Raw genomic sequence first — 72,089 nt, forward strand, 5'->3', positions numbered from 1 at the left:
CGTCTGGGTGGTTGGGAAAGGTTCTATGTAAATGTAAGTCTTTCTTTTGCTGTAGGTCTGTGAGCATAGGGGTGCTGGATAAATGGGAATTGCTGTGAGTTTCGGATGAGCTCCAGTTAATGAATGGTGTGAAGTGAATGTCTGGCTGAGCAATGTTGAAATATTTGAGTCTGGAGGTAACTATGACAAGGGCCAGATTTGTACAGCCCCTCGCGCCGATGGGATTTTCTTGACCCGTCAAAGCCAATGGACGTTTGAACAACTTGCCGCATTTTACCCCCCCCCCCCCGCCCCCAATGTGATATAAAGTTCCGCACCAAGGGTAAGAGTTTGAGGCGTGCGGTCTCAGGACATTGCAAATCGACAGCTTTCAATATTCAACTGCCGAATATGAAATTTACACATGCAAATCATTACATGGAAAGTAAATTGAACAAGGGAAGTAAATTCTACGACAGGCAAATGTCATCCTTTTTGAACCTCAAAAGATAGTGGGCGCAATTCTCCCATCGGGAGACTAAGTGCCGACGCCGGAGTGAAAACCGGAGCGTTTCACTGCGGCGTCAGAGGCCATTCCCAGCCCCGTATTCTCCCGTCCCCGGGGGGCTAGGAGCGGTGCCGCGTCATTTATGCGCGCCGGGCCTTGGCGCCGCGTAAAAGCGGCGTCGCGTAAATGACGTCACCCGAGCAAGCGCGGTTGCCGTCCTCCCCGCGGCCGCCCCGCAAGAAGATGTCGGATGTATCTTGCGGGGCGGCGGAGGAAAGGAGGTCCTCCTTCAAAGAGGCCGGCCCACCGATCGGTGGGCAGCGATCGCGGGCCAGACCTGTTTTGAGCCCCCCCCCCCCCCCCCCCCCCCGTGCAGGAACCCCCCTCACCCCCCACAGGCCGCCCCCCCAGTGTTCCCGCGTTGTTCCCGCCGGCAGCAACCAGGTGTGGACGGCGCCGGCGGGAACCTGCCATGTTGGGCAGGCCGCTCGGCCCATCTGGGCTGGAGAATTGCCGCTCGCCCATTACCAATGGCAAGCGGCGATTCTCCCAGCGGCCAGCCGTGATTCGCGCCGCGCCGGGTTGGGGGGGGTCGGAGAATCGCGTGCGGGCGTCAGGGCGGCGTGGCGGGACACACGCGGCGCCCGGGCGATTCTCCCACCCGGGGGGGGGGGGGGCAGAATTCCGCCCAGTGGGTGGGATTCTGTGATCCTGAGGCTAAGTGTTGGCACTGTCGGAAACGCCATCGCGTTTCTCGCCGGCGTCAACATGGCCTCAGAATCAGCAATTCCGGCCCCTACAGGGGGCCAGCACGGCACTGGAGCGACCCACGCTGCTCCAACTGCTGATCCTGGTGTGAACTGGGCGCCGCGGGATCACCGCATGCGTAGTGGCTCCCTTCAATGCACCGGCCCCGACGCAACATGGCGCAGGGCTATCGGGGCCGGCGCGGAAGAAAGGAGGCCCCCAGCCAGAGAGGCTGGCCCGCCGATCGGTGGGCCCCGATCGCTGGCCAGGTCACATCAGATGACCCCCCCCCCCCCACCTCGGATTGGACCCCCCTTCCCCCCCCCCCCCCCCCATAGGCCGCCCCCCGACCCTTCTACGCCGAGTTCCCGCCGGCTGAGAGCAGGTGTGGACAGCGCCGGTGGGACTCGGCTTTTTCACGACGGCCGCTCGGCCCATCCCGGGCCGTGAGTCAGCGGGGGGGGGGCGTAAATCAGCAGGGGGGGGCGTGAATCAGCAGGGGGGGGGCGTGAATCAGCGGGGGGGGGGGGCGTGAATCAGCAGGGGGGGGCGTGAATCAGCAGGGGGGGCGTGAATCAGCAGGGGGGGGGCGTGAATCAGCGGGGGGGGGCGTGAATCAGCAGGGGGGGGGGCCGCGTAGAGCGGCCGCCGACCAGCGCCGGGCCAACTATGCCAGCGTCAATGGCACCAATTCTCCGCTCTGCGGAGAATCGTATGTCGGCGTCAGGGCTGCATGGCGCGATTCGTGCTGGTCGCGGGGATTCTCCAGCCCGGCCCTAGGCTGAGAGAATCCCGTCCAGTGTATTTGCGGAATAAACACAAGACTTTTGTGACATAGATCACAAACCCTGTTGACATCATGGCAAAAATAAATTTCAGTGATACAATCCCCCTGAGATTTCTCGGTTTTCCATCTTAGTAGTCTCACCAGAATCAGACTAAACGATGCCCGACAGAACAGACCTTGCCAGAGTTCACAGCGTCAGAAGGAGGGCACTTCGCAGGTCAGGCAAATGTGGGCGTCACTTGACTCTTGACAAAAGCTCCGAATTCCGGAATAGAATCCCCACAGTGCAGAAGGAGGCTACTTGGCCCATTGCGTTGGCACTGACTCTCTGAAAGAGCAGCTTACCTCGGCCCAATCTCCCTGCCCTATCCCTGTAGCCCCACCCACATAACCTTTGGACACTAAGGGGCAATTTAGCATGGTCAATCCACCTAACCCCCACATCTTTGGTATCCACCCATTCCGGTATCCAAGACCACTTCCATTTTGAGACCTCTTCATGAATGATGCATCATGTAATCCTGAGGAAAACTTCAAATTATTCCTCGTTTAGTTTTTGTCAATTGTTAATAATATTTCGTGTTATACTTGCTGTTGCCCGATTTGGTAAAGCCTCAGCCTCCGTGTCAAAATCACAAGCTTATACTTTAAAAAAGGAATGTACACTTTATGCAGCAATCTCTTTTTTAAAATACCAGAGGCTTGCTTTGATCAGCTTTGGTAATGTTCCTGTAATCTTCACAGGCTGAGCACTGCCAGAGTAATGGAGGAACCTTCAACCTTATGTGAGTTGGCAAGTGCAGGCTGTTTTGCTGGAGCTTGCTTGCACTCCGTTCAAAGGGCCTCCACCCGCCTACGTCAGCAGAACCGCCTAACTTTACGGCCAGTCAGCGGACAGTACAAGTACTGCAAGTTCTGAGAAGTCAATGACATGTTTCCTCCTGACGGAAAGAGCCTGCGGGGGGAGGGGAGGGTCACAGATTAAAGCTAGTCTCATCACGTCCGTTATACGCAAAGCAAACTGGAAACACACTCCTTTTTTAGGTGTGGGGTGAGACACCGGAGCCACTCAAAAGTTTTGAAAACAATAACATAAACATCTGCACTCCATACTTGTATCTGTCTCGGTCAGTGATGCACTATCAATTCCGACGAGACGAGAGTGGACAAGTTAACACTTTAGGTGCCAAGATTGCTGATGTAAAACCTTTAAATGTTTGAAACGAAAGGAGGGGAATTTTGGGCAACACCACAGATTGGATAACTCACTGGGTTCATGGAGTTTCTTGGGAAAGCACCATCCACTAATTTTGCGATTATTTACCTCACTCATTTTCACTTCTCCTTTCCTTCAGCTGTGCTGGTCTCCATGAGGCTAAGTGACTGCAGGAGAGACATTGTGGTGTACGGGGAATTTCTGTTGATCCGCTATCATCTTCGCCCAAACATTCCCAAAGGTGGAAGGGCAATGAACACTGGTGTAGCCAGTCACGGCCGCATCACATGAACAAATTAAAAGGAACCGGGGGAGGGTTGGAGCAGGAAGTCAAACTGATTTTTCTCCTCGTTAATCTTGAGGCCCTGAGGCCATTTCTATCACCCCACTGTTACCCTAAGGGAGAGTAACACAGATCTGCGAATGAATCAACCACCTTCCGAGTCTGGACATATCCAGTTCATCAGGGGATAAACTTTTACAACTGGGATGATTGTCTTCCTGTGTTACTCACTCACAATTACTTATTTAAACAATGAGAAAAGTGGAAAATGCTGGAAATATTCAGCATCAATGATCCCTCTGAATCGCCTCTGTTGTGTGACGCCTGCATATTTGGATGCGTTACCAGTTTATGTTTTTTGCATGGTGTCTGAAAGCGGGCAGCTTTGTGTGCAGCCTGTGCAATACCTTCATGACCGCGGTGCAGACAAGCAACCACGCAGCCTCGGGGAAATATTGTTCAGCAGATAGTGCAGTGACTGTGGAGGGTGGAACGATGGCCGGAATTCTCTGGCCGTCTCGACGACCTTTTCCCGCCGGCAGCGCTCCCTCGCCCGCGCGTTTCCCGTCGGATTGGGTGGCTTCAATGGGGAATCCCACTGACAAGCGGCGGGAAGATAGAATCCCACCGCCAGCGAATGGTGTGCCGCCAGGAAACACACGGATGAGGAACCAGCGAATCCCGCCCTGTTAACGTTCCAATGACTTTTCAATCTGAACTGGAAGAAACTCGAGAGGTCACCAATTTCCAGCAAAATACAGGGACTGGGAAATGAGGCAGGAAAAGACAAAAAGGCCTGGGATAGGCTGGATGGCAGGAGAGATTAAATGACAAAAGGACTGATGGCGCAAGGCAATAAGAGATGATAATTGGGCAAAAATGATGAGTCTGGATGTGGTGGGACAGGTCCAATGAGTTGGAAATTAGAATTACCAATACTTATTGTCTGACAAAATGGGGGCAGAGGTTGTCATCTGAAATTGTTGAACTCAATGTTGGTTCCAGGAAGCTCTGAAGTGCCTAATCGACAGGTGAGGTGGTATTCCCCCCGCTCACGTTGAGCTTACGTCGAAACAGTGTGGAAGACCAGGGACAAAGAGGTCAGGATGGGAGTAGGGACGGGAGAATTAGAATTGACAGGTGACGGAAAGCTCAGGATAGTGGCTGAGGGCTGGATGGAGGTGTCCCCCAGAGTAGTCACTCAATCTGCGTTTGATCACCTCGGTGGGGAAGCTGCACCATGAATAACGGATACAGGAAACTGAAGTGGAGGAAGAACAAGAAAATGACTACTTCACCTGGAAGGTGCATCTGAGGCCTTAGATGTTGGGAAGGGAGGGTGTACATGGAAAGGTTCGATGGAAAAGGGAGTTGGTGGACCAGGGTGTTGGAACGCTAAATGGGGATGGGAGGGAAAGATGCGTTCTTGGCTTCCAATATCTAAAATATAGCACTCAAAATGGGAATATTTTATTCTTGATGAAATTTTTTAAATAATCAATCATATATTTGAAATAAAGAGAAATGTGCAGCTAACATCTGAAACAGGAAATGTGGTGCCACCTGGTAGTGGAGTATGAATTTTCTTGGGAGCGAGGACAGGATGTGCAATCGCTGGGGTGATTAAAAGGTGAGTGGATTTCCTGCGGAGTCAACAATCTATTGCATGGTAACCGTTAATTGATATTGTTTCACAGCGAACTCATCTGTTTTATCAAGGACTGAAATTTAGAGGGAGGTGATAATGACAGGCCTCAAGCTGGCTTGGTAGCCCAGAGATTAGCAAGTCAGCAACTGAGCCATAGGGACGAGGAAGAATCCGTTATCTGTGCCAGCCTCAGCCGTCTGAGTTACACTGCCACCAGGTGTCCCTATCGCACTCCACAGGTTCCCACACCTATTGGCCAAATGACCCTGTGCTGTGGATTTGCAATGAGGGGTGAAACACCTGCTTCTCCTCTCTCCAGCCCTGTCTCACACACTTCCAGGAGCATAATATGTCAAAGGAATTTGTTTTAGTTAAATGGGCCCTGAATACTGTTATTTTTCTTGAATAGAACCTTCAGATTGGAATCCCTGCAACATAAAGGGAATTTGAAGACTCTCCCATCAGTGTATTTGCAGACAGGAGGGGGCGCATAAAATAGATTGGGTGGTTAACCCTCAGTATTCCCGCCCACCCCTGAGCTGTCCCCCATAATATGGTGGGTAGGTAAGGCATCAGCCAGGCCGTCGTTAGGTCTCTAGAAGCCCTTAATTCATGAATTATTGGACAATTAAGGTCTTGTATCCACCTGCCAATACGTGCAGTTGGAAAAGGTACAACCAAGGAGGCTAGCCCCCTTTTTCTTCATTTTCAGCTTGGAGGCAGGAGAGATGGAGCTGCCTCCTTTGGGAGGTGCCTTGTGTCCATCGAGAGCACACTCTGTGCCAGATAGTGCTCCCTCTGTGTTTGCCCCCAGCCTCCAGAGCCCTCCCCCTACATTTCACACCCAAGAAATACATTTAAAAAATATTCGGGGAGCCAAATTGGGCTCAATAACGCCCATGATTTGAATGACACATCGGCCATCCATACTTCCAAACTGGTGTTCATGATGCGTATGTACATGCAGTATTGCTGGGAAGTGCGCGAGATGCTGTATTTGTAATGCAGGTCAGAATGTGCATAGCTAGTGCCTGCAGGCAACTTGGTTATGCTGCATGGTTTTGAGATCAGACCACTTTGCAGCAACTCAGGACGGCAGAATTGCTGCTCTGTTAATGGTTGAAGCAATCCTATTTACACAAAGCACGAACCTCCATCCATTTGATCTGACATATCTCAGACAGAAACAAAGGGGGGAGGGGTTGGGGTGGAGCCTCACTTTGCACTGTGAATGTCACAGGATGCATGATTAATAATTGCCTTGTACACACAAACATCGCCACAACCCACGTACATTGGGTGCAAAGTGATATGCAAAGTGCTATTTACACTTCACAGGAAACTGGCATAATTCCATTCTGGAGCTGCTGTTGCTAAATTGCTGATCCACCAACACCATTTGAGTTCAGACTACAAGGCAACAGCGTTGATGAGCCTAGTGCTTACACCAAAACAAGCTTGCCTTTCCAGGATCAATGAATACATCAATTTATATCATCCCTTGAACAAGGAAAATATCTTGAGGACCATAATCAGTCAAAGGTTGAAGCAGAACAGGAGACATTCAGACAGATTGTCAAAAGTTTGATCAACTAAGTAAATTTTAATGGGGAAAGCCTCCATCAAGACCTTTCAGCCACAGTGCGGAGAGAACTGGAAGCTGAGTAAACCCCCTGGGACTGTATGTTTGACATGGAACAAATCTTGTAAATATTAACAGTCATAGTGAATAACATACAGGGCGGGTATCTCTGCCCTCGCCCGCCCGGCGACCCACAATTCCCACTCGCGGTCAATGGACCTTTACACGGTCCGCGTCCCGCCCGCGGCGATCATGCCGGGGGCAGGGTGGAAGAATCCAGCCCACAGCATTGGAAGAAAAATATTTAGTTTGCACCTTAAGTCGTGTCAAATTTGAATGGTCATGTTGTGCACTGTTATAAATTTTATGGACGAATCACAAAGTGGGCCGAGGCTGCCAATAGTGGGGTGAAGGAAGTGGGTGGCATGCGAAAGGCGAGAATTAGAGGAGCTTTTGTAGGGCTGGAGGGCTGGTGGAGGTTACAGAGCCTCGGGGATGCATGTTAACTGGATCTACAAGTCTGCCGTTGGAAAAAGGATCAAAAAGGATCTGGCTTATGGATGCCCGCCTCTCCAAACCTGAACTAACTCACTGACAGTCCAAAAGTGGGTGAACATTGTTTTTCTCCACTCAAACCATTTGAATGTTGGTATCATGACCGGCACAGGCTTGGAGGGCTGAAGGGCCTGTTCCTGTGCTGTATTGTTCTTTGTTCTTTGAGCCATTTTAGAGTGTGGTTTAATTTAAACACATGTATAATTCAGCTGATCTCAATTACGATTCAAAGAACTATTTTTCTGTAAAATATTACAGAATTTAGCTTTAATGAATAATGAATAAGATATTAAATTTTAACCTAGTCTTCATCTTCAGAATTCATGTTTTTTGATACGAAATATGAAAAATAGCACAGCTAGTTTCAACTAATTGAAACACTAATGCGACGTGCAGTATCTGGAGGCTACGTAACAGCATAAACTGAGCCTGAGAATCTTTGGGACAAAACATTTTGAGAGGTTGTAGACATATGAAGAGGTTAAGCAACTTCCAGCTGCCACGTCTGAGCTGCGCTGTCCGACTGCGTTAGCAGCTGAGCAGTGAAAATACACGCTGGAAAAAATATCAGAAATGTCTGCCGACAATCGAGGAGTTTAAAAGTGAACAGAACAGGAATTCAGCACAAGCTAATTGCTAATTAAATCATTTACAGACGACCGAAAGATGCATAGTTCGTGCCCAATGTCAGACAGTTGCCCCATTGTCAATGTCTGATTACAGTGGGGGGGGGGGGATACGATAGATATGGTAAACCTTGCGTAAAGGATACGACCTCGGCTGTTTTATTTTAATGTTACAAAGTCCGGTAATTAAAGCAATCAACAACCAGCTTAGAATTCAGAAAAGTATTGGACATTCTATTCTCGGAGTATTTCTGTTTTCATTGAGATACGTTAAAGCCAGAGGTTTTAAATCATAGAATTCCTACAATGCAGAAGGAGGCCATTTGGCCCATCACGTTTGCACCGACCCTCTGAAATAGCATCCCACCTAGCCCACTCCCCTGCCCAACCCTGTAATCCCACCCAACCTACACACCTTCTGACACTAACAGGCAATTTTAGCACGGCAAGGTGGCCAATCCACCTAACCTGCACATCTTTGGACTGTGGGAGGAAACCGGAGAACCCGGAGGAAACCCACGCACACACGGGGAGAAAGTGCGAACTTCGCACAGTCACCCGAGGCCGGGATTGAACCTGGGTCCTCTGCGCCGTGATGCAGCAGTGCTAACCACTGCGCCACTGTCCCGCCCCAAGAATCATTTTATTTAATGTTGAAATATTCCTCTTCCAGGTTGCTTTTTCCTCCTTGATTTTCTACCTTCTGATCTCGTTAACTCTTTTCAAATTATGGTTCGAACTGTGAAACCAGTTCTCCAGTTTTATGTCTGAATGATGATCCTTGACAGTTGAGCATAGGTCACTTGGCTATTCGCCCATGTTAGCAGTTTCACAACCATCGTGCAGTTGCTGGCAGCAATTTCGCTTGATAGTACGGAACACTGACAACCCTCTTCCTGACTCTCAAATGCCCTCCGAAATGGAGGGCAGTTAGGGACGTGCAACAAATGTTGGCCCAGCCTCACGTCCGGTAAAATGAGACTCACGTCCGGTAAAATGAAGATAAAAAAACACTACAATCAACTTCAGCAGATTGTTTGCTCTTTGGCTAATCATTTACACCTCTTACTGACGTGTATTTTGAGGATTGAACATTTCAGTAGGTACAACCATAAAAGCTTTGCTTTTGAAAAGAGGTAGAATTTATTTGCCACTTGTATAATGCTAGTTCACCCTATTTAGAGCACTTCAATTCTGGACATTGCACCTCAGTTCTGTGGTCACAGAGGCGTCAGGTACAAGAGGATAACGAAAACAAACTAAAAAGCAAACTATTTACTGGTCACAATCCAGGTGTGGGGGGGGGGGCTTCTCTCTCCTGGTCCCTTTCTGGGCTGTACTTAATTATGTCCTCAGCGATGGATGGATGGATTTGTTTATTGTCACGTGTACCGAGGTACAGTGTAAAGTATTTTTCTGCCAGGAGCTCAACAGATCATTAAGTACATGAAAAAAGAAGGAAATAAAAGAAAATACATAATAGGGCAACACAAGGTACAACACGAGGGAGTGTGTATTACTCAAGGCTCACAGGGATGCCAATCAGACCCTCCCAGTAGGTTTCCCGAGGGTTATAACATCCACCCCCCCATCCCCCCCAACACACAAACTCCGAAGATCTGTCTGAACAAGGTGCATCAGGAGAGCGCCTGTTCTTCTTCGCCCTTGACTGGCATTTCCAGCGCTTGTGGGGCCGGATCGGGGGCGTGCGCTGTGCCGGAGATCAATGTTTTACTGCCGACCACCTGGGGGTAGAGGGGGGTTACCACCCCCCGGCGGCTGATCCCGCGGCCTGATCAATGTTGGAAACCTCCATTTCCTGAGCCTCCATAGCCGGGTCTGAGTCAATGACTTTGTGCATCTCGGTATCAGGCCCCCCCCCAGGGGGCCACACCCCAAAGCTTGCTTGGGTCGGGGCAATGTGTGTACAAGCTGGCTCCTCCGGAAGGGCATGAAGCAATCTGGTCTCCTGTCCTAAGGTGGTCTGCATACTCCTTCATTGTCCGCTCTCGCGTCTGCTCCTGGTAGGCGACTGGCCCTGTTTGCTGCACCACCGTCCCAGGAACCCACTTGGCAACATCGCCCAAGTTCCGAACGTGAACCGTGTCACCTGGTCTGAATGGGCAGATCCATGCTCGCCGTGCTGGGCTACGCTCCTGCTGCTCCTGAGGCTGCCACCCTTTCCCACCAATAACGGGGAGCTTTGAGGCTGAGGTGGGTTCTGACCCATCGGCCCATTGGATGCCGATCGTGGCATGCGGCATGGTGTGGTAGCAAAATAGAAATCTAGCCAGCCTTGTTTCTGAGGATCCCGAGGTCTGCTTCTGTAAGCCCCTTTTAAAAGTTTGCACTGACCTTCTGGCCAGCCCATTTGAACAGTGCCGTGTGGATATGGTGCCTTCATAAAACTGCCGAATTCCTCGCTGGTAAATGGGATGCCGTTATCTGCAACCAGCACCTCCGGAATGCCAGAGATTCTCGATCGTTGCTCTCTATGTAGTGGAGGACGTCTTATGGACCACCAGCCACTTGGAATGTGCATCAGCTATAAGCAGGAACATGAATCCCTGGAAAGGCCCAGCGAAATCGGCGGGAAGGCGCGCCCAAGGCCGCCCGACCATTCCCAAGGGTGAGGGCTGTGGGGTACATCAGGCATTTTATAATGCTGAAACTGAGGGCCTCACAGGTGGTCACGAGGATCACCGTCTGTCACTCTTCTCCGAATATAGCGTTAGCCTTAATGAAATAGCACATATGCTCTGCATATTGCGACCAGACCTCCATCGAGATGCCCAAAGAGCGGCATATTCAAAATGGTGCAAACCTTATTCCGGTATGAAGAGAGGAGGTGGCCGTGCTTCCAGTGGAGAGCAGCGGCAACTGGAGGCAGAACAGATTCACTGACATTCTACCAGGGCTGAAATGAAATGAAAATGAAAATGAAAATCGCTTATTGTCACAAGTAGGCTTCAAATGAAGTTACTGTGAAAAGCCCCTAGTGGCCACATTCCGGCGCCTGTTCGGGGAGGCTGTTACGGGAATGTTAAATTCCCGTATGTTAAATTCTACGGACAGTTTGCATGGGCCAGGCTTGTGTTCCCATTAGAAGATCAGGCACTGTAATTGAGGGCTGGGATTCCCCGTTGCCAGTCCGCCCGCTACTGCTGCTAGCGAGGACGGAGATCACGGAGCGCAGTTCACTATCGGAGGGTTTCTCGGCTCCCGCCGCTTGTCAATAGGATTTCCCATTGAAGCCACCCCACTCCGTCAGGAATACCCACCAGGGGGCGGGGGCGGGGGGGAACCAGAGAATGCCACCGCCGGCAAACGGCTGGAGAATCCCGCCTGAGGTGTTTCAGATGGGGTAAGGAATTAATAAAGTCGGATAGCGGGAAACTATCTCCTCTGGTGGAGAGTTCAGAACAAAGAGGCTGAACCTTAAAGTTAGAGGCAGGCTTCGGGGGTGATGGCAGAAATCACTTCTGCGCACAAATGCTCATGAACACACGGAATTATCCCCCAATAAGCTGCGAGGGTAGATCAATTAAAAGTTTTACTTTCAACTGAGATGGATAGTGTTTTGTTAGCCAAGGATATTAAGGGTTTCAGAACCAGGGCAGGGAGTTAAATTGCAAATATAGATCAACCATGATGTAACTAAACGGCAGAATAGGTTTGAGGAGTTAAGTGACCTACTCCTGTTTCTATGCTCCTAAACTATTAAGAATTATGGCCGAAATAGCCCGCTTGACAACAGGACACACATACCATTTGCACTATTTTCGCCCATTTGCAAGCTGTGCTCAGAAAGCTCAGCATCTTTAATTAGAAAAAGTAACAAAGTTACTTGTGAGTTATTTCGAAAATATGACATATATCTAGCTTACATTCTGTGATAGAAATGTTTTAAATTGAACACAAATACATTGTATACGTTCAACAGCCTATTGCCATTTTGAACATGCTGAAAAACTGTTGCCACCTCCAAAAATATCTCTGTTATTACATCTGCTAAAAATCAACCATGCTAAAACAGAACTCCTCTGACTGCTTGTTGAGAGTGTACAGTGGTGAGCTGACGTATTCAAGACATGTTTGATCCACTCTCTGGATTGTGCAACAGTGGGGGATGTTAAAATTGGAGAGACGGAATTTTTCCCTGACTTCCCACTTCTCCTTGCTGCCCCCGTGATCCTTCTGGAAATTCACCTTCAGTCCAATAGACCGTGGGCACCGACTGTCACGTGCTATGCATGAATAACAGACACTGATCTAACAATAGAAGGCGATGTTGTTGATGTGATTGTAGATGGGGGGGGGGGGGGGGGAATAGGAGAGAATTCTCTGCATTGTATTCGTAACCATCGCAAAATCTTTCTCATCGCCTTTTAAGGGCTCTGGGGGAAACACGCTATATCTGATGTCACAGGAAATACAAGTGCATACTTTTTTCCCCCAAGCTCTTTCTGCTAACTTGTATCAAACTGCCAAAGACAATTGAAGTTACCGACTAGAGTAAATGGGGTCTTCAAAACATTTTACTTTGCAAGACAAACATTCTTGAAATCGAGCTCTTGGCATTCTGAAGTGCTATAATAATCCGAGGTTACAATGTGTTGTGCAACTCCAGAACCTCTCGTTGTTCAGCTACAGAATGATGCTGACGTTTCTGTTTCCTTTGTTTGAGACTTGCTGTAAGCAGGATATCCGTCAGCCTCACCCAGCTACTTCACCTTACTGTTGTGAGTTCAGATGTGGTTCGAATCTGCACCAGAATCAGAATTCCAGGACCTCACAAATGGATTATCAGAAGAATTTATTAAAATAATGACATTCTGAAGCAAAAGAGAACAGCCCCCCCCAAAAAATCTGTTTACTTTCTCAATTTGTTTAAAAATTTGCTAGTTGGTTTAAAAGTTTCTTCATTCAGTGGCTATCGGTTACACGGGACAACATCAAATTGCTCCTGAGCCTACACAACACATAGTGGGCGGGATTCTGCATTACAAAGTGCTCCCACCAGCAGCGAACCAGGACAGTCTCTGCTGGACTGACGAGACTGTCATCCATGTGCTATTCCCAGAACTCCGCCATGCAGATTTACGCCATTTTGAACGGGCGCCCTGATTCCAGCGTCCAGTGACAGGCCACCCTCCCCCACAATGCAAATGTTGACCCCCCTACCCCCAAGTTGACTAGGGGAGCACCCCTAACCCTTCAGCCAGGAAGGGCACCCACCCCCCATGGAAATAACGTGTCACCACCCCCCACCCACACCACACACGCATGAGGGTGTCCCGACCCCTCCACGCACTCGACCCTCTCAACAGCCCCCTTCAGCCATCCTTCCCAAGCCTCCTCCCCCCCCCCCCCCCCATATACAAACACACACACACACACATATCAGGCCTCCCCTTTCAGTCCCCGCTCTGTGGCACTGCAAACAATGCCCTGCCGCCTGGCACACCCTGGCAGTGACACCCCAGCCGGACCCTGAGCAGCTCGGGTCAAGGAGGCCTCTGAGCCCCTTTGCCCCTGCCAGGCTGCAGCGAGAGGATCCCGCAAGAATAGTGGGTTTGGGTGGGCTCGGATAGTTGGGGCGTGCTGGACCCCTGGATCCTTCAGCAGGATAGGGTCCAGTGTCTGGACTGGCTCTTCCAGCACTGGGCATCCCGAAGTTCACTATTGACTTGGTGATCTCAGCCTGCCCTCTCTTTAAATTCTTCAACCTGGTCTGATGTGTTTAAACACGGAAGTGACCTTCCCACTCTGAACCCCTCTGCCGAACAGTTGCAGAGACAGTTCATTGAATATTCCAGTCAAGAGGACCTTCTCTTTCCTCAGACCTGCTCCCTCAGCTCACTGATTGAACAATTTCTGCCTTTGGAAGTGTCAGGGCCTCCGGGAAAGGTCACGTCACTTCAAAAGCCTGAAATCCCCTGAGGTCCTTTGAAATGTTAAGCAGTCATTCAATTTCACAGTCAGCACCTTTAACCGGTGAGGCCACAACTGGAGTATTGTGCGTAGTTCTGGTCGCCACATCACAGGAAGGACGTTATTGCTCTGGAGAGCGTGCAGAGGAGGTTTACAAGAATGTTGCCAGGGCTGGAAAAGTGAGGCTATGAGGAGAGATTGGATAGGTTGGGGTTATTTTCCTCGGAACAAAGAAGGCTGAGGGCTGACTTGGTTCAGGTATACAAAATTATGGCGGGAAGAGATAGGGTGGACAGGATAAAGTTGTTTCCCTTGGTGGAGAATTCTAGAACCAGGGGATATAGATTCAAGATAAGTGGCAGAAGGTGGAGAGAGGGCATGAGGAAAAACATTTTTACACAGAGGGCAGTGGGATCTGCATCTTAAGTGCTCTAAGCTACAGGGCTATGGACCGGGTGCAGGAAGGTGGGATTAGAAAGGGCACCTGAGTGACCTAGGGCTGGCATGGACAAGATGGGTTGAATGGCCTCCTTCTGTGCTGAAACTTTTCGATGATTCTATGATTCTATAACTAGCCTTTGATTGACAGCTTAATGTTTTAACTCAGTTGCCAGAAAATGTGTTTACTTATCTTTCCCTTCAAGCTTGAATGTATCTCAAGCACCCCCCATTGGTTCTAAGCAGAATGTAAATAAACATTTGTTCTGATTGACAGCTCCTGACCACTTCAACAATGCTAAGTGTTTTCTGCCATTACATACAAGGGATCGAAACAACTTGGATGCTTTGAAGTGGTCAGGAGCTCTCTATCAGAACATGAGTGCTTACAGCTATTGTTGTTAGGATCAGTGGAGGGTACTTGAAAAAAGAGCCAATTTAACCAGACTTTCTTGAGTTAAGATAGAGAAAGTTTATTCACTGCTAAAAAGATAAGGAGAAATGGTAAAACACACAAATCTACTTTAATGCTGATTAGATATAAGAATTGAGTCTATTGGTAGTAAATAAACAAATGGCACAGTGGTTAGCACCGCTGCCTCACAGAGCCAGGGACCCGGGTTCAATTCTGGCCTTGGGTGACTCTGTGGAGTCTGCACTTTCTCCCCGTGTCTGCATGGGTTTCCTCCGGGTCCTCTGGGTTCCTCCCACAGTCCAAAGATGTGCAGGTTAGGTGGATTGGCCATGCTAAATTGCCCTTAATGTCCAAGGGTGCACAGGTTAGGTTCCGGGTATGGGCCAGGGCGGGAGTGGGTCTAGGTGAGGACACTCCTTCGGAGGGTCGGCGCAGACTCAATGAGCCAAATGGCCTTCTGCGCTGAAGGGATTCTAAGAATTTTATGAATTAATCTAAATTATAAGTTATACGGAACAGCCCTTCGCTTGCGAGAAGTGGATGGTGATGCATACGGCTGTTACAGATTGATTCTTGTATATTTGATTTCTGCAAGCAATTAGTCGATTATTTGATTCAGGTGTTCTGTGGTTTGATAGAGAGATTTCAATTCATTTTTCCAACAGCGCTCCTTTTGCTGGCTGGAACACTTCCACAGTCAGAGAGAGTTTTTAGATATTCCTGCAAAATGTGGTCATTTCCACAGGGGCACTGCTTCTGGTGTTGTATCACCCACCTTCAATGTGGAAAACTTCCAGCTACCTTTCCTCACAGCACACACACACACACACACACACACACACAGAGTCGATTTCGGCGGGAGTGGAGCTGGCTGCTTAGTCAATTTCAGCAGGAGCTGAGAATTTTTTTTTTAAATTAGTGTTTTAGGCGGGAACAGGAAGTCGACCCGCGGACGTCTGGGAAGACCCTCGCCAATAAATTCTGGTGGAGAGGAAACCCATTGGTCTGAGGTAAGTACCATATTTTATTATAATATTATTATTTTTTATAAAAAATTTAATTTAGTTGTTAGCCAGATCTTGGTAGAAAGTTAGAGGAATGGCAGGGAAGGGAGTGCAATGTTCCTCCTGCAGGATGTTTGAGGTGAGGGATGCAGTTAGCGTCCCTGCTGATTTTACCTGCAGGAAGTGCTGCCATCTCCAGCTCCTCCAAGACCGAGTTAGGGAACTGGAGCTGGAGTTGGAAGAACTTCGGATCATTCGGGAGGCAGAAGGGGTCATAGATAGCAGCTTCAGGGAATTAGTTACACCAAAGATTGGAGATAGGTGGGTAACTGTAAGAGGGACTGGGAAAAAGCAGTCAGTGCAGGGATCCCCTGCGGTCGTTCTCCTGAGAAACAAGTATACCGCTTTGGATACTTGTGGGGGGGAGGGGGACTTACCAGGGGTAAGCCATGGGGTACGGGCCTCTGGCACGGAGTCTGTCCCTGTTGCTCAGAAGGGAAGGGGGGAGAGGAGCAGAGCATTAGTAATTGGGGACTCTATAGTCAGGGGCACAGATAGGAGATTTTGTGGGAGCGTGAGAGACTCACGTTTGGTATGTTGCCTCCCAGGTGCAAGGGTACGTGATGTCTCGGATCGTGTTTTCCGGGTCCTTAGGGGGGAGGGGGAGCAGCCCCAAGTCGTGGTCCACATTGGCACTAACGACATAGGTAGGAAAGGGGACAAGGATGTCAGGCAGGCTTTCAGGGAGCTAGGATGGAAGCTCAGAACTAGAACAAACAGAGTTGTTATCTCTGGGTTGTTGCCCGTGCCACGTGATAGTGAGATGAGGAATAGGGAGAGAGAGCATTTAAACACGTGGCTACAGGGATGGTGCAGGCGGGAGGGATTCAGATTTCTGGATAACTGGGGCTCTTTCTGGGAAAGGTGGGACCTCTACAGACAGGATGGTCTACATCTGAACCTGAGGGGCACAAATATCCAGGGGGGGAGATTTGTTAGTGCTCTTTGGGGGGGTTTAAACTAATGCAGCAGGGGCATGGGAACCTGGATTGTAGTTTTAGGGTAAGGGAGAATGAGAGTATAGAGGTCAGGAGCACAGATTTGACGTCGCAGGAGGGGGCCAGTGTTCAGGTAGGTGGTTTGAAGTGTGTCTACTTCAATGCCAGGAGTATACGAAACAAGGTAGGGGAACTGGCAGCATGGGTTGGTACCTGGGACTTCGATGTTGTGGCCATTTCGGAGACATGGATAGAGCAGGGACAGGAATGGATGTTGCAGGTTCCGGGGTTTAGGTGTTTTAGTAAGCTCAGAGAAGGAGGCAAAAGAGGGGGAGGTGTGGCGCTGCTAGTCAAGAGCAGTATTACGGTGGCGGAGAGGATGCTAGATGGGGACTCTTCTTCCGAGGTAGTATGGGCTGAAGTTAGAAACAGGAAAGGAGAGGTCACCCTGTTGGGAGTTTTTTATAGGCCTCCTAATAGTTCTAGGGATGTAGAGGAAAGGATGGCGAAGATGATTCTGGATAAGAGCAAAAGTAACAGGGTAGTTATTATGGGAGACTTTAACTTTCCAAATATTGACTGGAAAAGATATAGTTCGAGTACAATAGATGGGTCGTTTTTTGTACAGTGTGTGCAGGAGGGTTTCCTGAAACAATATGTTGACAGGCCAACAAGAGGCGAGGCCACGTTGGATTTGGTTTTGGGTAATGAACCAGGCCAGGTGTTGGATTTGGAGGTAGGAGAGCACTTTGGGGACAGTGACCACAATTCGGTGACGTTTACGTTAATGATGGAAAGGGATAAGTATACACCGCAGGGCAAGAGTTATAGCTGGGGGAAGGGCAATTATGATGCCATTAGACGTGACTTGGGGGGGATAAGGTGGAGAAGTAGGCTGCAAGTGTTGGGCACACTGGATAAGTGGGGCTTGTTCAAGGATCAGCTACTGCGTGTTCTTGATAAGTATGTACCGGTCAGGCAGGGAGGAAGGCGTCGAGAGAGGGAACCGTGGTTTACCAAGGAAGTGGAATCTCTTGTTAAGAGGAAGAAGGAGGCCTATGTGAAGATGAGGTGTGAAGTTTCAGTTGGGGCGATGGATAGTTACAAGGTAGCGAGGAAGGATCTAAAGAGAGAGCTAAGACGAGCAAGGAGGGGACATGAGAAGTATTTGGCAGGAAGGATCAAGGAAAACCCAAAAGCTTTCTATAGGTATGTCAGGAATAAGCGAATGACTAGGGAAAGAGTAGGACCAGTCAAGGACAGGGATGGGAAATTGTGTGTGGAGTCTGAAGAGATAGGCGAGATACTAAATGAATATTTTTCGTCAGTATTCACTCAGGAAAAAGATAATGTTGTGGAGGAGAATGCTGAGCCACAGGCTAATAGAATAGATGGCATTGAGGTACGTAGGGAAGAGGTGTTGGCAATTCTGGACAGGCTGAAAATAGATAAGTCCCCGGGACCTGATGGGATTTATCCTAGGATTCTCTGGGAGGCCAGGGAAGAGATTGCTGGACCTTTGGCTTTGATTTTTATGTCATCATTGGCTACAGGAATAGTGCCAGAGGACTGGAGGATAGCAAATGTGGTCCCTTTGTTCAAAAAGGGGAGCAGAGACAACCCCGGCAACTATAGACCGGTGAGCCTCACGTCTGTAGTGGGTAAAGTCTTGGAGGGGATTATAAGAGACAAGATTTATAATCATCTAGATAGGAATAATATGATCAGGGATAGTCAGCATGGCTTTGTGAAGGGTAGGTCATGCCTCACAAACCTTATTGAGTTCTTTGAGAAGGTGACTGAACAGGTAGATGAGGGTAGAGCAGTTGATGTGGTGTATATGGATTTCAGCAAAGCGTTTGATAAGGTTCCCCACGGTAGGCTATTGCAGAAAATACGGAGGCTGTGGATTGAGGGTGATTTAGAGATGTGGATCAGAAATTGGCTAGCTGAAAGAAGACAGAGGGTGGTGGTTGATGGGAAATGTTCAGAATGGAGTACAGTCACAAGTGGAGTACCACGAGGATCTGTTCTGGGGCTGTTGCTGTTTGTCATTTTTATCAATGACCTAGAGGAAGGCGCAGAAGGGTGGGTGAGTAAATTTGCAGACGATACTAAAGTCGGTGGTGTTGTCGATAGTGTGGAAGGATGTAGCAGGTTACAGAGGGATATAGATAAGCTGCAGAGCTGGGCTGAGAGGTGGCAAATGGAGTTTAATGTAGAGAAGTGTGAGGTGATTCACTTTGGAAGGAATAACAGGAATGCTAATGGTAAAGTTCTTGAAAGTGTGGATGAGCAGAGGGATCTAGGTGTCCATGTACATAGATCCCTGAAAGTTGCCACCCAGGTTGATAGGGTTGTGAAGAAGGCCTATGGAGTGTTGGCCTTTATTGGTAGAGGGATTGAGTTCCGGAGTCAGGAGATCATGTTGCAGCTGTACAGAACTCTGGTTCGGCCGCATTTGGAGTATTGCGTACAGTTCTGGTCACCGCATTATAGGAAGGACGTGGAGGCTTTGGAGCGGGTGCAGAGGAGATTTACCAGGATGTTGCCTGGTATGGAGGGAAAATCTTATGAGGAAAGCTGATGGACTTGAGGTTGTTTTCGTTGGAGAGAAGAAGGTTAAGAGGAGACTTAATAGAGGCATACAAAATGATCAGGGGGTTAGATAGGGTGGACAGTGAGAGCCTTCTCCCGCGGATGGAAATGGCTGGCACGAGGGGACATAACTTTAAACTGAGGGGTAATAGATATAGGACAGAGGTCAGAGGTAGGTTCTTTACGCAAAGAGTAGTGAGTCCGTGGAATGCACTACCTGCTACAGTAGTGAACTCGCCAACATTGAGGGCATTTAAAAGTTTATTGGATAAACATATGGATGATAATGGCATAGTGTAGGTTAGATGGCTTTTGTTTCGGTGCAACATCGTGGGCCGAAGGGCCTGTACTGCGCTGTATTGTTCCATGTTCTATGTACATAGGGCAGCTCTCTCAGCCAGCTTTTAAACCCTCTTCTTTGTGTGTTCCAACTGGAACGATGGAACTAGAATCCACTCATCGGTCCAGGGAGGCAATTACACCCAGGGAACGGGATTCTCCGAAATGGAGGCAGAGTGTTCGCGCCGTCGTGATTGCCGTCGCGTTTCACGACGGGGCGAAACGGGCGCGGGCACTACCAATTCTGGCCCCCACAGGGGGCCAGCATGCGCTGGAGTGGTTCACGCCACTCCAGCCTCCCTTCCCGGCACCAACAGGGTGCCATGCCAACCTGCGCATGCGCAGCTGGGCCGCGCGTTGAGGGGGACTTCCTCAATGCGCCGGCCCTGATGCAACATGGCGTGGGGGTTCAGAGGCCGGCCGCATAATAGGGCCGGGGCAGGAGAGGCCGGCCCGCCGATCGGTGGGCCCTGATCGCGGGCCAGACCACATCGGAGGGCCCCCCCCCTCCCCGGTGAAGGAGCCCTTTTCCCTGCCCCACAGGCCGCCCCCCGACCCTACGCGCAGAGTTCCCGCCGCCTGCGAGCAGGTGTGAACGGCGCCGCCGAGACTCTGCCGTTTCCGCGCGGCCGCTTGGCCCATCAAGGCCGGAGAACCGGCGGCCGTGGACAACGGCCCGTGACCGGCGCCGCGCCTGACACGCCGGTGCAAATGGCACCGATTCTCCGCTGCTCGGAGAATCACCTGCCGGCGTCGGAATGGCGCCGCGGGAAAAAATGGTGCGAACGGTGATTCTCCCATACAGGCGCGGCATGGGAGAATCCCGCCCAGGGTCTTTTAAGCGGGGTGGCCATTTTTCTTTGCCTTTAGCAGAGAAGGCAATCGGTCTTTGGATGCTGTTAGAAATACCTTGTCTGGAAACAGAGGGCACAAACCCACTGTCCTCAGAGAAACACCCTGCAGCCAATCCTGCCAGTGGCTCTCTGTACATTCTCAGCCATCATCGGGGATGCTGCCCCTTTTAAAATATAAAACTCAGGTCTTTTAAAAAGTCTAGTATTTAGTGTATAATTCCCTGGTTTTTCCTCCATCATCGTAACAAAGGGGACTTGGGAACTCATAAGAAACCTGAATCAAAGAAATGCGGATCAGGGGTGAACTGGCAAGGTGGATACAGAACTGGCTAGGCCATAGAAGGCAGAGGGTAGCAATGGAGGGATGCTTTTCTAATTGGAGGGCTGTGACCAATGGTGTTCCACAGGGATCAGTGCTGGGACCTTTGCTCTTTGTAGTATATATAAATGATTTGGAGGAAAATGTAACTGGTCTGATTAGTAAGTTTGCAGACGACACAAAGGTTGGTGGAATTGCGGATAGCAATGAGGACTGTCTGAGGATACAGCAGGATTCAGATTGTCTGGAGACTTGGGCGGAGAGATGGCAGATGGAGTTTAATCCAGACAAATGTGAGGTAATGCATTTTGGAAGGGCTAATGCAGGTAGGAAATATACAGTGAATGGTAGAACCCTCAAGAGTATTGAAAGTCAAAGAGATCTAGGAGTACAGGTCCACAGGTCATTGAAAGGGGCAACACAGGTGGAGAAGGTAGTCAAGAAGGCATACGGCATGCTTGCCTTCATTGGCCGGGGCATTGAGTATAAGAATTGGCAAGTCATGTTGCAGCTGTATAGAACCTTAGTTAGGCCACACTTGGAGTATAGTGTTCAATTCTGGTCGCCACACTACCAGAAGGATGTGGAGGCTTTAGAGAGGGTGCAGAAGAGATTTACCAGAATATTGCCTGGTATGGAGGGCATAAGCTATGAGGAGCGATTGAATAAACTCGGTTTGTTCTCACTGGAACGAAGGAGGTTGAGGGGCGACCTGATAGAGGTATACAAAATTATGAAGGGCATAGACAGAGTGGATAGTCAGAGGCTTTTCCCCAGCGTAGAGGGGTCAATTACTAGGGGGCATAGGTTTAAGGTGAGAGGGGCAAGGTTTAGAGTAGATGTACGAGGCAAGTTTTTTACGCAGAGGGTAGTGGGTGCCTGGAACTCACTACTGGAGGAGGTAGTGGAAGCAGGGACGATAGGGACATTCAAGGGGCATCTTGACAAATATATGAATAGGATGGGAATAGAAGGATACGGACCCAGGAAGTGTAGAAGATTGTAGTTTAGTCGGGCAGTATGGTCGGCACAGGCTTGGAGGGCCGAAGGGCCTGTTCCTGTGCTGTACATTTCTTTGTTCTTTGTTTGAATTCGTAGATAGCTTTGGTGCTGGAGGAGGTTACAGGGATAGGGAGGAGTGAGCCCATGAGGGGATTTAAACATGAGGCAGTGGGGAACTGGCAGTCAGAATAAACTAGCAAGGACAATGATGATATGTGAGCAGGACATGGTGCAGGAAAGGATGCTGTTCAAACCTCGCTCTCTCTGGCAATGCTTCCCTCCCCTCCCTGTCTGAAGCTGAGGGAGGGATGTGGGGGAAGAAAAATCTGGAACCATCAGTAAAAAGGTGAGGCTTGGACGTGCAAAACACACATCTGCTTCGCCTGGGGAAAAAGGCAAAAGTGGAATTTCAGTTGACAGTGTTGAATCGTTGTAATAGGCTGTCAAATAATTGGTTTCCCATGTCCAGCAGTTTGTTTTGGGAGGGAAATGTTAAACAGAAGATTGGATTAGAACAATACTCGATTGAGAGCAGAATACAGTGCAGGGCAATGGTACAAGGTGATGGCCAACAACAGATGGTGTTAGTTGTCACCAGACATTATAATTTATTCTCTTACCATTGTATTGAAACGAGGCATGTCATTGTCTTCAACCCTGGTTGCAAACTTCATTCTCTTCCCACCCACAAGAACCTCTCTATAGCCATTGGCTTCGGCTGAACCAGACTGTTCAAACCTCAGTATCCTGTTCAACTCAAGCTCAGTTTCCAACTCCACATCCTTTACATCGCGAACAATCCATACTTCTACCTGTGCACATTGCCCACTTTTGCCATTAGTCCACTTTCTGCTGAAATCCTCGTAAGTGCCTTTGTCTCTCACAGGCTCAATTAACTCTAATGCTCTCCTTGTAGATCTCCCCCTAAACATCAGCGCATTCAAATCCTGCTGCTCACATTATAGACGGCACTATCATTGTTCCCTCATCATCTTCATCATTGCAGAGCCACATCATCTCTTGGTCCCCCAAAGCAACACTTGTAAAATTGTTGTCCTTGTCTTTAAATATCTCCACGGCTTGACCCCTCCTTACCCTTGTAATCTCTTCAAACCCCAGCAAGGTCCATTACCACCTCTGATATCACGTACACGTTCCCTTTGCCTGACTATTGAAAATGGTGACTCTAAAGATTCGGATTTCTCCTTTGACATTCACTCCACGGACACCTCTACTTTGCCACATCCCTCGCCTCCTTCAAGAACCTTCTTAAAACCCAATTCTCCGAAAAATATTTAACTTCCCCTTTGCTCTGGTATCTGCCTTTTTCCTTATGGCTCTGGGAAGCGCCTGTATGGATGGTCTTCTGTATTAATGCAACTCTACTGATGGAAGTTGTTGTTGTCACTGGTTAGTCTCCCAGCCATTTCTCAGGTGCTACCAGCTAACCTGCTGTACTTTCCCAGTTATTTCACAGTTGCCTTAAATTAATTCTATCGTTAACTGCTGCTCATATCATCTGCCAGCTGCTATAATCTGGCACATTAGTATTTACACTCACTGCTGCAACAATTTGTATTTATAAAGAGGGTTTCAACATAGGAAAACATCAGAAGGTGCCTCACAGAATCAAATTCAGGCAAGGAAGTTGCCACTGAGGCCAGGAAGAGGTGATACGAGGAGCAGTGACTGGAAGTTTGGTCAAAGACATAAATTTTAAAGAAGCATTTAAAGGACAACAAAGTTGTGGAACAGCAGCAGAGTTTAGGAAGGGAATGTCAGAGTTTTGTGTTAGACGTTTAGCTGCTGTTGTATAAAGAGTCAAAGGTTCTGCTCCTTTTACAAACACCTTTATTCCACTTTAACAGACACTGCACAAAACTATATCTTCGCATCACCTGACACAAAGGCCACCTGAAGCCCCTTTACATATCAGTGTCAATTATTGGATACTTAACATAAATGAGACAACTAATTGGAATGTCACTTAACCCATTACTTAACACTTTGTCCTACTAAGCTGAAAGCATGACCACCGATTGTAGGCTTATGGGAATGGTGGTTTTGTAACAGGCCAGAGGTTGAAGAAACACAGCTTATGGAGGGTTGTCGGGCTGGAAGAGAAAATGGAAGAGTGAGGCCATGGAGGAATTTGAACATGAGGATGAGAATTTGAAAGGTGAGGCAAGGGGCAGTGGACAGGGAGAAAGATAGAATCAGTGGTAAGCGAAGAGAGTTTGTTGGGGGCAGTGGTGGAGTAGTTCAAAGTAGTGGCTTCGGGTTTCCAATGTTTAATTGCACAAAATTGGGAGTCATTCTGGGCTGAATGCCTGACAAGAAAACAGATAACACAGGCGGTGGGAACATTTAGAGATGTGATGGAGGGACAGAACTGGGTGTCATATACGTGCATATAGAACCTGACAAATCATCGGAAGAAGTCACCAAAGGGCAGCTGATGAATAGGAGAGGGGGCAAGGATAGATCCTCAGGATTTTCCAGTGCCTTTGGCTATAATTAGATACGTTAAAGGGAACCAAACAAGAGAATTCCCATTTGGGTGGATGAGTGCAAAATCACTCTCCAGTCTGTTATAGATCACCTTCCAGTCTGTTATAGATCACCTTCCAGTCTGTTATAGATCACCTTCCAGTCTGTTATAGATCACCTTCCAGTCTGTTATAGATCAATGTCTAGTCTGTTACAGATCACCTTCCAGTCTGTTACAGATCACCTTCCAGTCTGTTATAGATCACCTTCCATTCTGTTATAGATCACCTTCCAGTCTGTTATATATCACATTCCAGTCTGTTATAGATCACATTCCAGTCTGTTATAGTTCACCTTCCAGTCTGTTATAGTTCACCTTCCAGTCTGTTATAGATCACCTTCCAGTCTGTTATAGATCACCTTCCAGTCTGTTATAGTTCACCTTCCAGTCTGTTATAGATCACCTTCCAGTCTGTTATAGATCACCTTCCAGTCTGTTATAGATCACCTTCCAGTCTGTTATAGATCACCTTCCAGTCTGTTATAGTTCACCTTCCAGTCTGTTATAGATCACCTTCCAGTCTGTTATAGATCACCTTCCAGTCTGTTATAGATCACCTTCCAGACTGTTATAGATCACCTTCCAGTCTGTTATAGATCACCTTCCAGTCTGTTATAGATCACCTTCCAGACTGTTATAGATCACCTTCCAGTCTGTTATAGATCACCTTCCAGTCTGTTATAGATCACCTTCCAGTCTGTTATAGATCACTCTCCAGTCTGTTATAGATCACCTTCCAGACTGTTATAGATCACTCTCCAGTCTGTTATAGATCACCTTCCAGTCTGTTATAGATCACCTTCCAGTCTGTTATAGATCACCTTCCAGACTGTTATAGATCACCTTCCAGTCTGTTATAGATCACCTTCCAGTCTGTTATAGATCACCTTCCAGTCTGTTATAGATCACCTTCCAGACTGTTATAGATCACCTTCCAGACTGTTATAGATCACCTTCCAGTCTGTTATAGATCACCTTCCAGTCTGTTATAGATCACCTTCCAGTCTGTTATAGATCACTCTCCAGTCTGTTATAGATCACCTTCCAGACTGTTATAGATCACTCTCCAGTCTGTTATAGATCACCTTCCAGTCTGTTATAGATCACCTTCCAGTCTGTTGTAGATCACCTTCCAGTCTGTTATAGATCACCTTCCAGTCTGTTATAGATCACCTTCCAGTCTGTTATAGATCACCTTCCAGTCTGTTATAGATCACCTTCCAGTCTGTTATAGATCACCTTCCAGTCTGTTATAGATCACCTTCCAGTCTGTTATAGATCACTCTCCAGTCTGTTATAGATCACCTTCCAGACTGTTATAGATCACTCTCCAGTCTGTTATAGATCACCTTCCAGTCTGTTATAGATCACCTTCCAGTCTGTTATAGATCACCTTCCAGTCTGTTATAGATCACTCTCCAGTCTGTTATAGATCACCTTCCAGACTGTTATAGATCACTCTCCAGTCTGTTATAGATCACCTTCCAGTCTGTTATAGATCACCTTCCAGTCTGTTATAGATCACCTTCCAGTCTGTTATAGGTCACCTTCCAGTCTGTTATAGATCACCTTCCAGTCTGTTATAGATCACCTTCCACACTGTTATAGATCACTCTCCAGTCTGTTATAGATCACTCTCCAGTCTGTTATAGATCACTCTCCAGTCTGTTAAAGATCACTCTCCAGTCTGTTATAGATCACTCTCCAGTCTGTTAAAGATCACCTTCCAGACTGTTATAGATCACCTTCCAGTCTGTTATAGATCACCTTCCAGTCTGTTATAGATCACCTTCCAGACTGTTATAGATCACCTTCCAGACTGTTATAGATCACCTTCCAGTCTGTTATAGATCACTCTCCAGTCTGTTAAAGATCACTCTCCAGTCTGTTATAGATCACTCTCCAGTCTGTTAAAGATCACCTTCCAGACTGTTATAGATCACCTTCCAGTCTGTTATAGATCACTCTCCAGTCTGTTATAGATCACCTTCCAGTCTGTTATAGATCACCTTCCAGTCTGTTATAGATCACCTTCCAGTCTGTTATAGATCACCTTCCAGCCTGTTCTAGATCACTCTCCAGTCTGTTACTGATCTGTCTCACCCTGTTCTAGCTCACTCGGATCTAGATCTCCCCAGCCTGTTCTAGATCACTCACACTCTGTTCCAAGTCACTCTCAGTCTGTTTTAGCTCTCTCCCCAGTCTGTTGTAGATCTCTCCCTCTAGCCTGTTCTAGATCACTCTCGCTCTGTTCTAGATCACTCTCACCTTGCTATTTCCCACTTGCTATAATCAGATTTTTCGCTCTCACGTCACCTGGAACGTCAATTCTTCCATTTTCGCCCATGTGGGCTCCCATTGGTGGAGAAGCTCGGTGTCGTCACAATGCCCGCCGTCCAATGGGAACGCGGATCCCCGCCTGCCCTTCCCCCATTGGGCGGCCGCGCTGTCGGCCCGCCTCCTGGTTGGGCGGCCCGGGATAAAGAGGAGCGGCGGCGGCAGCAGCGGCGTGAGATCGGCAGCGAGAGCCAGCGCGATTATACCAGCTCGGCAGCGCCGTGATCCGCGCCCGCACCGAGAGCCCCGCCGGCCCGCTCCCACCGCACCGAGATCCCCGCCAGCCCGAGCTCCCGCTCCCCACCTTCAGTCAATCCCGCTGTGGGGCCGCAGCACCGCCTGATGGAGATCGCGGCGGCCGTGGGCTTTGTGAGTCGCCTCCTCCGCAACACCGGCTTGGTGAGCCCGGGGCAGCTGCAGGTATTCAGCCACTCGCTGCAGGACGCGCTGGCAGGTGAGTGACTGTCTGTGTCCCGGGGGTTGGGGTGGGGGACTGTCTGTGTCCCAGGGGGTGGGGGGGACTGTCTGTGTCCCGGGGGTTGGGGTGGGGGACTGTCTGTGTCCCAGGGGGTGGGGGACTGTCTGTGTCCCAGGGGGTGGGGGACTGTCTGTGTCCCGGGGGTTGGGGTGGGGGACTGTCTGTGTCCCGGGGGTTGGGGTGGGGGGACTGTCTGTGTCCCGGGGGTTGGGGTGGGGGGACTGTCTGTGTCCCGGGGGTTGGGGTGGGGGGACTGTCTGTGTCCCGGGGGTTGGGGTGGGGGGACTGTCTGTGTCCCGGGGGTTGGGGTGGGGGGACTGTCTGTGTCCCGGGGGTTGGGGTGGGGGGACTGTCTGTGTCCCGGGGGTTGGGGTGGGGGGACTGTCTGTGTCCCGGGGGTTGGGGTGGGGGGGACTGTCTGTGTCCCGGGGGTTGGGGTGGGGGACTGTCTGTGTCCCGGGGGGTGGGGGACTGTCTGTGTCCCGGGGGGTGGGGGACTGTCTGTGTCCTGGGGGGTGGGGGACTGTCTGTGTCCTGGGGGTTGGGGTGGGGGACTGTCTGTGTCCTGGGGGTTGGGGTGGGGGACTGTCTGTGTCCTGGGGGGGTGGGGTGGGGGACTGTCTGTGTCCTGGGGGGGTGGGGTGGGGGACTGTCTGTGTCCTGGGGGGTGGGGTGGGGGGACTGTCTGTGTCCTGGGGGGTGGGGTGGGGGGACTGTCTGTGTCCCGGGGGTTGGGGTGGGGGGACTGTCTGTGTCCCGGGGGTTGGGGTGGGGGGACTGTCTGTGTCCCGGGGGTTGGGGTGGGGGGACTGTCTGTGTCCCGGGGGTTGGGGTGGGGGGACTGTCTGTGTCCCGGGGGTTGGGGTGGGGGGGACTGTCTGTGTCCTGGGGGTTGGGGTGGGGGACTGTCTGTGTCCCGGGGGGTGGGGGACTGTCTGTGTCCCGGGGGGTGGGGGACTGTCTGTGTCCTGGGGGTTGGGGTGGGGGACTGTCTGTGTCCTGGGGGTTGGGGTGGGGGACTGTCTGTGTCCTGGGGGGGTGGGGTGGGGGACTGTCTGTGTCCTGGGGGGGTGGGGTGGGGGACTGTCTGTGTCCTGGGGGGTGGGGTGGGGGGACTGTCTGTGTCCTGGGGGGTGGGGTGGGGGGACTGTCTGTGTCCTGGGGGGTGGGGTGGGGGGACTGTCTGTGTCCTGGGGGGTGGGGTGGGGGGACTGTCTGTGTCCTGGGGGGGTGGGGTGGGGTGGGGGACTGTCTGTGTCCTGGGGGATGGGGGGTTACTGGGTGGGGGGACTGTTGCAGAGTTTATTTGACTAGTTTTGGGGGGTGTAAATCGATGTTGGGGAAGCGGGATGTGGGCGCTCAAACCTTCCCTGAAATGTCAATGATTCTGAAACATTAACAAAGTTGCAGAACTTTGCTTCCTTCTCGGTTCAAATTACTCATCGATTTTCAGTGTTGGCTTTGGGGAGCTTTTCAGAATAAATGTAAACTTTTTCTTCACTTAAAAAAAACTTGTCAAATATAAATTAATTTTTAGCAATGCAAACATTACTACTAAACTTGTGGGTGTAAAGTTTTGTACTGTAGGTTTAAAAAGTGGATTGGTATTGCAGCTTCTATATAAAATTGAACCATTTGGGGGAAAAAATTCCTGCAGATGTATTAATGTTGGGAATCTGTTTTCTTTCCCACCTCTTTCAGAGCACTACAGGCATCATTGGTTTCCAGACAAACCGTGCAAAGGATCAGGTTACCGGTGTATCCGAATAAATCACAAAATGGACCCCTTGATTGGAAAAGCTGCAAACCGAATCGGGCTCAGCAGTCAACAACTGTATAGACTTCTGCCAAGTGAGCTGACTCTGTGGGTTGACCCATATGAGGTCTCTTACCGCATAGGCGAAGATGGTTCCATTTGTGTTCTATATGAGGCACCACCAGTAAAAAACCTGGGAATGTTAACCTGTAAAAATGAGCTCATCAGGGGCCAAAGCAGCCCTTCCAAAAACTACTGGATGGCAGTTTCCAGCTGAGAGGCACTTTTCCTGCAACTAAGCAATATATACCTTAAGTGGAGTTTTCCTTTTTTTAAAAAAAATTGTCGCTTATATATAGAAAAAAAAAATACTTGGCCCTGATAAAATCACTTCTGCTTCTGCAGGTTCTCTTTGTCAGGGGTAATTACACAGTTATCTGGATGGGGTATTTCCAAAGGAGCATGGGGTGGAATTTAATCTCTTGAAACTATTACAAATTGGAACAGTTTCACGAGTGGATTGCTCGGAGAAAGTAGTCAAAACTACTTTGGCTGAGTTCATTTCTATTAACTTTTTTTTTGAGGATGGGATTTTTGACTCGTCACACATGGTTGGCACCTAATTAAACCTTTTCTTATATATTCTGAAAATACAACGTTGAGCGTTGGAAACAAATAATAAAGCACTGAAAATGAAGAACACTTTAAAGATTCCTGACTTAAAAGGATTACAACCATATGATGTATTTTGATCACAAGACAAAAGTAAGCTGTTTTGAACATTTTTTAAAGTTTTTTAAATTATGACATTGCTGTTTATAGGTCTGACCTGACAATTGTCTGCTATTCCCCCCCCCCCACCCCACCCCAAAAAAAAAAAGTGGGACATGTAGTCGGACTTGTAAAGAGATTTGTCCTAGCTTTCTTTCTTTGACTTGCGTAACTCAGTATTTTGACCCAAGAAAGGTGAAATACATTTTTACATGTGTTTAAGGGGGACACTGCCGTTTGGACTGAAACTGTGAATTGATTCCAGTAGCTTACTGTAAAACTGACAATATTTTCTGTAATACTGCAAAGCCTGTTTTCAAATGAAAGCTCGAGGAAAAATCACTTTTGGTAGCATGTTGTGCAGATCTGGTTTTAGTTTGTCTGTACATAGATTTTTGACAGTCTGTAAGCTATGATTGTACATTTTTTCTTGAATATTTGTACAGCTGTATTGAAGAAATTGTACAGTTTTCTAAGTTTTAATTAAAGGCTACTTTTCAATGGAAAGCAAAGCAATCTTGGTTTTATTAAGGGAGGTTAAATCGAGTACACTTGATGAGGAAGTCTTTGAATTATGAAAATGTAGGCGTTTGGGGAAATTCCTGTTTGGGTGTACGTGGCCATGTCACACAAAGAACCGCCTGTTTACCACAACACCAATACTATACAGAAACTTGTGGTATCCCTTTTTTTTGTAATGCTATGAATGATCACTAGTGTGGTGGACCTGAAATTCAGTTTTACTGTTTCTTTCCCACGTTGCAACTTGTTGGCTTCAGGCCTCTACTGACTGGACTATTCCTCCCCCAGCCCCCCCTGCACTTGTCACCATTTGTTGGCTTCAAAATCCACAGTTCTGATCTTGACAATTTTTCTAACCTTATTCTTTCATGTGTCCTTGTTTTTGCATCTGGCTCTGGCCTCATCCCTCATTATCTGTAATCCCCTCTAGCCCACAACCCTTGTTCTCGTTCTGACCACCCTCTACCTCCCCTTGAAGGCATTCTTTTAACTCTGGGTTATCTGACCTAATTATCTCGTGTGGTGTTATATAAATACAAAGTTCATGTTCCCTTTTTTTTTTTTTTTTTTTTTTTTTTTTTTTTTTTTTTTTTTGTACAACCTTCCAAAGCGGCCATTTCTGTTTGATCACTTAATGTTGCAGTCTTCTACTCCAATAACCTCCTTGAAGCTTAGCCCTTTTAATATCATTAGTGGTGGTTAGTCTTCCTACCCTGTGCTGTTCTTTGTTTTGCTTGTGAAGTGTTGTGGAAAGTATTATTGAAGGTTGCATACATGTACAAGATGTTCTGAGCAGTTTCTGTCTGTGCATGATGTGTTGGAAATGAAACCTGGCTGAGACAACTGTTGGTAAACCACATCGTTGATGTGGATTTAAAGCGAGGAAGGAGGGCAATTGCAAATGATGCAAAACAAATTGACCAGTTACAAAATATAACTGGGTTAAACTAAGTCAGTGGACCAGTGATGGATGGAATTCAAGATGGAAGTGTGAAATATGGTACAGTTGAAGGCAAATGTCTTGTACAAAGGAACAACTAAGATTGACATTTACTGCTTTGTTACTTAAGACCACCAATTGTCCCCACCATGGCAACATCAGTGAGAGCAGAGGGGTGCCACACAGTAATCCAGTGCAGGAAGAGATTTGCCATTAGTTCTGACAGTTGGATAAGGTGCAGTTCAGATCCGAAAGAAGTCAATTGATGTTCTTCATGGACCAATGTATCCAAAGTAGAATTGTGGACGCCCAAAAATGCTGTTGCACACTGCAGACTGGATTCTATATCCTGGATGGATAAACTGACCGGCATCTGTATCCACTTTTGATTCTTGTGACCATCCTAAAACTTTCACAAGTTAAGTTCCCCATAGCTCACTAGATAGGTGAACTCTATTGCAGTTGCAAACATGGGTTCACAGCTTGATTTATATGATCTCTGGGGACAAAACCCATAGGTTTTGTTTAATGTTGGACTGGGGGTAAGGGAGGAGGGTGACCAGTTTTTCCATTTCTCTTGGATATCTATTGATGTCTGAATTGTAATCTGGGGACATCCGTTGAAGACCAGATTGGAGGTTCCATGGTAAATTGGTATAATTGGTATTTGCTGCCTCTCCTTAAGTATGTTGTCAATAGAACTGTGGGGTAAGAAAAACCTAACTAATTGAATCTTTACTTTGAATATCAAATATTAAGAAACTTGATGCCAATTTCTACCCAGGCAGGACATTCCTTGTGCTGCTTGACTTTTCTCCTCTTATGAGCCTCTGGGTGCAGTGAGTGTTGGCAGTTTTCAAAAGTAGAAGCAAGGCATTCCCAGCACTGAACCTAAACATGATCCAACACGAGTCACCAGTTAGAAATCCAAAGTTCTTACTTTCAACTTCTTGGCCAAGGTGGCCGAGACCAGTTGTAACACCACAGTGGCAGTCCGGATTGAGGTCTATCCGAGGCCAGGATTATTCCTTGTTATGTGCTTCCTTGTTATGTACACACTTCCTTTACTTACTAACTGACCCATCAAGGGTACGTACCCTTGTAAGAATTGTTCAAAACCCACCAATTGACAAAATATTCTCCTCTGCGTTGTACAAATGACCACCTATAACACTTGATTACATCTGTGTGCAGAACTGGAGCATAAATGTGAATTTCTGTCTGAAGGAAGCAGTAACTTTTACCAAATGTTTCCCCCTTTTAGCCACAATTTGAACATCAAACAATCCAGTATTGGCTCACAGGCATTTGATTCAGAAGGCAGGCATCTTAAAATCAATTGAGTTTTGTATCTGGGGGCAAACAGATTGGCAGATGAGGAAATATGTTTAGATGGTCAGAAAATAGGCTCCATTGTGCCAACAGTAATTGAAACCTCGGGCCATAATAAATGATGAAGGCACTTCTATTGCTGATGTGGAGTGAATGCTTGACTCGTTGAGACTGCGCGTTGTTTACAGATGGTGCAATTTTTAAATAATTTACTGATACCATGGTTGGTGTTTCTGAATGCAAACTATAATGAAGTTTTTGTTTTAAGCTACTTTATCTGCCATTTCGGTACAATCAAACCCATTGTTCTAAAGACCTTCAGTCTTGCAGCTTTTAGTCAAATAATTTGACAGTTTTGCCATTCAAATGTATGGAGAATATATGAAAACACTGCCATTGTGAGGTTTTTGAATTAGATGCACTGTAAATGCAAATTTTTAAATCGATTAATGGACTGACTAAATGTTTTTGAATATTCTATCATTGTGGAATACAATGATTGAGCACCAACTACTGCTGGGAGTTTGATGCAATTAGATTTTCTTTCCTGTCTTTTCCTAACTCCTTGTCTTGTGAATCCCATCGGGAAACATATATTATCGTAACATGATGATTTTCCTGAATCTCACAATAGTTAGTGTAGCAGAAGGCCATTTGGCCCATGTCTGCACCAGCTCTCCAAACAAGCATTATGGCTTAGTGCCTTTTCCCTGTACCCCTGCACATTGTCTCTCCTCCAGTTATCATCCAATGCCCTCCAGTGTCTCAATTGAATCTACCTCCACCCCACTTACAGGAAGTAAAAAAAATTTTTTTTAATGTTTTGACATAAACCATAATGCTCAAAAGGCTTTCCTCATTATTGGAATTCAGTTGGTTTTTCTTTAATGTGGTTTTGAGAACATTCTCTGCATCTGCTGGTTCCTCGAATCACTGGCCACACCAATGGTAAACAAACTAGGATCGAGACACAGTTGGGCATTTGACCCACCAGTAATAAAGCTAGTGAGATCTAAAGAGAATGCATTACCTGTATCGCTGTGTGGAGACTAGTGAATCCACGGAGGAAAGAAACCAGTCATAAATCCTGGCTAGCCGATCAATGTTAGTTTGCATCCTCCATATTCTTTTATAATTTGTTTCCCCTTTTTGGGTGCTTTCATGCCCGCCAGCCTTAAGGACAGTGTTTTTCATTCAGTTCTTTCCCCCTTTTGTTTATGAAGTTGGGTGATGATTTTGCTGGGCTCCTTTTATGGAATGTGGATGTCCTAATTGTGATTATCAGGGAGGTAAGTGATTGGACCGGTGCACTCCGCGCCCCACACACGCGCACACACACACACGATAGCTCCTTAATCTAACACCACCGGTAAAGCTACATTTTTCTTGGATTGACGATGGCTTTGGATTCTTCAATTAGGGTGGCACAGTGGTTAGCACTGCTGCCTCACCACGCCACGGACTTCGGGTCACTGTGGGGATTGTACGTTTCCCCCCCGTGTATGCGTGGGTTTCCTCCCACAGTCTAATGATGGTTAGGTGGATTGGCCATGCTAACTTGCTGCTTGGTGTCCAAAGGTTTGTAGGTTAGGTTAAGGGATTATGGAGTGGGCTTGGGTAAGGGTGCTCTTTCAAAGTGTCAGCACAGACTCAATGGGCCGAATGGCCTCCTTTGGCACTATTGGGATTCTATGACGTACTATAAGCATTTGTTGTAACCATGTGTTCAGTAAGTGTGGGTGCTTAAACAGAACTAATGTGGCAATTTTGATGCAGACATCAAAACTCAATCCTAGACATGTGCATGGAAAACTTTGTTTTGGTTTTTGTAAGCAGATGAACATCTAATAACAATTTTGCATGTCTTTTCAGCATAATAAACATTTTCAATGGTAATGCACCTTTAACAACAGCAAAGTAGTAAATTCTTATTTTCTACGTAAATACAAAGAAATCTTAGCGTGGACAGGCTGTAGAAGTACAATGTTACATTAGCTGGGAGGTTTTGCTTATTTATTCGACAACTTAGACACTGGAGATTCAGCAGCCATTTTATGATGCATTCATGAGGAGAAGCTTGTAACCTATTATCATAATTGACGGTGTGTGAGTGACTTATGCAGGTGCCTTAATGATTCTCTGACTCCATATCAATCGAAGGATGAATTTGCTTCCGCGACAGGACAGCAAACGTTTGCTAGATTAGTCCCTGGGATGTGAGAGGCTGAGTAAATTGGGCCTGAATGAGAGGTGATCCCTTTGAAACATACAGGCTTCCGAGGGGGCTCGACTGAATAAACTGCTGGGAGGGAATCTCAGGATAAGGGTTCAATTAGATAGGATTGAGATGAGAAATTTCTTCAATCGAAAGGACTGTGGATCTGTAGAATTCTCCACAATTAGTGGACACTCCATTGTTGAATATGTTTAAGACCGTAGATGCTCCATCTCTAGGGCCGTAAACAAATATGGGGAAGGGCAGGGAAGTGAATATGAACGATGAGTAGGCTCTACGGCCTCCTCCTGCTTCTATTTCTTAAGTTTTTATTTTATTATACTCTAGCTGTGTCCAGGATTACAGTGGAGAAACTACATAGAGTTCCTTCTCTTGATCGCTATTTAATCACCTTGGTTCAGACTAGGGGGTGAGGACATGATTGTGGTAGGCTGTGATTTCTCCCAAAGTTTACTGATATCGGCTTATCATTCCTGTCAAAATAGCAGCCCAAGAATGGGTCACTGCCGCTGCCCTTTAATCCAGCCCACCGCAGCCCGGAATGGCTTTTATCAGAGTCCGCACTGGGACTGTGACCAAGAACATTTTTTTTTTTTTTCTCTGTTTACTTGTGGGATGTGGGTGTCACTGGCAAGGCCGACATTTACTGTCCGCCTCCAATTGTCCTTGAAAATGAAATGGTGACCCACCTCCTGAAACTTTGCCATCTGTGTCATGTGGGTACACCCACTGATAACGGATGTAGGTCGGGATTGCAACCCAGCGCCAGTGAAGGAACGCTGACAAAGTTCCAAGTCAGGACAGTGTGTGATTTGGAGGGGAACCACGTGTAGGTGGTCGTGTTTCCATGTACCCACTGCCCTTGCCCTTGTAGGTGGTAGAGTTTGTGGGTTTGAAAGGTAGGATTGTTGGCGATGTCGGGAAAGTCGCGGAGCGATTGGGCATGCCCTTCCTGTGGGGCTGTGTGCAGTCGTCTGGCCAGAAGGGGCAGCCGTGAGCAGGTTACGTGCCTTTCACATACACTTGACGTCAAGCGCCTGTGTGTACGTGATTATGGCACCAAATCACGCTGCTGGCGAGCAAAGCAAGTGGTCTCTGCAGATGGATCATTTTCTTACAAGTACGAGACGCCAAGACACACACACAGGCAATGTTTCTATTGGACAGGATTTCAACAGAATCTGCGGGAGAGTCCAGGGCAGGACCGAGCAGCGCTAGTGTTAGCTCTGCACAGAGCTCCAGGACCTCTGGTTAACAGCCTACAAAGAAGAAACTTACGTCAGAACAAAGCAGTATAAAGATGATTTCTTGAGGTATGATTTTGTCAATTGTGCCAATACAAAGAAGAATGGAAAGTCCGTTATATGTAAGGAAGTACTGGCAAATGAGGAGTTTCAGATTTAGAAAGAAGTGGTGGGTGAGAAGTTCCTGTTGAGGTTGAGACCCTAGACTCAGTTGTTAACTTAGAGCTGACTCCACATTAATGATGATGCTGTTGTATCTGACCTTTAGAGCTGCAACCATCAAGGCAAGTTGAGAATATTTCATTGTCCTCCTGCTAATTGTGCCTCATAGATGGTGGACGTTTTTCTGGGAGCCAGGTGAGTTACTTTGCACAATACCCTCTGACCTGCTCTTGTATCCACACTATTGATGTGCCAGGTCCAGTTAAATTTGTGGTCAGTGCTGATCCCTGGATAATTATAGTGGGGGAATTCAATGATGCCAATGCCATTGAATATCAAAGAGAGGTGTTTAGATTATTTTTTGTTGGAGATGGTCAATGCCTGGCACTTGTATCTTAGAATGTTACTTGTCACTTATTACCTCCAGTCTGAAGGACATCCATTACTAGATATACAGGAATGTTAGTGTCAAAGGAGGCTATTCGACCCCTTGTAGCTGCACCAGCTTTCCGTATGATTAACCCACCTCGTGCCATTCTCCCATCTTCCTGTAACATTCTTCCTTTTCAGATAACTCTCATTCCCTTTTCAATTGAACGTGCCTCCAACACGCTCTCCGTCAATACATTGTGGACCATAACTATTCATTATGTGAAAAATATTATCCCTCATATAACTTTTTTGCTTCTTTTACCAATTAATTTAATTCTGTAGTCCTCTCATTCATAGAATCATTACAGCGCGGAAGAAGGCCATTTGGTTGATCACGTCTGCATCAACGCTCTGAAAGAGCACCCCACCTAGGATCGCGCCCCCACCTCATCCCCACAACCCAATATCCCCACCTAACCGTTTGGACACTGAGGGCTAATTCAGCATAGCCAATCCACCTAACCTGCACATCTTTGGACTGTGGGAGGAAACCGGAGCACCCGGAGGAAACCCACGCAGACACAAGGAGAACGTTCAAACTCCACACAGTTCTTCAGACTTGAGGTAATAGATGACAAGTAACATTCTAAGATACAAGTGCCAGGCAATGACCATCTCCAACAAAAAATAACCTAAACACCTTTCTTTGATAACTCCCGTTCAAACTCCCCACAGTCAGTTCCCAAGGTCGGAATTGAACCTGGGCCCCTGGCTCTGTGAGGCAGCAATGCTAACCACTGTGCCATCATTCTGCCCAGAGGTCGTTCTTGAACCTTTTAATAAGTGGGGACAGTTCTCCTTTTCCATTTTCTCTAGATCCCTCAAGATTTTGAATACATCTATCAAATCCATTCTCAACCTTCTTTTCTCCAAGAAAAACAATTCCTAACTTCTCCAATTTGTCCTCTAAACTGAAGTTCCTCATTTCTGGAACCATTCTCATGAAACATTTTGGCTCCAATGCTTCACATCCTCCCTAAAAGATGGTGTCTAGGACAGGAAGCTGTGGCGGCATGGTGGTGCAGTGGTTAGCACTGCTGACTCACAGCGCCGAGAACCCAGGTTCGATCCCAGCCCCGGGTCACTGTCTGTGTGCAGGTTGCACATTCTCCCCGTGTCTGCGTGGATCTCACCTCCACAGCCCACAGATGGGCAGGGTAGGTGGATTGGCTGTGCTAAATTGCCCCGTAATTGGGGGAAAAAAAATAATTGGGTACTCCAAAATTAAAAAAGAAAATAGAACTGGACGCAATACTCTAACTGCGTCTGAATTAGTGTCCTGCCCAAGTTCAACATAACCTTTTGCTCTTGTACTCTTTCCCCATTAATAAAGCCCAATATTTATTAACTGCACTGCCAACTACGATGACTTACACACATATACCATATGTCATGCTGCTTCTGCACCCCATTTAGAATTATACCCTTCATTTTATACTGTCTCATAGAGTCCTGACCATGCAGACCAAGGCCATTTGGCCCATCGAGTTTACACTTGAGTCTCCAGTGATTTTCCTCCCAAAATTAGTCACTTCACGTTTCTCCGCATTGAACTTCAGCTGCCACCTGTCAACCCATTTCACCAAGCTTTGTATGTCCCTTTGAAGTCCTGCACTAACCTCCTCACAGTTCACAGTGCCTCTAAGTTTCATATCATCCACAAACTTGGAAATTGTGCCCGGTATACCCAAGATGAACATGAATATCTTCCAATTAAATATTGGGAAGACCAAAGCAACCACACATTCTGCTCCCTAGCCACTGGTTCCATTCTTCTCCCTTGAAACTGTTTGACACTGAACCAGAGTGTTCTCAATGTTATTGCCGTATTTCACCCTGAGCCATTGGTGGTCATTCCTGGGCTCCAAGCTCTGGAATTCCCTCCCTGAAACTTTTCACCCCTCAACTTTGTCATAGCGATGTGACTTGTGTATGAGTGGTATTAATCTTCAATTTCAGTGGCTCATCAAACCTATATTGCTCTGTTTAAAAAAGACTTTACAAAGGCACTGTCTTAAGAGGGCTTCCACAAGTCACCTGATGCCTGGTACTACCAGTCGATCAGTTTTCTGGAAGATTCTAAGTTGGAATACAATTACGTCATGCCTTGGCACCCTCATTGAATTTCAGCCCTTGCTGATCACAAGATCTACTTCAAACAATTTATTGAAATATATTGGACCTCACATTTTCATTTCTGTTAAGGCTAACTCTGAAGTGGAGGCGGAATGTCTACCAGAACAATAGCCATATGGAAAGGCATTTTTTTCCTGTCTCAGCAAGATGGATAATGAATCATTCAGAAGCTATTGGCTGGGATATTAAAGGCCATGTGGCAATAGCCACAGTTTAGACATCAGCTAGGCAAATACCTTATGAAATCATTATGGGGAGAGAGTCATGTGACTTGCGTAACCATTTTCTAAATGTCTTTCAATACAACACACAAGATGCTGAAACTGGAAGGAACTTGCAAAGGAGGGCAGGATTAGCCACCTTCTCCCTTTCTCACGTTCAAGGCCCTATTACAGTTCAACAATGCAAGGCAGCGGACTTGACTTTCCATCGAAAGATACCTCGGGTGCAAAAATCCTCAACTTCTGGAAAAGACGGATTCCATTTTTAAAATAAATCATCCCCAGCAATTGTGCTTTGCAAGGACATCAACTTCCGGTACATCAAGAGCAGCATGGTGGCGCAGTGGTTGGCACTGGGACTGCGGCGCTGAGGACCCGGGTTCGAGTCCCGGCCCTGGGTCACTGTCCGTGTGGAGTTTGCACATTCTCCCCATGGCTGCGTAGGTTTCGCCCCAAAAACCCAAAGATGTGCAGGTTAGGTGGATTGGTCACGCTAAATTGCCCTTAATTGGGAAAAAAGTTTGTTTAAAAATTTCCAGAACTTGAAGACCATCGTGGAGAAACATCTTCTGTAGCCACAGAATGGGTCAGGAAAGCCAAGCATGCGTTTATCTTTTGTAATTTTATATCTTTACCTGAGTGCACATTTAACGCAATAAAAACTAACCCCTCATAGGGTAGTGGTTAGCACTGTTGCTTCACAGCAGCAGGGACCTGCATTTGATTCCCTGCTTTCGTCACTGTCTGTGCGGAGTCTGCACGTTCTCCCCGTGTCTGCGTGGGTTTCCTCCGGGTGCTCCGGTTTCCTCCCACAATTCCCGATGGATGTGCTTGTTCAGTGGATTGCCGACCATGCTGCCGGTCGAAACTAAAATCTTCTACACTTCCTGGGTCCGTATCCCTCTATTCCCATCCTATTCATGTATTTGTCAAGATGCCCCTTAAATGTCACTATCGTCCCTGCTTCCACCACCGCCTCCGGCAGCGAGTTCCAGGCACCCACTACCCTCTGTGTAAAAAAACTTGCCTCGTGTATCTCCTCTAAATCTTGCTCCTCGCACCTTAAACCTATGCCCCCTAGTAATTGACCCCTCTACCCTGGGAAAAAGCCTCTGACTATCACTCTGTCTATGCCCCTCATAATTTCGTAGACCTCTATCAGGTCGCCTCTCAACCTCCTTCGTTCCTGCCGTGTCTCCTATGCGACAGACTGGTTTGTGTTCCTGTGTGGGCCCTTGGGGTGTTTTATTCTGTTAAAGCTGAAATACAAAGACGAGTTGTTGAGTTAGAATAAAATTATATTTCGAACAAAACAAATGATATGGTCACATATTGCTTTGGCATCAGGAGGGGCAATTTAGGGAAGGGCTTATGTTATTCGACCAGTAATCTAACGGCCTGGATTAGTGATCTGACACAATGAATTCAAATCCCAACAGGTCAGCCTGGGAATTAAAGTTTGTTTAATTGAATAAATCTGGAGTGAAAAATTAGTATCTGTAATGGTGAAACTGCTGGATTGCTGTAAACTGAATCCCCTTTAAGGAAAGAAATGTGCTGTCTGTACGGCCTATTTGTGTCTCTGGACTCCCAGTAAGGTTGTTGACTCTTAACCACCTCATAAAATCGCCTATCAAGCCACTCATTGTGGCTGATTGTGAAACCCTGCATGACACAACAAAAATGTTTTTAGAATTTACTGGCTTGAAAAACTAATTAATTTTTCATTAAAACAAGACTAACCCCAGATTCCACTGATATGGAATCAAAGTCAAAGTTTGGTGTACATTTAGATCACTGTACCCTCTACATTCCAAAAAACAATGTTTTGGAGATAATCTGTCTGAAAAGCCACACCAGGATCAATGACCTTGCAAGAGGATGAATGGGGGCGATCTCCTATTCTATTGGCAAAGTGTCCAGGGCTCCCAATCATTGACTCTGTCTACACCTCCCGCTGCCTGGGGAAAGCGGGCAGCATAATCAATGACCCCTCCCACCCGGCTTACTCACTCTTCCAGCTTCTTCCATCGGCAGGAGATACAGAAGTCTGAGAACACGCACCTGCAGACTCAAAAACAGCTTCTTCCCCACTGTTACCAGACTCCTAAACCTCTTATGGACTGACCTGATTAACACTACACCCTGTATGCTTCACCCGATGTCGGTGTCAATGTATTTACATTGTGGACTTTAGAATTTATAGAATTTACAGTGCAGAAGGAGGCCATTCAGCCCATCAAGTCTGCACCAGCCCTTGGAAAGAGCACCCTACCTAAGCCCATACTTCCACCCTATCCCCAGACCTCTACCCTGTCCCCTAAACCCCACCACCCTTGTGTTGCCCTATTATGTATTTTCTTTTCTTTTCATGTACCAAATGATCTGTTTGAGCTGCACGCAGAAAAATACTTTTCACTGTCCCTCGGTACAGGTGACAATGAACAAATCCAATCACCTGGGTACTCAACTGGGTGAGGGGCAAACCATTAGACATACTCATTTGGGCAATGGAACCTACGATCAGAGAGTGATTCCCAGACATGATTCAAAGATAAAATGACAATTGGAGTACAATAACCATGACCCTATTTGTATGACTGGACAGTTGGAGAGGGAATGCCAGGGGACAAGCCTATCCTTTTTGTGTTCTAAGCACCTGCTTATTTAGCAGAATTCAACAAGCAGTTGGGACAGTGAAGAAACGAAACCCTGAGTGGGTTCCTCTTCTCCCTCCCTATCCAACGCACACATTTTTGAAACAAGACAGAGGGAGAATCATAAAATTCCTACAGTGTAGAAGGAGGCCATTCGGCTGATCGTGTCTGCACGACCCTCCGAAAGACCCCCACACACACTCCCCACACATACTCTCCATGCACACCACACACACATCCCACACACACTCCCCATACACACATTCCCCACACACACACTCCCCACACACACACTCCCCACACACACACTCCCCACACACATACACTCCCCACACACACTCCCCACACACACTCCCCACATATACACTCCCCCCACACACACTCTTCACACATACACTCCCCACACACACGCTCCCCACACACACACTCCCCATGCACATACTCCCCATGCACACTCCACACACACTCCCCATGCACATACTCCCCACACACACTCCCCACACACACTCCCCACACATATTCTCCCCACACACACTCCCCACACACACTCCCCACACACACTCCCCACACACACTCCCCATGCACACTCACCACACACACTCCCCATGCACACTCACCACACACACTCCCCAGACACCTACTCCCCCCACACACACTCCCCACACACACTCCCCCACACACACTCCCCCACACATACACTCCCCACACACACACTCCCCACACACACTCCCCACATATACACTCCCCCCACACACACTCTTCACACACACACTCCCCACACACACACTCCCCACACACACACTCCCCACACACACACTCCCCACACACACTCCCCACACACACTCCCCACACACATACACTCCCCACACACACACTCCCCACACACACTCCCCACATATACACTCCCCCCACACACACTCTTCACACACACGCTCCCCACACACACACTCCCCACGCACACGCTCCCCACACACACACTCCCGATGCACATACTCCCCATGCACATACTCCCCACACACTCCCCACACACACTCCCCACACACACTCCCCACACACACACTCCCCACGCACACACTCCCCATGCACATACTCCCCACGCACACTTCCCATGCACATACCCCCCACACACACTCCCCACACACACTTCCTGTGCACATACTCCCCACACACACTCCCCATACACACTCCCCACTCACACACTCCCCACACACACACCCCACACACCCACTCCCCACACACACTCCCCATGCACATACTCCCCATACACACTCCCCACACACACACTCCCCACACACACACCCCACACACACTCCCCACACACACTCCCCAACACACACTCCCCAACACACACTCCCCACACACACACCCCACACACACTCCCCACACACCCCACACACACTAGATGTGTGTACATAGATCCCTGAAAGTTGCCACCCAGGTTGATAGGGTTGTGAAGAAGGCCTATGGAGTGTTGGCCTTTATTGGTAGAGGGATTGAGTTCCGGAGTCATGAGGTCATGTTGCAGCTGTACAAAACTCTGGTACGGCCGCATTTGGAGTATTGCGTACAGTTCTGGTCACCTCATTATAGGAAGGACGTGGAAGCTTTGGAACGGGCGCAGAGGAGATTTACCAGGATGTTGCCTGGTATGGAGGGAAAATCTTATGAGGAAAGGCTGATGGACTTGAGGTTGTTTTCGTTAGAGAGAAGAAGGTTAAGAGGAGACTTAATAGAGGCATACAAAATGATCAGGGGGTTAGATAGGGTGGACAGTGAGAGCCTTCTCCCGCGGATGGAAATGGCTAGCACGAGGGGACATAGCCTTAAACTGAGGGGTAATAGATATAGGACAGAGGTCAGAGGTAGGTTCTTTACGCAAAGAGTGGTGAGGCCGTGGAATGGCCTACCTGCAACAGTAGTGAACTCGCCAACATTGAGGGCATTTAAAAGTTTATTGGATAAGCATATGGATGATAATGGCATAGTGTAGGTTAGATGGCTTTTGTTTTTTTACTTCCCATGTCGGTGCAACATCGTGGGCCGAAGGGCCTGTACTGCACTGTATCGTTCTATGTTCTGTGTTCAATAAGCCCATGATGGAGGTATTCATTCATCTTACCTCCCTCCCTTGTGCCTTTTCCCCACCCCAGTTGAGGCGCATGCACTGCCCATCTGTATATTTAAGGCCATCAGTGACCACTGGGCACTGGAGCAACTGAAGTGTTCAATGGCTATGACCGAAAATATTAATTGAGTTTTAACTTTCAGTCCCAGGTTCGATCCCGGCCCCGGGTCACTGTCCATGTGGAGTTTGCACATTATCCCCGTGCCTGCGAAGGTCTCACCCCCACAACCCAAAGATGTGCAGGGTAGGTGGATTGGCCACACTAAATTGCCCCTTAATTGGAAAAAAATAATTGGGTACACTAAATTTATTAAAAATTTTCTTTTTTAACTTTCATACCATTTTCTACCAGTTGTGCCCCTCCGAAAGGGGGTCCTTGTGTTTAATACCATTGCGGTTACCCAGTATCCCATTATTGTTCAATGAGGAAAGGCATACATAACTCGACATGCACTTTAGATGCAAACAGAATCCCAACTATATCATTTGGGAAGGAATGCTCACTTCTCAGATTAGTTTATAGTGCGCTGGGGCACATTTGTGAAAACGTCTTTTCCAAACAGGATAATCTTTGTCTGCAAAAGTGAAAGAATTTGGGAGCATGAACCAGGCGGTTTACATTTTTGACCATTGACACTATTTCCTATTAGCTTTTCAAAACTCAGCCATCGATGGAAATGTCCTCAGAGACTGGTAGCAAAACATTCCTCATTCGAGGCTGACATAAAACAGCAATCGTATGAAAGCTCCTTCACATCCATTTACCTTTTGAACTGCAGTTTTTCCCCCCCCCACACTCTAGGCCGGTCATGATCGCAATTTTTAACTTTGAATGCGGCCCCGTGGGAATCTGAGTTGTGACGGGCCAAACTTATTTCACTTAAAGACCAGCTGTCTGAAGCTTCTGAACCGCTCAATGAACCATTGCTTCTGTGCGATAGTTTGTTGTACAACAGTTCAGAACAGAAAAGGTCTCAGATTCTGTCTCTTGCCTCTGCTGAGTTAGCTGCTTCCAGATGGGTCTCTGCATTCTGGGTTAGTGAGGGGGCGGGTGGTGGGGGGGGGGGATCAACCAAAGTTTAGAAACCCTCTGAGATCTTGGTGTTCCCCCAATTCTGACTTCTTGCACAAGGTTTCTTTGCTCCACCATTGGTGGCCATTCCTTCAACCACCGGGGCCCAAGCACTGGAACTTTCTCCTTGAATAACTCTCCATCACCTCCCCTCTTCCTTTACAATATGCCTCGAAATCTACCTCTTTGACCAAGTGTTTTGTCACCCGGCTGCCCTTATATCTCCTATTGTGTCTCAGTGTCAAATTGTGTTGGATAATTGCTCCTGAGAAGTATTTTGGTACTATGTTCAAGGTACTATCGACATGCAGATTGTTGTTGTCACTATTTAGTGAGTCTTGTTGGAAAGTAGATGGGCATTGGCTGAGAGGAAAGTGAGGTTAACCATGATAGAACAACTTACATGTAATCCCTGTCTTGGCTAACAACAGAACAATGCCCACCATGCCAACATGCCAGTTTACCAGCCGCAGGAAACGTGTCAAATAACCGGCCCATCTGGAGCTCAATTGAACCACTTAAGTGGTCTATTAAAGCCTTCTCCCCACTTTCACTGGCATTTTGGCAGCTGCTGGAGGAGTTAGGGCATCAGAAGAGGCATGGCAGTGAGATCTGATGGCCTCCTAGCATGCCCTGGAGCTGGGGGCATCATTTTACAGTCATTTTAGGGGCTGGTTTAGCACAGGGCTAAAGAGCTGGCTTTTAAAGCAGACAAGGCAGGCCAGCATCACGGTTCAATTCCCGTAAAAGCGAATAGGCACCGGAATGTGGCGACTTGGGGCTTTTCACAGTCACTTCATTTGAAGCCTACTTGTGACAATAAGCGATTTTCATTTCATTTTTTCATTTCAGTACGGCGCTCTTTCGCTAAACCCTAACTGTAACACCCCCCGCCCCCCGCCACACACACACACCCCACACACCAACCCTCCACCAGTAGCAATGGCTGCCCTCATGCCAAAAGGGCTGTCTGTCTTCCAGGGCCTGCCTGGCTGACCCCAACACCCTGGAAGATGCTGGCTTTGAGGGTGCACAGTCATTGATGTGGCCTCGTCCTCCAGGTGCAGTCCCAGCAATGACCGCCACCAGCAGTGGCGCCCCCCCCCATGATTGAGCCTGTGGGGTCAGGTCACTGAAATAGGGTCGGGGGGTACCGGCGACACCTGAAGGAACACTTGTCGCCAACGTGAAGTCCTGTCCATTCATTGTTCCTCTCTCCATGGACGCTGCCTGACCTGCTCAGTATTACCAATGTTTTCTGTTTTCATTTCTGATTATCACCAATGTTGTTCATTTGTTTTCTACCCTCATGGTAGACTAGTATATAAGGTGAAGTCACACGGGATCAGGGGTCAGGGGTGAGCTGGCAAGGTGGATACAGAACTGGCTAGGTCATAGAAGGCAGAGAGTAGCAATGGAAGGATGCTTTTCAAATTGGAGGGCTGTGACCAGTGGTGTTCCGCAGGGATCAGTGCTGGGACCTTTGCTGTTTGTAGTATATATAAATGATTTGGAGGAAAATGTAACTGGTCTGATTAGTAAGTTTGCAGACGACACAAAGGTTGGTGAAATTGCAGATAGCGATGAGGACGGTCAGAGGATACAGCAGGATTTAGTTTGCTTGGAGACTTGGACGGAGAGATGGCAGATGGAGTTTTATCCGGACAAATGTGAGGTAGTGCATTTTGGAAGGTCTAATGCAGGTAGGGAATATACAGTGAATGGTAGAACCCTCAAGAGTATTGAAAGTCAGAGAGATCTAGGTGTACAAGTCCACAGGTCACTGAAAGGGGCAACACAGGCGGAGAAGGTAGTCAAGAAGTCATACGACATGCTTGCCTTCATTGGCCGGGGCATTGAGTATAAGAATTGGCAAGTCATGTTGCAGCTGTATAGAACCTTAGTTAGGCCACACTTGGAGTATAGTGTTCAATACTGGTCGCCACACTACCAGAAGGATATGGAGGCTTTAGAGAGGGTGCAGAAGAGATTTACCAGAATGTTGCCTGGTATGGAGGGCATTAGCTATGAGGAGCGGTTGAATAAACTCGGTTTGTTCTCACTGGAACGACGGAGGTTGAGGGGCGACCTGATAGAGGTTTACAAAATTATGAGGGGCATAGACAGGGTGGATAGTCAGGGGCTTTTCCCCAGGGTAGAGGGGTCAATTACTCGGGGGCATAGGTTTAAGGTGCGAGGGGCAAGGTTTAGAGTAGATGTACGAGGCAAGTTTTTTACACAGAGGGTAGTGGGTGCCTGGAACTCGCTGCCGGAGGAGGTGGTGGAAGCAGGGACGATAGTAACATTTAAGGGGCATCTTGACAAATACATGAATAGGATGGGATTAGAGAGATACGGACCCAGGAAGTGTAGAAGATTGTAGTTTAGTTGGACAGCATGGTCGGCACGGGCTTGGAGGGCCGAAGGGTCTGTTCCTGTGCTGTACATTTCTTTGTACTTTTGTTCTGTGGGTATCTGTCCCTGGGTTTCAGGTGGAATCCACCTCCCGTAAGGACCGGCAGTGACTGTGGTGGAGGCAGTGATATAGGAAAGAATAAGCACTATCCAGTAATTTACCTTAATCCTATGAGTATGATGTTCCCTCTGCTCTTTTTAATTGTATGTGTTCATGTTATAAGTGAACAGGTTAATAATAGTTAAAGAATTGTCTGTTATTAGCACTGAGGGCACGATTTGTCCACATGCCGATGAACCCCACCGACAGGCTCAAATGAGGGCTAGGAGCCTCCACGCAGTGAGGAACTCGATGTGGTTTTTCCCAAATTTGCAAATTAATGCAACTAATCTGCATGTCAATAGTACCTTGAACATAGTTCCAAAATACTTCTCAGGAGCAAATGTCCAACACAATCTGCGATCGGTCCTCAAAACTAGAGGGCCAATTAGACGGCCCTCCCAACACAGAAGAAGCAATCGGACACCACAGTAGATAAGTGACAGAGCGAGCACTCAGTGAAGGAGGCAAGCTCGCCGCAAAAATTTTTTAAACCTAAAATAAAGAAGGCCTTTGCTTCCGGATCATCGCTGCGGGTTAGGGTGTGGCTGAAGCTGAACCCACGCAGGCATTGTCGGCCTCCACGCTTGGCTGGAACAAAGTTTCTGACGGCCTGCCACCTGCAGGGACCTGGGTGGGTAACTGGAAGAACCCAGTTAGCCTCAAACAACACGCCTGAATAGGCCCTAAGCTAGATTAATTGGCTACTCGTCCCTGTGGCTGGGCAGCTCTTCCCCATCTCACCTCCGGGAAAGTGGCAGAGGAACGGGATGGCATTGCAGAACCAGCCTGCCCCCATTCCCACCCCTTAGTGGTTAAAACTTCACCCCTCAATCTTTCACAAAGAATTTGGAGACATTCAATACCTCAAGACTGCCTAGTATTTTCTGAGCTTATTTTATTTATTTATTTTTAAAAATAAATTTAGTGTACCCAATTAATTTTTCCCAATAAAGGGGCAATTTAGCATGTCCAATCCACCTAACCTGCACATCTTTGGGTTGTGGGGGCGAAACCCACACAAACACGGGGAGAATGTGCAAACTCCACACGGACAGTGACCCAGAGCCGGGATCGAACCTGGGACCTCGGCGCTGTGAGGCAGCAGTGCTAACCCACTGCGCCACCGTGCTGCCCTCGCCACCACTTTCCCAAGGGCAATTCGGGTAAATAGATGCTGACCCAGCCAGAGGCACCACATGCTAAAATTATAAATAGGAGAGAGCGCACAAACCTCCAAACATATCATCTGCCCAACCCTTCTGACATTACCCGCCCTGCAGGATAAACAGATCAGAAATTGGACTTCTGAGCTATCTCAGAACCCACCGGATCCACATGGGAGCAAGTCAGCCTCTCTGCCGAGGAACCTCAGGTGGAAGAGGTACACATGGACCAGCAACCCATACCAGTGTCAAATTCTGTTTGATAACGCTTCTCTGCTCTGTGAAGTGCTTTGGAACATTTTATTATAAAGGCACTATTGGTTCTTTTTGTTATCACCTTCAGATGTGGGTGAGGAGAAAAATGGAAAAAACAATTTGCTTATGAAATGCGAGATGAAATTAAAATTTCTCTGAATTTACAATCCTATCATTGCCACCATTCTGTGTGCTGCTAACAGTGCCTTTTCTTTAAAGACACTCGAAATGGACGGATGAACGGACATCGCGTGACAACTGCCAGGCAGGAATGTTCCCTTCCAGTCGGGGAACACTTCAGCAGTCAAGGCCATTCAGCCTCTGATCTTCAGGTAAGCGTTCTCCAAGGCGGCCTTCAGGACCCATGACAACGCAAAATCGCCGAGCAGAAACATATAGCCAAGTTCCGCACACGTGAGTAAGGCCTCAATTAGGTCCTTGGATTCATGTCGCCTTACATTCACCCCCCACCATCTGGCCTGGGCTTGCGAAATCCTACCAACTGGCCTGGCTTGAGACAATTCACACCTCTTGACCCGGGGTTACCCCTCTCTCCAGTCTCTCCGTCTGGACCTGGAAAGACTTAATTACCTGGAAAGACTCTTATTCAAAGTATCATCTTGCATCATTGGATTTGTCTATATATGCTGTGTTTGTGGAACCCACCTCTTCACTCACCTGATGTAGGAGCTACGCTCCAAAAGCTAGTGATTCCAAACAAACCTGTTGGACTTTAACCTGGTGTTTTAAGATTTCTTACTGTGCTCACCCCAGTCCAACGCCGGCATCTCCACATCATAAGAAATAGAAGGAGAAATAGACCACCTGTCTCATCAAGCCTGCTCCATTCTTCATTAAGATCTCGGCTGATTTTTGAGCACCACTCCACCTCTGTCTGTCTGCAGTATCCAAAAGGCCAACATTCTGACTGACCATTCATTGCTATTTGAGGCAGAGAATTCCAAAGAATTCCAACCATTTTCCTTTGGTAACCTCTTGATTGCTGCAACAAAACTTTGTTCTTTTAAATAAACCCATATTGTTGGTGCACATTGGCTCTGTTTTAATGAGATTCTATGGTGCAGAGGTTTGTTCTTGTTAGATTTTCCTGTAGTTGAGATTGCTACAGTGAATGTGTACAAGGGCAACCTTCATCCTTATGTCAACAACTTTGCATCAAGACTTGACTGAGGATCCAGAGAAATCCTTTTATGGCAATCTTGCTATCAGCATTTCAATTTGATCTGATAGCTCTTCAGCTATGTTATTATGATGAGCTGATATAATTGAAGGCTATAATTGATTTGATTAAAGTTTTGATGTAAAAGATGAAAATAACCCATGCAGAGGCGACTGTATTGGAATAAGATAGCAGAGCATTACACGAGGCTGTACGAAAAGTTCAATTTTTAACATGAAGCTTAAATGAGCTGCCTAACTTTTCAGTACTGAGCGTTTTTGGAGCTCAGTGTAAAGACACTGAGCAGGAATTAGACTTTCTAATCATCAATCGAAGAGCGTTTCACTCTCCGTAGTCTTCAACATGTTTCTAATTCGTTTCACCAAAATATATGATTCAGGTGCTGCCATTGCATACTTTGTATTTCATTCCATTTGGCGGAGAACTTTGCATTCCATTTGGTGGGGATTGTTTCAAATCCAAAGCTTAGACTACAAGTGTCAAGTGGCTATTTGACTGGAGGGACCTGGAATTGCGGTCGATCCTTCCTTATGCCTGTGCACCTTCCCGTCGGACACGCTGGGTGGTGATGAAGAACAGGAACCCTGGATGGCTTTTCACGGTCCAGGGGCATTGAGTGTAATTATAGAATCATAGAGTTAGATGTTTACAGCATGGAAGCAGGCCCTTTGGCCCAGCTTGTCCATGCTGCCCAGTTTCTATTTTCTATCATTAAGCAAGTTCCACTTGCCCACATTTGGCCCATGTCCCTCCATACCCACCCTGCCCATGTAACTGTCTAGCTTTTTTTTAAAAGAAAAAAATTGTACCCGCCTCTACCACTGTCTCTGGCAGCTCATTCCAGATGCTCACCACCCTCTGTGTGAAGAAATTTCCCCTCTGGTCTCTTTTGTATCTCTCCCCTCTCACCTTAAACCTATGCCCTCTAGTTCTAGACTCCTCTACCTTTGGGAAAAGATGTCAAGTATCTACCTTATCTATGCTCCTCATTATTTTATAGAACTCTATAAGTTCACCCCTAAGCCTCCTATGCTCCAGGAAAAAAAGTCCCAGCCTATCCTTATAGCTCAGACCATCAAGTCCTGGTAGCATCCTCGTAAATCTCTTCTGCACTCTTTTTTGTTGCTACTGCTGCATTCAGCCAATTCAACACAGCCGAATGCTCCTGCTTTACATTGTTTGGCTCTACATTGGATTGAAGTATTCCCAACTAAGCCACTCTCTTGTTCGTCACTTTTCAGCTACTATTTGAGGACTGACTGGGGAGAAACCCACTTCCATTTCACTTCCAACGGCACTTTAAATACCCAACAAGGGACTCATGAGAATAGGCCAAGGTCCCAGCATACAACATCTGTCATTTAGCCTCAGGTCTCTTGTTCAATCAGGTTTATGGTTTGTTTATACGCATTCAATCCATATCCCGCTGGCACCTTTTCCGAACAATAATCCACCAGCCTCCACTTTGGAAATTACAATTGACTGAGTATCCATAGACCTTTGGAGGGGAGGGATATAGATTTTCCCTATCCTTTGGGAGAAACAAAATGCTTCCAGATTTCATTCCTAATTGACTTAGCACCAATTCTAAGACTGTAATCCCTTGTTCTGCATTTCCCTACTAGAGGACTGGTTTGCGGAGAGGCGATGGTGTAGTGGTATGTCGCTGGACTAGATACCCAGAGACTCAGGGTAATGCTCTGGGGGACCCAGGTTCGAACCCCACCGCGGCAGATGGTGAAATGTGAATTCAATAAAAACCTGGAATTAAAAGTCTAATGGTGGCCATGGAACCATTGCCGATTGTCGTCAAAAGCTATCTGGTTCCTTTAGGCAAGGAAATCTGCTGTTCTTACCTGGTCTGACCTACATGTGACCCCAGACCCACAGCAATGTGGCTGACAATTCAAACTCCCTCTGAAATGGCTTTGCAAACTACTCAGTCCAAGGGTAATTAGGGATGGGCAATAAGTGCTGGCCCAGCCAGCAATGCCCATGTCTCATTAATCAATAATTGTAAAAACAGTTTCCCTGTATGTATCCTATCCATCTGCATTCTAATTTTAAACAGCTCAGTACTAAGTTTAGGCATTGCAACACTATAAATATTTACACTGAAATAAAATTTAAGCTATTAATGGTTGAACACATATGCCTGCGAATAACTGAGCCTTATAAAGAAGGCCATGCATTTGAACCAAATCAATAGTCACCCGGTTCAGTTGATCTCAGTGCCTCTGGGTTAGAGGACAAGGGGCGGGATTCTCTGTAGCCTGACGCCAAAATCAGAAACGGTGATCAGGCGGAGAATGGCTCCGGTGCCGGAATCGGGGTAGGCTCCTGTTTGACGCCAGTTCGCGATGCTCCACCCCTTCAAATCGGCGTCATCAGGCCGTCCACAGGCACAACGCCATTGGTATGTCTTCAGCTGGCACACCCGCGATACTCCACCTCCGATAGGCTGGGTTCCCGGTGGCACGGGCCATGTGTGGTCCCAGTGGTCGGCAGCCTGGCATGCCGGCTGCAGGGAGAGAGGGAGGACGTGCGGACAGTGTCCAGCGCCGCCACACTCGGCCGAGATCCTTGCCACTGTCCGTGGGGCTTCTGGCAGGGCTGGGGGGAGTGGTGGGGAGTGGCCAGGAGGTGGGCTGTGGTGTCGGGGTGGGCGGGTACGTGCTCCAGCAAGGCTGGTGATATTTTTTCTGCCATGTCCGGTGCGTGTGTGTGGGGTGTAGGCGTACGCGTGGCTGCAGCTTGTCAGCCCTACGCATGCGCGGCCCGGGACCCAGTGATTCACTGACCGTGTTCCGCGCATTCCGCGGGTATTTCACGTGGCGCCGGTGCTAACTGCTCACCGGTACCGGAATCGTGCCAATCTTCCCATCGTAAAACACAACGGATCCTCCATTGGCAACGGCATTTAGCCTCAGGATTGCAGAATCCAGCCCGATCTTTTGGAGTTCCAATTCCTGACAGGTATCCAGTGACTCCAGTCACTAATTTGTGTGTGACTCCCATTGCAATCAAATAAGCAGCGATATTTCCTGCCAAAGCTGACATACCAACAGTGAACAGAAACAATTTGTATTTAATGTGAAGTATCCCAGCAGCGCTCGAAAGCAACATGGGACACAGAGCCATGGAACGCAACATCAGAGCAGGAGCCAAAAACCTGTCAAAGAGGGAGGTTTGAAGCTGTAAGAACAGAAAATATTCTTTGCATAGTGGCACAGTGGTTAGCACTGTTGCTACACAGCTCCAGGGTCCCAGGTTCGATTCCCGGCTTGGGTCACTGTCTGTGCGGAGTCTGCACCTTCTCCCCGTGTCTGCGTGGGTTTCCTCCGGGTGCTCCGGTTTCCTTCCACAGTCCAAAGATGCGCGGGTTAGGTGGATTGGCCATGCTAAATTTCCCCTCAGTGTCCAAAAAGGTTAAGTGGGTTTACTGGGTTACGGGGATAGGGTGGAGATGTGGGCTTAAGTAGGCTGCTCTTTCCAAGGGCCGTGAAAACTCAATGGGCCGAATGGCCTCCTTCTGCACAGTAAATTCTATAATTCTATGATTCTATTCAGCTGGTCAGGCAGCACCTGTGGAGAGAGAAAGAACTTTCACGTTTCAGGTCAACGATATATCATCAAATAGAAGTTCAGGTGAAAGGTCTTTAGTCTGAAACATTAACCCTGTTTCTCTCTCTCAGATGCTGCCTGACCTGCTCAGTATTTACAGCAGCAGCATTCTGCGTCTGTTGGTAGATTTTAAGGAATATCATAAAGGAGATTTTTAAAAGAGGTACTGCGGTAGAGGGGTTTAAGAAGGGACTAGAGCTTAAATCCTTGGCACCCAACGGCAGAGCTACTTATTAAAATCAGGGGTGCTCAACAGGCCAGAACTGGATGAGTGTACATGTCTCCAAGGGTTGTGGAACAGAGCAGGCTACAGAGGTATGGAGAGGCCATGGAGGGGTTTTAAATTCAAGGTGTTGCTCAACTGAGAGCCAAAGTAGGTTAATGAGCACTTCGACAAGGAACACAGTTAAGTCTGATACTGGGGCCCTGAACTTAAAGAAAGCTATCTTTGATGATATGAGACGTGCATTGGCTAGGATAAGCTGCCAAAGGATACTGAAGGGGTTGACGATGGATAGGCAATGGCAGACATTTAAAGAACACCTGGATGAACTTCAACAATTGTACATCCCTGTTTGGTGCAAGAGGAAGACGGGGAAGGTGGCTCAACTACAGATAACAAGGGAAATCAGGGATAGCGTTAAAGACAAAGAGGAGGCAGATAAATTGGCCAGAAAGAGCAGCAAGCCTGAGGACTGGGAGAAATTTAAAATTTAGCAAAGGAGGACAAAGGGTTTAATTCGGAAGGGGAAGACTACGAGAGCAAGCTTGCAGAAAACATTAAAACTGACTGCAAAACCTTCTATAGATATGTGAAGAGAAAAAGACTGGTGAAAACAAATGTAGGTCCCTTACAGTTAGAGTCAGGTGAATTCATAATGGGCAACAAAGAGATGGCAGACCAGTTGAACAAATACTTCACTAAGGAGGACACAAATAGCCTTTTGAGAATACTCGAGGACAGAGGGTCTAGCATGATGGAGGAACTGAAGGAAATCCTTGTTAGTCAGGAAATTGTATTGGGGAAATTTATGGGATTAAACCAGATATGCCCCCAGGGCCTGATGCTCTGCATCCCAGAGTATTTAAGGAAGTGGCCCTGGAAATAGTGGACACATTGGTGATCATTTTCCAGCATTCCATAGACCCTGGAAGAGTTCCAATGGATTGAAGGGTAGCTAATGTAGCCCCACTTTTTAAAAAATGAGGGAGAGAGAAAATGGGAATTATAGACCGGTTAGCCTGACATCAGTGGTGGGGAAAATGCTGGAGTCAATTATTAAGGATGAAATAACTGAGCATTTGGAAAGCAGGGACAGGATCGGACCAAGTCAGCATGGATTCACTAAAGGTAAATCATGCTTGACAAATCTTTGCTGCACTCCCTAAGGAGCAAGAACATCCTTCCTCAGATAAGGATACCAAAACTGCCCACAGCATTCTAGGTGTGGCCTCACCAAGGCCCTGCATAATTGCAACAACACATCCCTGCTCCTGTACTCGAATCCTCTCGCAATAAAGGCCAACATACCATTCGCCTTTTTTAGCACCTGCTGCACCTGCATGCTTACCTTCAGCGACTGGTGCACAAGGACACCCAGGTCCCGCTGCACATTCCCCCTCCCAATTTACAACCGTTCAGGTAGTAATCTGCCTTTCTGTTTTTGCTTCCGAAGTGAATAACCTCACACTTATCCAAATTATACTGCATCTGCCATTGATTTGCCCACTCGCCCAACCTGTCCAGATCATGCTGTAGGATCTCTGCATCCTTGTCACAGTTCACTCTCCCACCCACCTAAAATTTTCACCTTTGACAAAGGTATGTAACTTTTCAAGCCCCTATTAAAGAAATCGGGCTTGCTTTCCTTGTTAATTTCCTTTACCATTGGGAGCTTGGCCGGTTACCATTAGGTTTTTGCCCGACTGAAGTTGAAAATAGTAATAAGGCATTGGTTCAAAGTAAATCAAATGACAATTGGAATTAATCCAATGCCTTTAATGCACAAAATACAGTCCAAGGCACTTCACAGGGGAAATTACAGATGGTTGCAGTCGAGGATATTTCTGAGAGTTTACAGATTCACAGCAAAGGTACAATGGTGATCTGAAAGCGGTGGCATTCACAATTGTTTCTAATCGTTGAAACTTATTTTTGTTGCTCTTTTAATGGAGATTTTAACATGTACCTGAATTCTGAGCATGATGTCTTCATTACTGATTTGCATTTCATACTGGCATAAATCCAGCTGAATATTTTTGAGTGGGTGGATTAAGTGCGATGGGAAAACACGCTGCTCCCAGAGATTGAGGAACTCGACTGGAAAGCCCCCTGTTACAACACAACCTGCGTCCACAGTTTTTTTTTCACATGCCAATCTGTTAAACCATTGACACGCTTGAAAAATGAGCCAGCGGCTGTTCCATTTTGTTTGTTCTGAATGCAAAGAAACAGAAAATTGCCTTCCCTGCGAATGGGATCTTGTTATCGTAGCGCGAAAGGGAAATACCGAGGATGCTGGAAATTTAAAATGAAAGTCGAAAATGTTGGAAATATTCAGCAAGTCTGGCACCATCTGTGGAGCGAGAAAAAAGACCAATGGGCACCATTTAACAGAAACTTTTCTAAGTGTTGTAGCGGGCGGGAATTGTCTTCCCGACTTCCGACCAGGCGAGGCCGCCACCGTCAGTGGGAGTTAAAGTGACCTTCACATATTACCATGGGCAGGGCTCTGTTCCAGGGGTGTGCAGAGAGACGGATAGGCAGCGGCTGATGTTGCCCCTGGTCTGGCTATCAATGATCCGGGGGGGTGTCATGTTGGACCCGTGAGTGATGAGACCCGCACCTCCCAGCCCAGGGACGGCCCACAAAGATGATGGCTGACCCCCGCCTGACAGGGCCTGTCCCCCCAGCCCAGGGGGCTCCCCCACCCACCCCTCCTCCAGCCCCACCCACCCCTCCTCCACCCACCTCGAGTACTGGGCCAGCAGTCCAGTGCCCCCGGGCTAATTCGAAGATGCCTACTTACCTCCTCCAATCCCAACAGCAGCCATTGTGCCAGCTTCACTATTTTAAATAGGTGTGCTGAAGGGCACCTGCTGGCCGCTCGCTGGGGAGGCGGTTAGATCACGGGGGACTGATAGTTAGGGGTTTATCGGGGCAGCACGGTGGCGCAGTGGTTAGCATTGCTGTCTACGGCGCTGAGGACCCGGGTTCGAATCCCGGCCCTGGGTCACTGTTCGTGTGGAGTTTTCACATTCTCCCCGTGTCTGCGTACGTTTCGCCCCCACAACCCAAAGATGTGCCGGTTAGGTGGATCGGCCACCCTAAATTGCCCTTTAATTGGAAAAAAATAAAGAATTGGGTACTCTAAATTTATTTTAAAAAAAAGATAGGGGTTTATCCAATTAATGATATGGAGATTGGCCTGAATTGGTGATTATTGGTTACTCGCCATGCCAGGATCCGGATCTCACCGACGGGAATGGGCCGGTTGGATCGGAAACCAAACGGTTCCCGATTTCGGCCTCTTCCATGATCTAGCCACGTGGGTTCGTGCTCCTCCATTAGATTGCACCTAACGTTTCAAGTCATGGTGATCCTTAATCAGAACATCGGGAACCGACGAGGCGACAGACTCTACTTGAAACCTAACTCTTTTTCTCTCCGAAGATGCTGCCTGACCTGCTGACCCTTTCCAGAATCTTCTGTTTTATTCCTTGGTCATTACAGATTTTTTTGCCAAGGTTACCCCACAGCTAAGATTTTCATTATTTCATTTTTACTAGAAATGACATGTTTGCTGTCTTGTGCTGTAACAATATGCAGAAGTGAAACCAAAGCAGTTTTATGTTGAAGGACAGGAGATACAAAGTAAAAGATTGCGTCAATCCCACAAAACCACGAGTGGAAAACGGATTTTTTTTTTGACCATTTGACGGTGCATCTTAATTCATACGTTTACAAAAGGTGCAGTCCCCTTCAAATCATCAAACAATCTCTCACTTGAACCCATGTGTCATCATTAGTAAAAGGACCTATCAGCGGGATGGGTTGAAAATATTCTTTGTACTCTTAATGGCTCATTCAGTTCAGGCTGAATTGTAAAATCGAGAAAGCCTTGCCGTACATTTTGGCCGGTGAGTGCTACCCAATGACCCACCCGGCTGGGGCATCTGCGCGGAGCGCAGAATTGAAGGTGGCACTAATTTTTGATCAACACTCGCTGTCTGGGATTAAGTATGAAGTGTGGCTGCTTGGCGAGGTAGTGAAGGGAATGTGGTGCCAACAGAGCCCTGAGTCCCCCGACACAAAGCTGCGGTGTACCCCTCCCATGGGAGCATTCTTTAGAGATGCCGCAATGGTGCTCGGTGCCGACAAGCCACTGATGCTTGCGTCATGGTCAATGGTCGTGCAGACACCACCCATCAGCACAAAATGCACAGCTGGTTTGTGGAATCCACAAGTGTGACAAACTGAGTTTGCTGTGAGTTATTTTGCATCAATAATGGTGTAACTTTGTGTCCATGCTTCAGTTCAAATAGTTCCCTGACTGGGAGCTGTTTCTAAGATTGACAGTTGTAAGAAGTTTGCTTAAATGGCTACAATCTCTGAAGTCTGTTCAAGTTTGTTACGAACTGCATAAGAGCCACAATGTGGAGTCATAAGTGAAAATAACTGAATCTACCAGTTATTTTTTTTCATTTTTTTTTCCAATTAAGGGGCAATTTAGCGTGGCCAATCCACCAACCCTGCACATCTTTGGGTTGTGAGGGTGAGACCCACGCAGGCACGGGGAGAATGTGCAAACTCCACACGGACAGTGACCCCGGGTCCTCAGCGCCGTGAGGCAGCAGTGCTAACCAGTGAGCCGCTGTGCCACCGGATTTACAGTGCTTTATAGAGAGACAAACACAGGAGAGAAAACGTGAAGCCGAGAAGCACAATGTATCGGTTAAGCACTCAACAAGGAGGGCGGCGGGGGGGGCGGGGGGGGGGGGGGGGGGGGGGCGGGGATTTGTGCCAATGATCTGGCCGATATGTATCACTTTATTATCAGGACATTAACATATTGCTGTTATAGGACCGAGATGTACGCAGACTAGCTGCCATGTTTCTTACGTTACAATCGTGACCGCACTTCTGAAGCGTCATGATGTTGTGATGGAAGCTTATGGTCAGAATGCTGCGCTGGGAGGCCAGATAATCAAGCCCTTTGTTTCTGACCCTAAATTTACTTTAAACTGGGAAAAACTTTGATCTGCAGAAAGATGTCATTGGGACGAAATATCTGGCAGGTGGTTGATTTGATCCTACACCCGGTATTCCACCCCCTCCTGTGAAAGCGACTGTCCTAAACGATCGAGATCCTGTATCGCGTTTACTCAACAATTCCAACATTGGGAGTTCAAGTGCAGTTCACTACTCCAAAACCATTCCCCAAGATGTTGGGGAAGATGTTCCCCAAGATGGTGAGGCAGAAAGACAGAAGTTGATAAATTCTTGATTTCTCGAGGAATTAAGGGCTGTGGAGAGAGAGCAGGTAAATGGAGTTGAAATCAGCCATGATTGAATGGTGGAGTGGACTCGATGGGCCGAATGGCCTTACTTCCGCTCCTATGTCTTATTGTCTTATGGTCTTATGTACCATTTGCACCAAAGTTAGAGATGGCAGCAATCTAGTTGTAATTATGAACATTTTAAAAGCCTAATGGAATCTGGGAGAACCGGCAGATTGGATGGGTCTCATTGGACACCTAAAACATGTCAGAACTAATTACTGATATGAGCAAAGGAGCATGGAGATTACTTGCTCTCCATTTCAAGGCAGACAAAAACAAAACTTGGAGAAAAATTGTTCTCAATTTTGTGATTAGAAGACTAGTGAAACGTGAAATGCATTTTTGTATGAAATAGACAACAAATCACAACTCAGGGAGAAAAAAGCCTATTTTGCTTGGAGTAATGCACCTGGCAAACGGATTCATTTCCTCAACAAAATCTCCCAAATTTAGACTTTGGAAAAAAATCAAATTTTGTTGAAAAATGCATGGCACTGAGATCAACACTGCGAGGGTGGCGACCACAGGGGAGAGCCTGGTATCGATATCGGCACCATTCGCGAAGGAGTCCAAGGTGTTGCGCAATCGGTGATGGCCATGACTGAGGGTCTCGGCAGAATCTCCGACTCACTGGGGGATGTGACCCAATACCAGGCTGACCTTGATGAGGTTCTGCGGGACATGTCCCGCTCTCAGATGGGATTGGCTGAGGCACTGCGGAGCTTGTCCCAGTCATATTTGGGCATTGCCGAGGCTCTGCAGAGCATGGCCCAGTCACTGAGGAGCATCACCGAGGGCGTCGACACGAAGGTGCAGACATCGGGGAGCCGCCAGGGGCTGGCAGAGTCAGATGATGCAGGGGCAGCCGGGGCTCGAACCAGCGTCCTGAGGGGAGGCTCTGGGGCCCTATGGGTCCAAGCAGGAGGAAGGGGGCACTCGGTGCCAACCCGGACCCGTCCCATGGAGTGGGGAGGGTGAGCCCAGGTCCCCCGAGTTCCACCCCTCTGATGAGGCCGCGTTCGACGTCAGTACATGGGACAGGGAGGCACAGCTGTGCATGTGCCGTTGACAAGTGCGCTGGGGCCCTCCGGACCCAGAGCCCCCAGAGGACGTCCGCCAGGGGCATTGAAGACCACGGGATGAGGTAAGCAACTGGTTGCCTCCACCTATTGTGAGCATATTGGGGAGACACCTGGGCGTAATGGTAGATCTAGGAAGTTGAAGCACATCGAGGATCACTGAGGGCACTGATGGAGGGGAGTGAGGGTGGGGGAATAGGGGGGTGGGGTGAGGGAGTGGTGGGAACAGTGGGGCGGCATCATTGGAAGGGGGTCACTGTATGACACCCGTGACACATTAAAAACACTTGAACATAACCGGCAAGATGCCTCTTCCACTTTCTTATGCTATGTGGGCTGACCTCTGAACCCTTGGCCCATCTCTCCAGGCATCTCCCCCTTCCCCATGGCACTCAACCACCCTCTGGCCATGGACATGTCCCCGGAGCTGTGTCCCATCCCCTGCGTGTTCGGGTGTTGGATGCTGCGTGTGTGCTGTTGCCTCCTGCAGTGTTCAGGCATCAGGATCTGACTGGGATGCTGGGCAACGACTCCAACATGGTGCACCTGACCACGGGAATCCACTTGGATTGTGTGAAGTGCTCACTTACCCACGATTGCCAATTCCCTATTAGCAATACCCTTCAGCCGCATGTCCAGACGTCTCGGAGGGCGGTGGGGGTTATGGGTGATCGGTGGGGCAGATGGGTAATGGCTGAGGTTGCCCTGGAACACCTACACATCATCTAGGGGTTGACATGCTGGTACCATGCGCAGTTGCCCCCCCCCCCCCGCACCTCCCCCTCCCCCCTTCCCATAGTAGCCCACCCCTGCGGAGGGTCCCCCCCACCCCCAGCTGAGGGTACCTCACCCTGCCACCAAGCACGGGGGTGGCAATTCCAGCGCCCCAGGGCTCTTTGCCTGTGAGCAAACATGGCTACTCACCTCCTTGGCAACCTGCAGAAGCCCTTCCGCCAGGTTTACATTATTAAAAAGGAGTACTAATCGGGCCCAGCTTGAGATCTTGCTGTGAGGCCGGATTTCAAAGGCTAACTCCTGAGATTACACAAACTAGGGTTGTATTCCCTGGAATTTCGAACATCGGGGGTGATTTGATCGAAATGTTGAAGTTATTAACGGGAGCAGATCGGGTAAATAGAGGGTAAATATTTCCAGGGCTGGTGAACCTTTAACCTTTCACGTTCACCAAACACCCCCACCCCCCCTCACTCCCACGATGCCATGTGACATGTTTGTTTACTTATCAGGGACCTTTGAGAAATATAAGTTATGTCAGTAAAAGAAAAGGCAGGGAATTCTGCAGTTACAACAATGGACCAGAATTGTCTCCAGAATTTTTCTATGGAGCAAATCCAGACAATAAAGGGAATGACTAATTTCAGTGGACAGTGGACGGGGAATATTGGTGAAAGCAACTACTAAACTTCACTTGAAGATCAGTGGAGCATGTTTATAGATTCAGATTTTGAAGTCACTTTTATATCATCCTAGTGATGCCAATTGCCGACATGCAGACCCTCTTGGCAGCATGAAGGCAGTTCAAACAGATAATGTGAGCAATGCCCCTTGTTTTACTTCAGCCTCAGAAATAAACCCAAATGTTAACAGAACAGAGATAAAGATGAAATCTAAATATTGTTCATAATAATGACCAAAATCACTGATTAAAGTGTCCGGGACCTTCCTCTTTATTCCCTCATTTCCCCTTTCCTTTATTTTGCCGTTATCATTTTTGATCCATGGATGATTAATGGACATGTATCTTTCAGTCAAGCAACAGAGGGGAGTGAGTAATTCAAAAAGTACAGGGGAGATCCCTCTGTTAGTCTCTGCTAGTTTAAAAGGGTGCTACAGAACTTTTGGCATCAGAGTGAGAGGGATGAGATGGCGTTCGGTCTGATTTATTGGCTAGTGGCCAACAAACTGACCAGTACTCTGGCCAGTAACAGGTGATGATTGAACCCTACCCCAGTGGGACTGTTCTCAGAGAACCCAGGGCACAGTTAAGTCCTAGACACACAGAGACAATGTCCTTCTTTCTCGTTCTCCTCCGTACTTTCTCCAGAAAGGCTGTGAGTGCTGTATTCCTGAAACTCCAGAGAACCTGAATGAATCTACAGTAAAGCCTTGAACTGAAAGAGTTTGAAGAGGAGGATGGTGCTGGAAACAACCATCTGAAAGAAAGACTCTTTGTCCCTTTTACTTATGACTTTTACCACTCTCCTCCCCTCTGTGTCTGTCTGTCTGTGTGTGTAGAGAATGGGGGAGAAGTTAAAGTGGGGAAGTAGGAATCAGATAATAGTTAACAAGCTGTTAACAAGTTGGCTAATTCATTATAGTTCTTGTTATTAATAAACAGTAATTGTGTTTAAATTTACAAACCTGGTGACTGTAAGTATTGGGCAGCCAAGGACCAAAGACTTTGGGTGTTTTTCTAAGAATTATGGTTTAACTTGCCAATGTTGTGACTCTGGGTCAAGTGGGACTGGAATTGACCGCACATGAGCTCAGGGTGTCGTAGCAAAAGTGATCAGTCAAATGGAGCCATGATGCAGGTGCTCACAACCACGTGGTTCACCTGGAGAGTTGTGTCAACATTAACAAAAGGGCATCAGGCACCTTGTGCTCCTTAACATTGGGGCAAGTTGCCACTGACTGCAAGATTGCTGCACAACAAGGGTAAGGTTCCCGAGGGGTGTGGGCAGGAGGGGGGCCAAGTGTCGGATGGCAAAATCCTCACTTCAGCACCTCCATCAGCAAGCGTTCGATCCCAGTTGATGCCATAACTGGACCGGAAGAGCCCGGAATAGAAACCTGGCTCACAAACAGAAATGTCAGCCAGATTCTCTATTCCTGAAACTGTTGGTTGGTCAGGATTCGTGGAGTTCTACGACAGCAAAACTGGCGCTGCACCTGGACCAATTCAATGACTGTCAAGGGGCCATGACACAAAACTGGAGACCCTATTAAATGTTGTGGAGGGAGGCGGGCAACGCTGTACCCTGGGGTGGGAAGGAGGCTGCCAGCCGCCACTGTTTGCCGGGCCTGGCCGCAGGTGGCAGAAGTGGTCAGCGCCGTGGGCAACATCAGCCAGACCGGCCAGCAATGCCGGAAAAAACTCCATGACCTCCTCAGGGCGGCCAGGGTGAGCAGGCAGAACTGTGCCCCTAGCGCCAACCCCTGTCCCACACACCCGTAATCCCATCATGACCCCCCCAACTCGGAGGGCGGCGAACCCACACCCTGCACCTCATGTCGGCACCCATACCAGCCTCTATGGTCGGGTGCCCTGGCCTCCAAAACCACCAGCTACCCACCCCCTGGACTGCATGCGTGGGATTGTCTAATACGGTGCATTTCCTGATTTCTCACCCCGCTGAGTTCAGGTTCCCTATGGCACATGTGTCACCCCACCCCATCACCACCCCACCCCACCCTCACCCTCACCCTTACACCACTCTCAACCTCATATCACCATCACAACACCCTCACACACAAACAATCCCCACACCACACCCACACCCCCACTCCGTCAACACCACCACCCATACTCACTGTTCACCTCTCCCCAAAAACCCACCACCTCCACTCACCTCCCCCCCCCCCCCCCCCCCCCCCCCCCCGGCCTGTGATGCAATGATGCGGCTTGTCTTGTGTCCAGCAGGAGCTGCAGGTGATGGAGTGGGGCTTCTGGTGTCCTCCACCCCCGACCCCAGGTGCTGACCAGCGGCGAGGACGAGACTGACTTGAACGGGAGCCCTTGACTCGCATCCCAGGATACCCCGGAGCTCGGGTCCGGGGATGACACTGATTTTCCATCACGGCGTCTCCAACACCCTCCACCTCCCCTCAGACACTCACCTCGGTTGGACACTTTAGTGAAGAGGCTCCTGGGGCTCTATTTGGTGCGCACCACAGAAATGTTCTGGTACATCAGGTGGAGGTAGAAACTCCGGAGGGGACAGACGGCCGGAGGGTGGGCCGATCCCAGGGACTAACTGCCGTCCAGACGGGTTTCGAACTTCTGGAACAGACAGTCCCATCAAATGTGGAGGTGCAGTCAGAGAGCCAGGGACTACCTGAAGGGTTGTGGGCGAGTATCCAGTACCTGCAGGTGCAGTTGGAGGAACCGCATGCAGCAGCAGGAGATGGTGCTGACCAGGCCAATACCGCATGGGTGGCATCCGCAGTGGAGGCCTTGGGGGCGAAGGTTTCGGTCATGGGTCAGCATGTCCATGGCCTGGGGCATTTTTAAATGGTACCCAATCTCTTGACCCCCAACCCTCCCAATGCCCCAACTCATCTATAAGGGGGTCCTTGGGTCCCCCGCACCCGACCTCACACAGGCAGGGTACCCCCAAGCCCAATTCTCAGCACGAGCAAAATTCTGCCTGGCACCTTGGCACTGCCCACACCCCTTCCAGCCTGGCAGTGCCAACTGAACACCCTAGAGGTGTGGTGAGCTGGGTAAATTGTGGAAGAGACCGCTCCTGGCATCTACTGGCCGTGCCCTGGATCGGGTGCGACACAGCCGGTGGATCGCGCCCTTAAATTAAACACACTTCATGTTTACCCAAACAAATACAATTCCCTGAAAACCACCTTTGTTTTCATAACAAGGAGGAGAGGACAAGCTGAGAATCACCTGGGACCGGCCAAAATTGTGATTGGTGGAGCAGCAAGGGTGGCGAGACAGAGCAAGGGTGGCGAGACAGAGCTCCTCTTCTAATCACACATTCTATCTCCTCCCTGCTTGGCTGTTACAGCTCCCCCAACCACAGATTCCTCCTCCCTCACGCTCATCGCTTCTCTAATCACAACTGTGCAGTCAGTTCATGCTCTCAGCAGCTGACAGTCTAACTGACAGTTAATAAAAGCAAGCTGATACTTGCTAAGAGCGGGAAAGAAATTTGGGCAGCTTCATGCTTCATTGGCCTGCACTGCCAGTCCTGTTCTTTTGGAATAACTGACAGTTTATTCCGCCCCCACCCGGCCCCAAGGTTTGCTGCCTAGGTGACCGTTAGTTTGCCTCGTGGCTCTGCACATTTCCCCGGGTTGCAAGTCCAGGACACAGGGGACATAATCTAAGAATTCGATCCAGGCCTTTCAGAAATGAAGTGACAAAACACTTTGACATGCAAAGGACTCAGGAGTTGAAAACTTTCTTCCTCCATGGTAATTGATTGTTGGTTAAAAGTTCATTTTAAAAGCAGCACGGTGGCACAGTGGTTAGCACTGCAGTCTCACGGCGCCGAGGGCCCAGGTTCGATCCCAGCTCTGGGTCACTGTCCATGTGGAGTTTGCACCTTCGCTCCCACAACCCAAAGATGTGCAGGTAGGTGGATTGGCCACTCTAAATTGCCCCTTAATTGGAAAAAATGAATTGGGTGCGCTAAATTTATTTTATTTTAAAAAAAATTTAAGTTCATTTTAAACATGAGGTTGGTCGAATTTTATTAATCAAAGATATTAAGGAACATGGGATAAGGTTGGAGGGGGCTAAAGAGCCTGTTCTCTATTCCGATGAAAAGCGTTACCATGCTGGCCGAGCAACATTCTGGTCTCGCACACGGATCAACAGAACCGTGATGAACTGGCGACTGGAATGAAAATGTAACAAACTGATAAAATGAAGTTGAAGAAACAAGAAATTAAATATTTGAGCAAGTGTGTCTCTGAAGTTAATCCAAACCCAGATCTTGCATTAATTGAAGCAATACTTGAAACATCATCTCGCAGCGACAAATAAGATATTTCTTGAAAGGATTTAACTATCTGAATCCGCTTTCTCCAAAATCGCCACAGGTATAGGCTCCTCCTCATAGCCTGGCCTGGAAAGAAGATGAATTTGCACAATTCTGTTATCGTCTGGAGGAGGAGGAGGAATTGGATTTTTAAATTGTTACATTGCCAGAATGGGACTGGGACATGTCTCACACAACGTTAACCTGTTGTTTATGCCTCAAGGATTTTTACTGAAACAGAGATAAGGCAAAAGTTCCTCCCTTTTCCTTTTAACCTTGATGCTATTCAATATTGACGAGAACCTATTGGCCAGACTCATCGGTGACCTTTGGAGTTCTTGCTTATCGCTGCCTATCAAGAGAATTCTATCTCTGAAAGGTTTAGGCCTTCAGCTTCCCAGGCCCTAAGCTTTGGAATTGCCTCCTTCGTCTTCTCCAGCTCTTTACCTCACCCTCATTAAGATAAAACTTACCTGTTTAGCCAAGCTATTGTTCATTTATATTTGTCCTAACAATGTGACTTGGTGTCAAACTTAGTTTGATAGCGCTCCTGTAAAGCACTTTCAGATTGGGCCGAGGGGCCTTTTCTGTGTTGCAAACCTCAACAAATCTAAATTGATGTTATACGACCTCAGGAGTATTTTTTTATGGTTCGGACAAACATACTGCTTGGAAAAGGCTGGAACCCTAAGTCAATGTCGCCCTTCCAAAGGCTTGAAAACCAATTGTAGAGTCCCAGTTAAGATCAGTACAATCTGGCTGTTTAGTTTGGTAATTTCCTAATCTTCACAGCTCAGTTCCTTCAGAACAATCCTCCCTTATTCCTAATCTTGATGCAGTTCAATATTTATGGAGACTTTAATTGTCACGCTTCATGGCTAACCCTCGGCGTTTTGTTTGCAGGTTCCTGTCAATGGAAAACGTCACTGAAAAGTACAGAAAATAATTCCATTCATTATCGGACAAAAGCAGAACAGGTGGTGATGTGGGAGAAGTCAACTTTTCGCTGACTGTCCCGGGTAGTTTGAAGGCTGGGCAGACAATGTATTGTAATACAATCTAAACCTGGTACAAATGTACGTTTCTCATTACTAACCCTGTGCAGTAGCCAGAAGCTTTGCACATAAGGTCATTAAGATCCTCTACCAGAAAGGTGCCAGAACATCAACAGCCCCAGACTGTTGAGAGGTTTCACGCTAACTGTTTAATTGTCCTCTTCAAAATTGAACAGGCAAGGTAAAGGGAGTGCAGGAAACAACCACATTGCTCTAATCACAGTGAATGACTTGATCTCTATTGCACAGGTCCATCTATAGATAAATTACAGTCTAAATTGTACACTACAAGTCAGTCGATGTATTGAGCATGCTTGAATCAATGCACACCCTATGTCAATCTATACATGAAGCTTAGAATCTTATAAGCTCACTATGTCAGTGCTGAATCTTTGGAAGATCTGTCCAATTTAGTCCCACTCCTTGCCTCAATTTCTTCCAATATTTGTCCAACTGGAACTGCCTTTTGAAAGTTCCTATGGAATCTAATTCCACCACCATCTCAGGAAATGTGTTCCCGATTATAACCCTCTATATGGAATCACTTCCTCTCCGCCGAGTCTTTTACCAATTATTTTGAATCCACAACTTGGTTACCTAGCCACTTGCTCAAGGGAGCAGCTCCTCCCTGCTCGCTCTATAAAAAGCCCTCATCATTCTGAATACCTCTGTCAGGTTTCACCTTAACCCTCTCTGTCCAAAGGAGAAAAATCCCAGTTGCTCCAGCTCTCCACGTGACTGACGCTCCTCAACCTCGCTGGCATCCTGCTAAACCTGCGGCACACTCTTGTTGAGCTTTTGACCCCCCTCCTAAAACGTGATTCCCAGAATTGGACACAATACAGTTCAGGCCGAACCAGTGATTTGTAGAGAATTAACATGGCTTTTGTTTGTACTCAATGCGACATGATTTTTTAACCGCCTTATCAGCTGTCATCTAGAACGATTTGTGACTATGTCTGTGCTGTATTGCGAGGCAAGCGAGGAGGCAAAGTTAAATCACGAAGGTGATTTATTTAACTAAGAACTATACACAGAACAGTACAACTACTGCACAGGTCTTGTTCCCATCACCCCCAAACTAACTCTGAGCAAACCCCAACTGGCAGGTTCGCGCCTGACCACCTGATAGGCTAACATTCGCCCGCTCCGTCCCCATGGGCTATGAATCTGTCACGTGGCCCACAAAGTATCACCCCTTAAAGAGGCCACAGTACCTTATTCCTCCCTCTTAATTTCCCTTCCAGATCCCTGAAATACAATGACGGAAAAACTCTTATTTCTAATTATATCCAGACAAAGAGAGTGACAGTGAGGGAGCTCAAAACAAAGTTCACAATGTACGTGAGTTCCTAACACTTGGCGAACGACTCAACTTAGCAACTGGCTTTTCCAGACTGGAGGCATTGAGTCTGCAGCAAAGGCAGGCAAATTGGTAGAATCCAAAGGCAGTATTGGCCACCTCTTCAACTCGTTCTGTGGCCTCTGATGATGCGCCGAGAGAAGGTCTCAGTTCGAACACCACCATCTCAAAGAGTGGTAGACTGGGAGCTGGGATTGGGCCTACCCTCCCCTTTGCGTTGATGACAGTTTCTCTCCCTCTCAAATGATCAACATGTTTTCTAGTTTCACGGTCCTGTAGGTCTGTGACATCGGATCCTGGCCCAGTCCTGGTGACCACTGTCCCAGGTAACCACTCTGACCAAATTTCCTCACGTTCACTAAATCTTCTGTTTGGAACGACCTGCCTTTCTTGGCTGTATCATGGTGGCTTTTCTGTGAGGCATGCTGAGCCCCCGCCCTCCCCAACAAATTCGGAAAACTATGGTCGAGCCCGGTCCTGAGACGCCGGCCCATTAACAACTCAGCCAGGGTGACCCCGCATGCAGGGTTGAATTCTACAAGAGCATGAAGTCCGCCAAGCAGTGGCCGATTAGCTTATTTTTTCATTGATGCTTTGGAAGTTTGGACAGTTCTTTCGGCCAATCCGTTTGTTGGGGGGTTGGTAGGGGGCTGCCCTTACATGTTGGATCCCGTTGGACCTGACGAAGGGTTGAAACTGTTTGGTTGTGAAGACAATCACCTTGCGGCCATGGAGCACAGGGACTGTGCTAAGTCGCTCAGGGACAGTGCCAGGTCACCCAGTGACTGTGTCAGCTCCCTCTGTGTCTGGTTCAGGTCAGGCTAATGCTCTCATGCCCACAGCCATGGCCCGTTGTGACTGGGCCCAACTCTGGAGCACCGCAACAATGCCCATTGTACATGGCTGCCTGTGACATGGTGACTCTGTCTTCTGCCTTGGTCACCGCCCGTACAGAGTGCCCAAGGCCTGCGGCATCCAAGGTGCCAGGCGCTGATCCCGATTTTGGGATTCTCCGCCGCATGGTGAACACCTACACCAGCGTTGGTCACCAAAGAAGCTGCACCTTGGTGTCTGGACCCTCCAGAGATGTTAAGCTTCACACAAGGCCACAAGCTGTCAGCATTGTCACTTTCTGTTTGTCTTCCGCTGTGATTTTTATTGGCAGCGGAAAGGGATCGAAGCCTTTCGACATGTTGGTCCCAACTTTCAATCTCCCGATCAACCAATCAAATTTCCCAATAATGGCATCACTATTCGACTGCTGACGGTCTTTCAACTTATCCGAACTCTGAGAGACTCTTCCCTTCCTTCCAATTTTCGACGCGTTTCTTTCAACGGGCTTGATTTATCCTCATTGCCAATGTTGTATTACGAGGCGAGCGATGAGGCAGTGTTATTTAACTAAAATAATTGTATACGTAAGAAAGAGCAGTGAAGGCACAGGTCTTGTTCCCATGACTCCCAGCCCAACTCTGAGTAAACCTCAACAGCCAGGTTCACAACTAAACACCTGATAGGCTGACGTTTGTGTGCGCTGATCCCATAGGCTCTGGCCTGTTGCATGTCCCACGAAAGATCGCCCTTTATTGGAATCACATTGGAATCTCGTTTTGATAAAGAATGAATCATAGAATTTCTACAGTACAGAAGGAGGCTAATTGGCCCATTGGGTCTGTACCCTCCCTCTGAAAGATCATTGGACATAGGCCCATTCCCCTGCCCTATCCCTGTAACCCACACATTGCTGAACACTAAGGGGCAATTTATCAAGGCCAATCCACCTAACCTGCACATCTTTGGACTGTGGGAGGAAACCGGAGCACCCGGAGGAAACCCACGCACAGACGGGGAAAATGTGCAAACTCCACACATACAGTGACCCAAGGCCGGAATTGAACCCGGGTCCCTGAAACTGTGAGGCAGCAGTGCTAACCACTGTGCCACCGTGCTGCCCACAATGATCAGGACACTAGCTGAGAAAATGTTATTTTTCAAATAGTTCCTTCCAGGTCCATCTCAACACAAATACAGAACTTCAAATGAATGTCTCATATAAAAGACTCCTTCAATGTTGCAATGAAGTGTCAGTCTGGATTACACACTTACCTCATAGATAAGGCTTGAGCCTACGATGATCAAACCTCGAGATACAAATGTTACACATGATTAAAGCTGACACCAGAAGTGTGTGGGGGGGGGGGGGGGGGGGGGGGGTGCTAAGTTAACAATCGGAAGAAAGAGCTGATTTATCCCCCCCCCCCACGAGCCTCCAGGCACTAAGGCCAGAAGTTTCAATCTTATCGGGCGAGATTCTCAGGCCTCCCTGCCGGTGTGTCTCTTGCTGGCCTGCCATTGGCCGATGGCTGGACCTTCTGGTCCCGCTGGTGTCATTGGGATTTCCCATTGAATCCTCCCCACGGGGAAACCCACGGCGAGGGTGTGCCATTGGCGGGGCCGGACGTGAACAGCCAGCCCATCATCACTCCGGTTTAGCTCAGCTAGCCGAGTACAGATCAGGGATTAACTTTAGGATGTCTTTCATACGTATGGCCTAATATCAGGTTGTTCATTCATTTGCCGAATTCCGGTGTGGTCCCAAACTATTATATTTTATAATACAATGTAACTTGTATTATATTTATATATTGAGGAGAAGACCATAAATATTGTGCTAATATTTTGGCCTCAGAATAGCTTCTGAAATAAAGGAAATTAGATTAGCAAAGAGCCGTGCGATATTCAGTGCATGTTTTAATAAGCACACAAAGAATGCTTGGAACCATCTACTGTAAACAAATAACATTTAAATGATTCAGCACATCGACTTCCTTTGTACATAATAAAACCATAATAAAATCTTTGACAGCGTAAGAGCTGGAAAGAGGGCTCGTAATCGCTAAAAGTGAATCACTTTTGACAGCTTGACGTTGGCGCAGACGAAACAAGAGACATCTTCTGTTAAGCAAGAAATAACAATCCAGCATTTATTAACCATTTCTCTAAACCTGCCGTGTTTGTGTCAGATTCAATTCGGGTTCTCTGGAAGTTCTGAACTGATTGCCACCCTCGCATGCAAATTACATTTATTAAGGGTAATTGGAGCCTCTGGAGACGCCGATCGCAATGTCACCACATTAATTGAGTGCTACACTCCGGGATGTTGCTCGATATGTTTTGCACTGATACGTTAACCGCCTCCTTTGCAGCTTCCTCACGCCGTTGCTTTGGTTACTGTGAAAGGCAAACCTGTGACCTGCATGGTCATCACGGATATTGGTTACCAAACAAGGAAAGTAATAAAAGCTCCGCTGTGATTTTTGCAAAGGCATGTTTGGATTAGTGCGGCCTCGGTCCTGGTTATGCTGCACTGTTTTCCGCCCGTGCTCCCTCCTTTCCCAAAATAGATCCCTCATTCCAATGACACCGCTTGAACTGAGGCCAAGAGGTCATTCTCCGCACGCCGATTTGGGCAGTGATGATTTCCAGCTATTCCACTCGGCAGGGCATCACAACCATGCCTGACCCTCCTCCAACATTCAAAGCTGGCAGCATTGTGCCTCACAGGATGGTGGCCTGGAGCAGGCCCATATTTCCCTCACTTAGGTCTGAGTGAGACCAATTGCAGTAAATCTATCGCAGTCCCCATCCCTAATTTTTCCACCGTACGTGATGGTTAGCGTTGACATTAATAAAATAAAACAAAAAGAGGCTGCAGCAGTAG

General features: G+C 47.8%; 1 protein-coding gene and 1 long non-coding RNA gene across 2 annotated transcripts; both read left to right on the forward strand.

The window, feature by feature from the left end:
- The first annotated feature begins 26,901 nt into the window (after positions 1 to 26,901).
- Positions 26,902 to 29,312, forward strand: LOC140393668 (protein BTG2-like). Its single transcript, XM_072479954.1, has 2 exons — positions 26,902 to 27,174; positions 28,900 to 29,312. Exons 1-2 carry the CDS (start codon positions 27,063 to 27,065, stop codon positions 29,229 to 29,231), a joined length of 444 nt encoding a protein of 147 aa, XP_072336055.1. The 5' UTR covers positions 26,902 to 27,062; the 3' UTR covers positions 29,232 to 29,312.
- Positions 29,313 to 36,273: 6,961 nt separating this feature from the next.
- Positions 36,274 to 49,792, forward strand: LOC140393499 (uncharacterized). Its single transcript, XR_011935626.1, has 2 exons — positions 36,274 to 36,356; positions 48,960 to 49,792. It is a non-coding gene; the product is annotated as an uncharacterized lncRNA (long non-coding RNA).
- The last annotated feature ends 22,297 nt before the right edge of the window (positions 49,793 to 72,089 follow it).

The sequence above is a fragment of the Scyliorhinus torazame genome, chromosome 17 (genome assembly GCF_047496885.1).
Source record: "Scyliorhinus torazame isolate Kashiwa2021f chromosome 17, sScyTor2.1, whole genome shotgun sequence".
In the NCBI taxonomy this organism is placed as follows: Eukaryota; Metazoa; Chordata; class Chondrichthyes; order Carcharhiniformes; family Scyliorhinidae; genus Scyliorhinus; species Scyliorhinus torazame.

What these genes read in the sequence shown, in the direction of transcription:
- LOC140393668 (XM_072479954.1), top strand. Translation starts at nt 27,063, where the DNA reads ATGGAGATCGCGGCGGCCGTGGGCTTTGTGAGTCGCCTCCTCCGCAAC. An exon ending in GCTGCAGGACGCGCTGGCAG is followed by an intron (nt 27,175 to 28,899) that starts GTGAGTGACTGT and finishes CACCTCTTTCAG; the next exon opens with AGCACTACAGGCATCATTGG.